Genomic DNA, 72,089 nt, shown 5'->3' with positions numbered 1-72,089 from the left:
ATATGTGCCTAGTATGATTATTCTACAGGCTATATGCCTACTTACTGGCCATTGTGCCTACTTTATTTCTGGCTTTATAAGCCTGACAGCGGGTCTCGTGCGACGGTGGCTCGTGCACGATAGATGTATCTGAGGTAGACATATGACTGTCTAACCCGTATACTCCTGTGTATCCAGCTTTGATAGTCTGTTATAGGTTTCTTGGGCACTGATAATAATTAATTAAGACTGAATATACAGTAAGTAAACAGAAAAGATCCCAATAATTTTTATTGTTTTCAAAGTGCAATAAAAATGTAAAAAGACCCAGAAATTATGAATTGCAATTATTATTTCAATTGTTAAATTATTGTTATTATAAATTATGCACCACTAAGCATTATACTTAGCGCGTTGGTTTTCCATCGCATAGGTACTGGAGATCAGTCCTAGCAGCCGCAGGAGCAGCAGTAGTAGTGCTCACACAGAAATCGATCAGATCTGCCAGTGTTTACTAGTCACCTCTACAGTTGTATTTCTTTTTAATAGGGCCCAGGCATGTCTAGATTTTGTACTTTTTGTTCATTGTACATAAACACATGATGTATTCCATTTTGAGATTGTAATGTAAACTTGTAATTTATTATCTATGAATTTTTATATGAATGCAATAAATGATATTTTTGAGATCTCATAAATAATTGTGAATGAAATGATAAAATAAAATATGATATGGAAATGTGTGAAATGAATATGAACATGTTAATAGGTGATTAGTGGAACCCGCCAGATGCTAATAAAATAGAGGAGGCTTTGTCCGGGTCTCCACAGAAATAAGTTATAAAAAAAAATTCTACACATGAATTACTACTTTTAAATGACATTAAAAGTTTATAATAGATATGATAAAACAAGATAGGGTACTTTGGCACCGAATGTGGCACTTCTTACTCGGCTATACAGTAGACGGGTAAGGGGCATCATATTTAGTGGTATCAGAGCAAAGTTTTAGACGGTCCTAGAAATAGATAGAGTGCATCACATGCATGGAACTTTTAAATAGAGTTAGAGGTGACATTAATACATATATGTTTTTTAGGATTGATGGCATCTGATCCTTCAGAGCACGGACCTCCAGGACCGATAGAAGAGGAGGTAGAGAGTCATGCACCTACACCTGCACCTGCTCTTAGTCGGGGGCGAAGTAGTAGTGGAGCGGAATCATCTCAAGGTGTTGTGAGTAGGGCACAGCAGGCCTTCTATGAACAGATGACACAGCTGCTCCGTTAGCTCACCAGAGCCATACCACAGCCACAGCCACCTCCAGTGTCACACCTTACCCCTCTGTAAGGCATAACATGATCCCGTAGAATACTTAATGAACTACCGAACTTCACCTACCGATAACTCATTAAGTACCCTACAAGGGATTTTAAAACAATTTTCTTACATTTTGGAAGTGGTGAGCATTTTGGTAGGAATTAAAAATCATTTATTCAAAGTTTAAATACTAGTAAAAAATTTTTTCCATTTTAATTTTGCCGCAAATTTTATAAAAATTTTGACAGAGTTCCGTTTGTATTTGGAGAAAACATTTCTTCAAATACCTGAAAAAAAACACTTCCAATAATTTTCTCAACTCCCAACCTTCAATTAATCTCAAATCAACTCAATTCAATTCACTTCAAAATAATTCCATAATCCAAATCAAAATTTATCATCTCAAAATATTTAATAACTTCATTCACAAGGAGTAAAGTATGAAATTCACAAGTACAGATATTAATTTATAGAAGGAAATCCAAAAATAATATTATTACAATTTATTTTACAACTGCTCAACTTTACATTGATACATAAAGCGTTATAATATTTACATCAAAATTAACGATAAGGGTATAAAATAATACCCGTACAAAAGATCAGTGTGGTCCTCAATTCAATAGCAGCTCACTCTGCTGCTTTTTCCTTGCTCTTATCTGCGACAGCAAAATAAGCTATCGCTGAGTATAAAAATACTCAATGGTGCACAATAAAAATTTAAAATACAATACATAAATCATTCATTGATGAAACATAATTTAAATATTTCTCAATCACATTTCACAATTTATCAAGCTCATAATAATACCATTTAGTAAAATAATTTAATAAACACAGTGTTGCCAAAATCATACACAAATTAAGCCATGACACAAAATTTTTGATCAATGTTGTGTTGTACACCACGACAAAGCAATCTACAACCCCATTAATCGAAACCAATGAGGGAGGTGGCTAGCTAGCTAATGAGTACTCATCCGATCTCAACCTCAACTGGCAAGCCAGAGAGGGAGGAAAATAAACGATCTCAACCCCATAAATGGAGGAGGAATAATGTGTTACTGTCATGCTAAGTGTGAACAAAAAATCAATTCAAAACAATTTATTTAAATAATTTATGAGAAATCTGATCAATTTCCAAAGTCATATTTGCGATTATAAAATGGAAACACAGTACATAATTAATCACATAAGTCAAATTTTTGAGAATAAAATATTTAAAAAAGAATTATTGTGCACAGACCTGACATGAGTAGCCTCTAGGCCTTGACTCAGTCTCTCAGAGCTTCCAAGCCTTTTTCAGCTGAAATACACAGTTTCACAGTGTTTCAGTACCATAACTTAGTATAAATCCAAAAATAAATTTAACTTCACTTTTACCTAGCTTTAATGTGCTAAATTCGACGTTCTCGAAGTTTTTGTGTTTCTGGTTACTATTCACTACACTATTCAAGTCAAATTGTTGACTTTTTAAGGCTTAATAGGTATGGAAACTCCAACTTCACCCACATACCACATTTTGGTCATTAAATTTGTTGGTTTTGGTCATTTTCTCAAAGCTTAAGTCCTTTAGGCAAAATTGTCAAATTTTCAGTTTTGGTGTCCCTAGTTGCACTGTTCCATTGGTCATTCTACTGTTAGAATTTGGCAAATCTTTCTTCATAAAAAATGTTTCCTGTTGTCTTAAGTTTATTCTCCTTTTTGAATCACTCCAATTGGAGTTTTGTAGTTCAAGTTATGGCTATTTGAACCATGGCTGCCGGATTGGACACAACCCAGATTTTCTGGGTAAATTTTGGTGCTGGCAGTTTTGGGTCACCAACTTGCGGTGGCCAAATGGCTTGGTTGCTGGCAGAATTTGGGTTTGTGTTCTTCATGAAAGTTTTAGGTCTATATCTCATCTAACCTCTTGTAAAATTTCAGGTCATTTTGACCTGCCTAGCTAGAGTTATGACCAAATGAACAAATACTGTTCATTTGATCAGTTTGCACAGGGCAGCCTGCAATTTTTCAACTTTGGTCAATTTATTCACTAGGTTTTGGTCACTTTTTGGGCATGCTTCCTAAATGAAAATTGTGTCATTTAGTGTCTATTTTCATCCCCAATTGGTCCCATACCAACTGGACTTGTAAAATTTCATTTTTGGTCCTTCAAAGTTGACTTGGTCATGCTGCACACTCCCTCCGAATTTAGCTTTAATTCCAACCATTCCAACACAACTCCTTTGGTCACAAATGACCATTTTTCACTTCACAATAGGTCAAAGACATCATTTACTCATTTCTCACATTTTTGGTTCATAAACCCTAATGTTCAAAACCCTAATTCACCAACCTCATGCATTTAATCACATTTAAGCATTTCAATCTTACTACCACTTTCATACAAGCTTACTAACAAATTTAATTCATTCAAAACACATCATATTCTCATACATCCATGGCTAGCTGAAATTCCCTTTGGTCCTCTGCAAATGTTTTCTTTTGATTTTAATTAAATTTCTAGGTTACTCAAACCACAAACATAACCAATAAACTAAAATTTTCAATTTAGATTGCTTACCTCAACTTTGATATCCAATCTTCAATTTTTCTCCTCTTTTCTTCTTTCTTTCTTGTTAAATTTCTTTCTCAAGGGAAGGGAATAAGGTTTTATAGAGTGATTATAGAAGAAGTTGGGATTTGGTAAGCGTTTCAAAGCTTGAAGACAAGCTTTAATGGAGGAATTTTCATGGAGAAATAAGGGAGAGAGTGAGGCAGCAATGGGAGAAAGGAAGACAATAATTTTTTTTTTCTTTTCTTTTCTTTTATTTACTTATGGAAGACCCAAAAAAAATCTAATTAATTAAATATATTAATTATTACTTTTATGGCATCATACATTATGTCATGCATGATTTCATCTCCCTACACTTTTTTATATTTTTTTTCTATTAGTTCTTTAATTTAATTCTCGATTCCAAAATTTTCTTTTCTCTAATTTTATTTGACAGTTAGGTCAGGAGTCCGCTCTCGGGGTCAATTGACCAAATTGCCCCTCGCCGGTTCATCCCGGTTTGCAAATAATTCAATATTTCTTTTGGCTCCATGACCTAATTATTTGACTGGCTTAACAGTTCTTTTTCGTGATTTTCTCTTTTCTACTGTGTTCATAAGGGTCCTAAGGACCGCAGCGTCATATTTTACAGTTCGAAATTTGAGTTTAAAATAACTTCGCAGTCCTTCCCGAGAAGGTCACCCATCGCTGACTCTCGGCTCGTTTAACTTCTTATATTCTATTTTTCTTATTTATACTTAACTAATTGGCAATTACTAATTATTTGTATTTATGGCTTCTCTAGTTGTCTTAAGTGTGGTTCTAATCCCCTTAATTTTCCGGGTCGACATCGATCATCGGAACAGTGAAATATACCAGGCTATACAAATAGGAGTGTTACAATTCTCCCCCCCTTAAAATAAATTTTGTCTCGAAATTTTACCTGGTATCAATCTCTGAATAGCTGTAGGTGTTGTCTCCTCATGTCCTCCTCTCGTTCCCAAGTAGCCTCCTGGCCCGAATGATGGTTCCACAGCACTTTTACCAACGGTATTTGCTTGTTCTGTAGCTGCTTCACCTCATAAGCTAAAATCTTTATGGGTTCTTCCTCATATGTGAGGTTTGGATTCACTTCAATTTCTTCTACTGTTAGTACATGAGATGGGTCTGATCGATACCTCCTCAACATAGACACATGGAAGACATTATGTATCTTCTCCAACTCTGGAGGTAGTGCCAACCGATATGCCAAAGGACCCACTCTTTCCAAAACCTCATATGGCCCGATAAAACGAGGACTTAGTTTCCCTTTTTTGCCGAATCTCATAATCCTCTTCTAAGGAGAAACCTTGAGGAAAACTTTCTCACTCACTGCATACTCAATATCCCTTCTTTTCAAATCAATATAGGACTTCTGACGGTCTGATGCAGTTTTAAGTCGATCTCTGATCACCCCGATTTTCTCTTCAGTCTGTTGAATAATTTCGAGTCCAATCATTTTTCTTTCACTCACGTCATCCCAACACAACGGGGTTCTACATTTTCTGGAACACAAAGCTTCATATGGATGCATCCCAATGCTTGATTGGTAGCTGTTGTTATAAGCAAACTCAATCAAAGGCAAGTGTGTATCCCAACTACCCTTAAACTCAATCACACAAGCCCGTAGCATGTCCTCCAAGATCTGAATTACCCTCTCGGGTGGCCATGCATGCGTGGGTGGAATGCAAGATCTTGAAGTTCAATCTAGTTCCTAGGGCTCTCTGAAGACTACCCCAGAATCTAGAAGTGAACCTAGGATCTCTGTCTGATACAATGGATACTGGCACTCCATGAAGCCTCACAATCTCATCGATGTACAACCTGGCCAATCTGTCTAAACTGTAGTCCATTCGGACTGGCAGAAAATGAGCAGACTTAGTCAGTCTGTCGACAATGACCCATACTGCATCATGACTCTTCTGTGTCTTTGGAAGTCCCATTACAAAATCCATCGTTATTCTTTCCTATTTCCATTCTGGTATTGGTAGTGGATGTAACAACCCAGTGGGTACTTGATGTTCTGCCTTTATTTGCTGACAAGTTAGGCATTTGGATACAAACTCTGCCACATCTCTTTTTAAACCCATCCACCAGTAATGCTCCTTTAGCCCTCTATACATTTTTGTACCACTAGGGTGCATGGCAAAAGGAGACTCATGTGCTTCCTTCAAAATAATCTGTCTCAAATCAATATCATTAGGAACACACATTCTGCCCTGGTGTAGCAGTAAACCATCATCTCTGATTGAGAATTCTGGTTTCTTACCCTGCCGGACTTCTTCCAACGACACGATGCCTTTCATCATTACGAGCAACCATTACGATCGATCAATCAACACTTTTGTACATGCCATGCAACTGCTGTCTGCCCCTCATCATTAATCTCTAAACTGGCATGCAATGATCTTAACTTATGTACCAAAGACAAAGGAGTAACCCGTAGACTTGCCATAGTCTTGCGACTTAGGGCGTCAGCTACAACATTAGCTTTCCCTGGCTGATAGTCTATCAGACAATCATAGTCTTTTATCAACTCTAACCATCTCCTCTGTCTCAAATTCAACTCTTTCTGGGTGCCTAAATACTTTAAACTCTTATGATCTGTGTAGATGTAACACTTCTCCTCATACAAATAATGTCTCCAGATCTTAAGAGCAAACACAATAGCTGTAAGCTCCAAATCATGTGTTGGATAATTCCTCTCGTGTGGTTTTAGCTAGCGTGATGCATAGGCAATAACATTTCGATCTTGCATCAACACACAACCTAACCTATTGTGAGAAGCATCACTGTAAATTGTATATTCTTTACCCGGTGTAGGTAAAGTCAGGATTGGAGCTTCAGTCAAACATCTTTTCAATTCATCAAAACTTTGCTGGCATTTGTCCGTCCACTGAAATTTCACATCCTTTCTAAGTAGCTTGGTCAATGGAGATGCCAACATGGAGAATCCCTTCACAAATCGACAGTAGTATCCAGCTAACCCTAGAAAACTGCGAATCTCTATGACATTTCTGGGTGGCTTCTAATTAAGGACAGCTTCAATCTTGCTAGGATCTACCTTAATACCCTCTGCTGATACTATGTGCCCCAAAAAGGATATCTCCTTCAGCCAAAATTCACATTTCGACAATTTGGCGTATAGGTGTTTCTCCCTCAAAGTCTGCAGTACCATCCGCAGATGTTTATCATGCTCTTCTGCATTCCTCGAATAGACCAATATATCGTCAATAAATACCACAACAAACTGGTCGAGGTATAGTCTGAAAATAGTGTTCATCAGATCCATAAAAGCAGCCGGAGCATTAGTTAACCCGAATGGCATGACCAAGAACTCATAATGGCCATAGCGGGTTCTAAAGGCAGTTTTAGAAATACTCTACTCTTGTACTCTCAACTGATAATAACCTGATCTCAGGTCAATTTTGGAGAACACAGCTGCACCCCTCAACTGATCAAATAAGTCATCAATGCGGGGCAATGGGTATCTGTTCTTTATTGTCACCTTATTCAACTGTCGATAGTCAATGCATAATCGGAGAGTGCCATCCTTCTTCTTTACAAACAATACTGGCGCTCCCCAAGGTGAGACACTAGGGCGGATAAAGCCCTTATCAAGCAGCTCTTGCAACTGTACTTTCAATTCTTTTAGTTCTGCTGGTGCCATTCTGTATGGTATTATGGAGATTGGGTCCACACCAGGCATAACATCGATTTCAAACTGCACTTCTCTTTCTGGAGGTAATCCTGGCAATTCATCAGGAAACACATCCGAAAAGTCACATACAGTAGGAATGTCGGACTCCCCACTTGGGTGTCTATCACATGTGCCAAGTACGCCTCACACCCTTTCCTAATCATTTTTCTGGCCAGTGCAGCTGAAATGATGTTTGAAGACAATAACTGCCTCTCCCGGTGTATTACTACATCACCATACTAAGGAAGACCAAAAGTAACTGTCTTCAGTCTACAGTCAATCATGGCGTGATGCCTGGCTAACCAATCCATGCCCAAGATAATGTCATAATCTCTGAAGGGCATTTCAATTAAATCAGATAGAAAAGTGTGTCCTTGGATCACCAAAGGACAGTCCTTATATAATTTATTTACCCTGACCTCCTGGCCTAATGGACTAGTCACTAGCACATCATAGTCCATTGGTACACACTGAATAGCAGTAGAACACATCACACTAGCACTAACATACTAATGTGTGGAGCCAGGATCAAACAACACATGTACATCTTAGTCAAGGATGGAAAAATTGCCAGCTACAACGTCTGATGTTTCAGCCTCCTCCCTCTGACGCATGGTATACACTCTGACTGGTGCGCCACTGGGTACTGGCTGGTTAACAGTGCTTTGACTTCCAGGAGTGTTACCAGGACCCCTACCTCTGCCTCTACCTCTAGCAGCTGACTGTAACCCTCTAGGTGTAGAGACTTGGGCTAATCCTTCAGATGTAGTAGAAGGTCCAGACCGGCGCAGACTAGTGCAATCCTTAGTGAAATGTCTGCTCCCTCCATAGTTAAAACATGCACCAGTAGCCTTGAAACAAACCCCACCATGAGTTCTATCACAAGTTTCACACTGTCGTACTGATAGAGCTCCTCGGGGTGCCTGCTGGGTCTGCTGACCAGACCGGGGTGGTCTTTGGCTAGAAAATCTGCCTCTGCCAGATCTACAAGAGTTGGATCCCCCAAACTGTTTCCTCTTTCCAGAACAACTCTCAGATGCTTGTCCCGTAGTCTTTTCAGTATTCTCTTTCTCTTGTGTACCCTTCTTCACTGCCCCTTCTGATTCTATCCTTTCCAGTTCTAGGGCCTGTGAGATCAACTCAGCAAAATTCTGATGTCAAAAACCCACAACTTGCATTCTCAGATTCGGCCTTAACCCGGACTCAAACCTCTTACATCTATCTCTGGGGGTGGAGACTAAGCTTCCAACGTAGTGGCTCAGTCGAGAGAAGTCTCTCTCATATTCTGCTATGGTTCTGTACCCTTGTTTCAAACTCAAGAATTCTTGTAATTTCATATCTACATACGCATCAGGAACCCATTTCTACCTGAATTCCCTCAGGAAGTCTATCCATGTCAGCACAGGTGGCTCAACCAGGCTGTGGGGGATGGTCTTCCACCATTCATATGCACCCCCTTAGAGAAGAGATACTGAATACTCAAAATTTAATTCTTCAGTACACTGCAGCTTTTTGAAAACCCGTTCCATTCTTTCCAACCACTGTTCTGCCTCCAGTGGATCCACAGTGCCTTTAAACTCGGTGGCTTCAAATTTCATCAATTTTTCATATTGCCGAGCTGAGGGCTGTGGTTGTGCTACAGGTGCTTGCATTTGAGCTTGGGGTGGCACATTACCTTCCATTTGCTGGAAAAACGTAGCCATCTGTTGTACAAACTGAGCAGGAAACTGCGGTGCTGGAGTAGGAGCTAGAGTGGCTGACCCACTCACGTTTGGAGTGCTGGGGCTTCCCCTTGAACCTCAGCCTCAACAAATTGTTCTTTGGAATGATCTCCTCCTTCCATTTTGTTTTCCCAAAATTTCTACTTCCTAAGATCAAACATAAAGAGGTTGACCTCTGTTAATGCATATTCATGATGTAAATACGTCATATGTATCAATTAAAGACACTTGAGCAGTTGTACTTGTCAATAAAATATTCATACACATAGTCAAAAGTTATTGAAAAACCATGCTCTGATACCACTAAAACATGTCACACCTTACCCCTCTGTAAGGCATAACATGATCCCGTAGAACACTTAATGAACTACCGAACTTCACCTACCGATAACTCATTAAGTACCCTACAAGGGATTTTAAAACAATTTTCTTACATTTTGGAAGTGGTGAGCATTTTGTAGGAATTAAAAATCATTTATTCAAAGTTTAAATACTAGTAAAAATTTTTGTCCATTTTAATTTTGCAGCAAATTTTATAAAAATTTTAACAGAGTTCCGTTTGTATTTGGAGAAAACAGTTCTTCAAATACCTGAAAAAAAACACTTCCAATAATTTTCTCAACTCCCAACCTTCAATTAATCTCAAATCAACTCAATTCAATTCACTTCAAAATAATTCCACAATCTAAATCAAAATTTATCATCTCAAAATATTTAATAACTTCATTCACAAGGCATAAAGTATGAAATTCACAAGTGCAAATATTAATTTATAGAAGGAAATCCAAAAATAATATTATTACAATTTATTTTACAACTGCTCAACTTTACATTGATACATAAAGCGTTATAATATTTAAATGAAAATTAACAACAAGGGTATAAAATAATACATGTACAAAAGATCAGTGTGGTCCTCAATTCAATAGTAGCTTACTCTGCTGCTTTTTCCTTGCTCTTATCTGCGACAGCAAAATAAGCTATCGCTGAGTATAAAAATACTCAGTGGTGCACAATAAAAATTTAAAATATAATACATAAATCATTCATTGATGAAACACAATTTAAATATTTCTCAATCATATTTCACAATTTATCAAGCTCATAATAACACCATTTAGTCAACTAATTTAATAAAAACAGTGTTGCCAAAATCATACACAAATTAAGCCATGACACAAAATTTCTGATCAATGCCGTGTTGTACACCACGACAAAGCAATCTACAACCCCATTAATCGAAATCAATGAGGGAGGTGGCTAGCTAGCTAATGAGTACTCATCCGATCTCAACCTCAACTGGCAAGCCAGAGAGGGAGGAAAATAAACGATCTCAACCCCATAAATGGAGGAGGAATAATGTGTTACTGTCATGCTAAGTGTGAATACAAAATCAATTTAAAACAATTTATTTAAATAATTTATGAGAAATCTGATCAATTTCCAAAGTCATATTTGCGATTATAAAATGACAACACAGTACATAATTAATCACATAAGTCAAATTTTTGAGAATAAAATATTTAAACAAGAATTATTGTGCACATACCTGACGTGAGTAGCCTCTAGGCCTTGACTCAATCTCTCAGAGCTTCCAAGCCTTTTTCAGCTGAAACACACAGTTTCACAGTGTTTCAGTACCATAACTTAGTATAAATCCAAAAATAAATTTAACTTCACTTTTACCTAGCTTTAATGTGCTAAATTCGACGTTCTCAAAGTTTTTGTGTTTCGGGTTACTATTCACTATACTATTCAATCAAATTGTTGACTTTTTAAGGCTTAATAGGTATTGGAACTCCAACTTCACCCACATACCACATTTTGATCATTAAATTTGTTGGTTTTGGTCATTTTCTCAAAGCTTAAGTCCTTTAGGCAAAATTGTCAAATTTTCAGTTTTGGTGTCCCTAGTTGCACTGTTCCATTGGTCATCCTCCTGTTAGAATTTGGCAAATATTTCTTCATAGAAAATGTTTCCTGTTGTCTTAAGTTTATTCTCCTTTTTGAATCACTCCAATTGGAGTTTTGTAGCTCAAGTTATGGCCATTTGAACCATGGCTGCCGAATTGGACACAACTCAGATTTTCTGGGCAAATTTTGGTGCTGGCAGTTTTGGGTCACCAACTTGCGGTGGCCAAATGGCTTAGTTGCTGGCAGAATTTGGGTTTGTGTTCTTCATAAAAGTTTTAGGTCTATATCTCATCTAACCTCTTGTAAAATTTCAGGTCATTTTAACCTGCCTAGCTCGAGTTATGACCAAATGAACAAATACTGTTCATTTGATCAGTTTGCACAGGGCAGCCTGCAATTTTTCAACTTTGGTCAATTTATTCACTAGGTTTTGGTCACTTTTTGGGCATGCTTCCTAAATGAAAATTGTGTCATTTAGTGTCTATTTTCATCCCCAATTGGTCCCATACCAATTGGACTTATAAAATTTCATTTTTGGTCCTTCAAAGTTGACTTGGTCATGCTGCACACTCCCTCCGAATTTAGCTTTAATTCCAACCATTCCAACACAACTCATTTTGGTCACAAATGACCATTTTTCACTTCACAATAGGTCAAAGACATCATTTACTCATTTCTCACATTTTTGGTTCATAAACCCTAATGTTCAAAACCCTAATTCACCAACCTCATGCATTTAATCACATTTAATCATTTCAATCTTACTACCACTTTCATACAAGCTTACTAACAAATTTAATTCATTCAAAACACATCATATTCTCATACATCCATGGCTGGCTAAAACTCCCTTTGGTCCTCTACAAATGTTTTCTTTTGATTTTAATTAAATTTCTAGGTTACTCAAACCACAAACATAACCAATAAACTAAAATTTTCAATTTAGATTGCTTACCTCAACTTTGATATCCAATCTTCAATTTTTCTCCTCTTTTCTTCTTTCTTTCTTGTTAAATTTCTTTCTCAAGGGAATGGAATAAGGTTTTATGGAGTGATTATGGAAGAATTTGGGATTTGGTAAGAGTTTCAAAGCTTGAAGACAAGCTTTAATGGAGGAATTTTCATGGAGAAATAAGGGAGAGAGTGAGGCGGCAATGGGAGAAAGGAAGACAATAATTTTTTTTTTCTTTTCTTTTCTTTTATTTACTTATGGAAGACCCAAAAAAAATCTAATTAATTAAATATATTAATTATTACTTTTATGGCATCATGCATGATGTCATCTCCCTACACTTTTTCATTTTCTTTTCTTTTTTTTTTCTATTAGTTCTTTAATTTAATTCTTGATTCTGAAATTTTCTTTTCTTCGATTTTATTTGACAGTTAGGTCAGGAGTCAGCTCTCGAGGTCAATTGACCAAATTGCCCATCGCCGGTTCATCCCGGTTTGCAAATAATTCAATATTTCTTCCGGCTCCCTGACCTAATTATTTGACTGGCTTAACAGTTCTTTTTCGTGATTTTCTCTTTTCCACTGTGTTCATAAGGGTCCTAAGGACCGTAGCGTCACATTTTACAATTCGAAATTTGAGTTTAAAATGACTTCGTAGTCCTTCTCGAGAAGGTCACCCATTGCTGTGACTTTCGGCTCATTTAACTTCTTATATTTTATTTTTCTCATTTATACTTAACTAATTGATAATTACTAATTATTTGTATTTATGGCTTCTCTAGTTGTCTTAAGTGTGGTTCTAATCCCCTTAATTGTCCAGGCTGACACCGATCATCGAAACTGTGAAATATACCAGGCTATACAAATAGGAGTGTTACATCCACCTCCACAGCCACAGCCACCACCCCCACCACCACCACTTGTACAACTACCTCCACCCCCACAGCCGCTACCTGTACACAGATCCCCACTAGAGAGACTGTGGAAGTATGGGACAGTTGACTTGAGAGGTAAGAGGGATGATGATCCAGCCGCAACAGAGTATTGGCTAGAGAGGATAGAGAGGGTATTACAGTAGTTGCACTGCACCCCAAAGCAGCAGTTGGAGTGTGCCTTGTCATTGCTACAGAAGGATGCTTATAGATGGTGGGTGACAGTATCGAGAGTGGTACAGCCTGCACAGATCACATGGGAGTTCTTTCTAGCTGAATTTAGGAAGAAATACATCAGTCATGTATACTTGGAGGCCAGAAGGAGAGAATTCTTGGAATTAAGACAGAGGCAGCTTACGGCCTCCGAGTATGAGCGGGAATTCGTGAGACTCAGCGAATATGCATTGGAGTTGATGCCCACAGAAACTGATAAGTGCAGAAGGTTTGAAGATGGACTGAATGACAACATCAGATTGATAGTGACATCCCACCACTTCACTGATTTCTTTTTGTTGGTAGCATCAGCCCTTGATGTGGAGAGAGTAAAAAATGAAGAGCAGTCCAGAAAGGATAGGCAACGCAAGAGGGGTTCTGGATCTGGTCAGTCTGGTTCAGCAAACACGGGTAGTAAAAGGTCCAAGGAGTCTCAGGGTTAGACTCAGGGACGGGGCAAGAAGCAGAAGTCTCAGTTTGCTCTAAGGAGAGGAGGAGGACAGTCTGGTGCATCAGTGGGTAGTTCACCTCGTGCAGCTACACAGGGATCAGCCCCACCACCTGCTTGTGTACATTGTGGTAGACCCCACAGAGGAGAGTGTAGATTGTTGACGGGTGGTTGTTTTAGATGTGGGTCTATGGATCACTTCCTGAAAGATTGTCCACAGAGGAACACTAGTGCTCCCATTGCTCCACCTCAGACGGAGAGGTCTGCCCCAACAGCATAGAGGGGTAGGAGACCTGCGAGGCCTGACACAGCTGGTACATCACAGAGGCCTACTACAAAGACAGTGCAGAGGCAGGAGACTAGGGTAGTACCACGTGCTTATGCTATGAGAGCTCAAGATGAGCTAGAGCCAGCTGATGTCATTAGAGGTACATTTTCTTTTTATGACCTGCTAGTATGTGCATTGATTGATCCGAGCTCCACACATTCATATGTGTGTATCACACCGCTAGTTGATAGAGGGGTACAGATAGAGGAGTTAGAGGAGGACGTACAAGTCACAAACCCTTTAGGCCATAGTGTCATGGTGAAAAAGGTCTATAAGGGTTGTCCTCTGAGGATACAGGGTTATGAGTTTCCAGCTGACTTGATTGAGCTACCATTCCATGAGTTCGATGTGATATTGGGTATGGACTGGTTATTACGTCATCAGGCGATGGTAGATTTTCGGCTAAAGAGGATGACACTACAAATAGTAGAAGGGGATGAGATTACAGTTGTAGGTGAAGGAACAGGTTGTCTTTTTGCCATCATATCAGCCACAGCAGCCAGGAGATTGATAAGAAAGGGTTGTGAGGTTTTCTTAGCACATGTGGTTGACACCTGGAAGACTAGCCCAAGCATACAGGAGATCCCCACTGTATGTGATTTTTCGAATGTGTTTCTGGAAGAGTTGTCGGGTTTGCCACCTGATAGAGAGGTGGAGTTTGCCATAGAGGTTATGCCGGGTACTGTACTGATGTCCATTGCTCCATATAGGATGGCACCTACTGAACTGAGAGAGTTGAAAGTTCAGTTACATGAGCTACTAGACAAGGGTTTCATACGCCCTAGTGTGTCACCCTAGGGAGCACCAGTGTTATTTGTGAAAAGAAGGACAGTACCCTTCGACAATGTATAGACTATCGATAGCTGAATAAGATGACTGTGAAAAACAAATACCCTTTACCTAGGGTAGATGACCTGTTTGATCAGTTGAGGGGAGAAAAGAGAGTTGGAGTGAAAAATTAAGAGAGGCCGAGCGCAAGAGTGAAGAAAGTAAAGAAAATAGTGATGGGAAAGAGAAAAAGAAAGAAGTGAAAGAAAAGAAAGTGAGTGTAATGGAAAAGGTCAGGACGAAAGTAGAGAAGAGAGAAAAAGATGAGCTTATATGTTGGGGGAAGGGAGTTGAGAGGAGCTTTGAGGGGTGGGATGCCATTGTGCATTCTCATGTATAGGGAGAATTATTTAAATGTTTCTGACCTTGACCCCAATCTTCCTTCTTCTATTGTGTCTCTTTTGCAGGAATACCAGGATGTGTTTCCGGATGAGATACCTTCGGATTTACCACCTATTAGGGGTATTGAACACCAAATAGATTTCATTCCTGGTGCTCAAATTCCTAATAGACCACTATAGGAGTAGTCCAGCTGAGACTAAGGAGCTTCAAAGACAGGTAGATGAGCTTTTGGCTAAGGGACATGTCCGTGAGAGCATGAGTCCTTGTGCGGTTCCTGTTTTGCTTGTGCCAAAGAAGGATGGAACATATAGGATGTGCGTGGATTGTAGAGCTGTGAATAAAATCACTATAAAGTATTGCCACCCTATTCCTAGATTGGATGATTTGTTGGATGAATTGCATGGTTCTTGTTTTTTTAGTAAGATTGATTTGAAGAGCGGTTACCATCAAATTAGAATGAGAGTTGGTGATGAATGGAAAACTGCCTTCAAAACAAAACATGGCTTATATGAGTGGCTAGTGATGCCTTTTGGTCTCTCTAATGCCCCTAGTACTTTCATAAGGCTTATGAATCATGTTTTGAGAGCTTTATTGGACAGTTTGTTGTTGTCTACTTTGATGATATTCTTGTCTATAGCAAAAACATTGATGATCATTTGCATCATTTGAAACTTGTGTTTGATGTGTTGAGAAAAGAAAAATTATATGCAAATGTGAAAAAGTGTTCTTTTTGCTTAGAAAGAATTGTGTTTTTGGGATTTGTTGTGAGTAGCAAAGGTGTTGAAGTAGATGATGAAAAGGTTAAGGCAATTAGAGATTGGCCAACACCTAAAAATGCATTTGAAGTTAAGAGCTTTCATGGTTTAGCAAGTTTTTATAGGAGATTTGTACCTAACTTTAGTTCATTGGCTGCTCCATTAAATGAACTTGTCAAAAAGAATGTGACAATTGTTTGGGGTAAAGAACATGAACATGCATTTGCCATGCTTAAAGAGAAATTGTGTTCTGCACCTTTATTAATTTTGCCTAATTTTGACAAGACATTTGAGATTGAATGTGATGCATCAGGTATAGGGATTGGAGCTGTTCTCATGCAAGAGAAACGTCCAATTGCTTACTTTAGTGAGAAGTTGCATGGTGCCACATTGAATTATTCTACATATGACAAAGAATTGTATGCATTAGTTAGGGCATTAGAGACATGGCAACATTATCTATGGCCTAAGGAATTTGTCATACATTCTGATCATGAGTCTTTGAAGTATATCAAAAACCAACATAAGTTGAGTAGGAGACATGCCAAATGGGTAGAATTTATAGAGTCTTTTCCTTATGTTGTGAAATATAAGCAGGGCAAAGAGAATGTGGTAGCTAATGCACTCTCTCGCAGGTATAATCTTCTTACTACTCTTGATTCTAAATTATTGGGATTTGAGCATGTTAAAGAATTATATGAGCATGATGATGACTTTGCTGCCATATTCCATGCATGTGAGAAATCTGCATTCCAAAAGTACTTTAGGCATGATGGATATTTGTTTAAGGAAAATATATTGTGTGTGCCTAAAAGTTCTTTGAGGGAATTGCTTGTAAATGAGAGTCATAGTGGAGGCCTTATGGGGCATTTTGGTGCTGCCAAAACACTAGATGTCCTTAGGGAGCATTTCTTTTGGCCCCACATGAGAAAAGATGTTGAGAGACTATGTGCTAGATGTGAGACTTGTAAGAGAGCAAAGTCTAAGGTGATGCCTCATGGGCTATACACACCTTTACCTATGCCTAAGCATCCTTGGGTTGATTTGGCCATGGACTTTGTCTTGAGATTGCCTAGGTCATAAAGGGGTCATGATTCAATTTTTGTTATTGTGGATAGGTTTTCAAAAATGGCTCATTTTATCCCATGTCACAAAAATGATGAAGCTACATATGTTGCTAATCTATTCTTTATGGAGGTTGTTAGGTTACATGGTATACCTAGAACCATTGTGAGTGATAGAGATGTCAAGTTCTTGAGTCATTTTTGGAAGGTTCTTTGGGGAAAATTGGGAACTAAGCTACTTTTCTCTACTACTTGCCATCCCTAAACTGATGGCCAAACAGAAGTAGTGAATAGGACCTTAGTCACACTTTTGAGAGCGTTAGTGAAACAAATTTTAAAGTCTTAGGAGGAATGCATACCATACATAGAATTTGCATATAATAGGGTTGTGCATTCATCTAGTGGATACTCTCCTTTTGAGCTTGTTTATGGTTTTAATCCACTTACTCCCTTGGATTTGTTACCATTACCTATTGATCATGTTGCTTCATTGGATGGTGAGAAAAAGGCTGAAATGGTTAAAAAGATGCATGAACAAGCTAGGTTGCATCTAGAAAATAAAAATGAGCAATATGCATCTCATGCTAATAAGGGGCGAAAGCCTATGATTTTTGAACCTGGTGACTTGGTATGGATCCATTTAAGAAAGGAAAGGTTTCCTAACCAAAGGAAATCTAAGTTGCGTCCTAGAAGTGATGGCCCTTTTCAAGTGCTTGAAAGAATTAACAATAATGCTTATAAGATAGAATTGCCTAGTGATTATGGTGTTAGTAATACTTTTAATGTAACTGATCTAACTCCTTTCCTTGGTGCAGAAAAAAATTCGAGGACGAATTCTTTTCAAGTGGGAGAGGATGATGAGTATCATCATGGCACCACCACCCTTCAAAGGGGCAATCACTAGGGCGAGAGCTAAGCAACTTCAAAGCATGCTCATGGACCATAAAAGGATTTTCGGCTTAGGAGGGGAGCTGCATAAGGAAGGCCTTGCTTGCTTGCTCCAAGAATCTAAGTGGATCACCATGTGCCAAGTTGGAGCTTCCATTGCCACGTCACTAGCCACGTCAGATTCCATTGCCACATCACCGACCACGTCACCAGCCACTTTGGACATGCCTCATGCCACCCTGGATTCCACTTGGCTGCCACCTAGGTGTTTGTAGGGTTCACGCCACGTGGAGGGAGCTCATTGGTTCATTTGAATTAAAGAGAGCTACTTTTTGACCAAGTGGGCCCCAATATTCTGCCACAAAGAGGGACTAATTGCTGCCACCTTCTGCCCTTTTGCAATAAATGCTGCTGCCATCTTTTGTCTTTATAATTAATGCACTTACTATTCTTGTTAGGATAGCCAACATGGCACAATTATTTGTAATTTTTGTCTTAACAAATTTAGCTTGTGTTTCTGTAACCCTAGGTTTATAAGGAAGAGAATACCATATTCTTCCTTCAGTTTTTCATTGCTGCTGTACATGAGAGCCTCCCTTAAAGAGAGTTTGAGTCTTCTTTCTTGCTAGTTTCTGGAAGAACTAGAACTTAGACAACTTGATCACTTGCCTATTTTACTTGATGATCAATGTAATCTCCCACAAGTTGGGTTATTGTGTTAACACTTGATCTGTTCCTCTTTGAAATATGTATTCTGGTGCTTCTTTTTCCATAGAGATTGCATCTTATTTTGTTCAAAGAAAACTTGTTTTGGTGTTGATAATCATTGGGTTCCATTAGAGGTCTGCATCCTTAGGCAATGTTCATTTGGGTGCTTATCACACCCTTTTGGTAATTTGCCTAGACAAATCATAACCAGCAGCATGAGACTGAGCAAAAATAAGAAAGCAGAATTTTGCTTATCTTCATCATCCCTACGCTTACCTTGATCATCTTTGCGCTTCTATTTCATCATTCCTTGAATGAAAAAATTGCAAAGTAGAACAGTGCTGCAAAGTTTACTTCTAATTATGAAAAGGGACTAGAATAATTAAATTCAGTCTGAGAACTCATGAGATTCTAAGTATCCAGAATCATCCGTAGTTAAAGACGTTAGCTTTTGGGTAGCTAAATGGTGGAAGCTGTTGCCTGAAAATCCATAGTTACCATTTAAAACCCCTTTGTGCCACATGCTGCATGAGTATTGAGTATGGTGGAGTCTCTTGAAGGTGAGTCTGAAAAAAATTATCCAGTCAAAAGCAATTTCCAGGTTTAATTGCTTCTGCAATTTACACAGATAAAAGCGATATTTCTGTAATACTTTTTAGCAATTCTATATCCTTAGGACCCTATCCTAGCTATGTAAAAGAAAAAAAGAAAAGAAAAATGTATATATTTAAAAAAAAAAGTAAAGAAGAAATGGATATCACTTGATGGCTAATTAATTTTTTTGTCCAGTGCATCTTCGGTCACCCGTGGCTCATGCTTTAATTATCTAGATTTGGTTTGGCCTTAGAGTAATTGAATTTTCAATCATTCAATTATCCAAAATTTTAACATGTTTACTGGGATCTTCTAATTTATTGTACTAAGTCTACACATAATTTTTTTTTTTTACCATTCATAGTGACCTGTTGGTTCAACATATCACATTCGTGTACACATTTTTGTGTCAAACATACTTTCCATATAATCATATTTTAAGTTTTCTTTGACTATTATTTACATTTGTGTAGAACTAAGACAATTTGGACTAGGTCAATTGCTGAAATTAGTCTCTCCATCTAATCTATAAGCTGTACTTTAATTATAAAAAATTATTGTAACAATTTATTTATTTATGGTCTTGGTCGAGGTCTTTATTTATTTTATTTTACTTTTTTTTAAGTTTTATTTATTTGTTTTTTCGGGTGTAGGTCTACATATTATAAAATTTTGTAATGGGAACATAATATTAATTCTAGAAGGCTCAGTATATAATCAACAATTCCTTGATAAAAAAAAAAAAAAAAAAATCTACAATTCAACATGCTTTTGTCTGATTAATTAGATGGTCCTCACCTAATGAACCCAACTCGACAATAAGGGAAACGACAATAGAGTGGATCATGTCCCACGCGCTACGACTTCAACGCTCAAATCGTTCACACATGGAAGATCTATATAAGAAACCTCCCTGGCCGCGATACTGTCACCCACTTTTGTTGGAGCGAGCGTGGTTGCATAGCTTTAGCGACTCTGCAACTTTTGATGGCTTCCAGCTCGGGAGAAACGACCAGTAAAATTGGGCCAACGCAATATAGCTATGAAGAACTAGCAAATGCAACTGGTCATTTCTCCAATAGGTACTTTCTTGGCGAGGGCGGTTATGGTCAAGTCTTTTGGGGATCATTAGATGGCAAAACCCGTGCTATTAAGAAACTTAGATGTCTTCCGGATGATGAAAAGACGAAACAAAAAATGATGCTGGAGATTAAGATCGCTAACAGAGTACGACATCCAAATGTTGCTCACCTAGTTGGCTACTGCATTGAAGCAAACAATGCATTGCTCGTTTTAGAGTATTTTCCAAAAAAGTCCTTGAAATATAATTTACATGAAGAGTTTTTGGACTGGCAAAAAAGAATGCAAATTGCCAAAGGCGTAGCAAAAGGATTGGAATATTTGCATGAATCTTGTGAGTATTCCATCTGTTATTTACTGCTTGCTAAATGCTAGGCCTTTTAGCTTTTTTTTTTTTTTGTGTATTATTAATATATTTCCTTTCAAAGTTTTTCTATGCTAGCTGACTATATATATACATTTTCAGGTGATCCGAGAATCATACATTTAGATATCAAACCAGATAATATTCTTATGGATAACAACTTCAAACCAAAGGTGGATTAATTTACTAACAATTAAAAAATTCCATCTATATGATTAAAGTCAGCATAGTGTAACAGTGATTTAATTCCCTTTTTTTTTTCATATGATGTTGGGAAAATTATGTCCTCTCGTTAATTTCATATTTGGTTGTCTCTGATATTAAATTATACATGGCGCAATAAACCTACTGATGTACTTGGATTATTTTGTGTAGATTACAGATTTTGGACTTGCCTTATATTTCCCAGATAATGTTACTCACCTTTCCAAATCGAACAATGAGGGAACTAAAGTGTAAGATACATATTTTTTTTCTTCATTACTTTACATTGCTATTATAGTCTAGAATGATAATAAAAAATAGAAGAAAATAAAATTGAGAAAAAGTCAGATTTCAGTTTGAAAAAATTTTCTTAACGTGATTTTCATTGTGCTTCTCTAATTGCAGTTACATGGATCCTGAGCAACAAAAAAATTTTCTGATAAGTCAGATATTTATTCTTTTGGTGTGGTGCTTCTTGAGCTAATCACTGGTCGAGAACCTATATATGAAGGCATTAATATCGTTGATTGGGTATGAAGCTAATATATGAATATGATAGTATAATGTAAAATTTATAATATTTTATAAAAGAAAAATGATTTCAATATCTTTAAATTGATAAATAAAAAATATATTTTTATATAATTAACATAAGCCAATAATAGAAATTCTATTAGTATAAAAACGTTCGACAATAATTAATTAATTAATATATATATTTATTTTTTTATTTAGGCAAGGGATCAAATTACACAAGCTGCGGATGGACAATATACAACTTTTATTGATTCCAAATTACAAAGTTATAATGAAGAAGAGATGCAAAGGATGATATCTTGTGCTGCACACTGTGTTTATAAATCTTCAAACTATCGTCCGAGAATGAAAGAGGTATAAAATTGGCTACATTTGTCTGTAAAAAGCATTCAAAAACTGAGAGGTTACATAGTTTACGCATAACTTTTTTTATTTAATTATTATAAGCCATAATTTTATTAGACTGGAAAAATCCAGAATGCTGTGTAACTTTTTTACTATTGCTATGTGACGCAGATAGTTCTAGCTCTCGAAGGATATATTCCTCCTAACTCTATTGACAACCTCCTCCAGCCTATGGTGCAAAAGCTTCCTATCATTTCAGAAATTGATGATGACGACACTGTGGGGTTTCAAGTTTGTAAGCCAAGGATATTTACTTATCAACAACTTGAACGGGCAACTCAAGGTTTCTCCCAATTTCTTGGTGAGGGTGGTTTGGGTCTAGTTTATAAGGGATCCCTAGATGGCAAAGATGTTGCCGTAAGGAAGCTTAAAAATCTTCTAGATGAACAACAAAAAGAAGAATTGGAGCAGGTGATTAAGGTTATTGGCAGTGTGAGCCACCCAAGTCTTGTTAAGCTGGTTGGGTACTGCATTGAAGGACCCAATAGATTTCTTGTTTTAGAGTTTTTCCCCAGTAACTCATTGAAATCTCATTTACATGGTGAGTCATTTTTATTGCGCCCTGAGATATATATTCAAATATTTAAGTATTTGCGCATATATAATTAGAAAAATATGATGTTAAGATTTTTTTTTTTTTTTTTTATAAGCTATAATGTTAAGATCTTACGAATAAGAATAAGAAATGACATTGTAGGAAAGGAGACATTGGCATGGTCAAAGAGAATGAAAATCGCTATAGACTCTGCAAAAGGGTTGGAATATCTCCATGAAGGTTGTGAGTGCATAATTGAAGATAATCATTTCTAACTAGGCTTCATAGCTTTCATTTTTTTCTTTTTAGTTTTTATGTTATTGATTAATTTCCTATAAAAGTTTTCTGCTCTTTTTCTATGTACAGTTAAAATCATACATGGGGATATCATGACAAATAATATTCTTCTTGACAACAATTTTAAGCCAAAGGTAAAATAATTTGTTTATATATTTAGTGGAAACCTAACTGAAATGTCAAAATTTTATTCTAAAAAGATATTAGAAAATGGTGATCACAACTTCATTAATTTCATATGCCACAACAATTTACTAATCTACTTAAGATAATTTTTGTTCAGGTTGTGAATTTCGGACTTATCATGTTTTATAGATACGGCAGAACTGATGCGTAAGATTTTTTTTTTTTTCTGTTTATGAAATTTCTTCATGTAAACTTTTATTTTTTAAATTTTTAACTTGATTTCTCATTGCAGTTATGCAGATCCAGAAGAACATAAACAAATATCTAAAAAATCAGATATTTATGCTTTTGGTATTGTGCTTTTAGAACTGATTACTGGGAGAAAAGCTAAGGATAAATGTGTTAATATTGTTGATTGGGTATGACACTTGTCTCTAATATGATATCTTTAGTTTTAGATTTTGGTCATGTGTTAAAACCTATCATATAAAAGCAAAAAACATAGACAATAATGAATTTAATGAAGAAGAAATAAAGAAAAAGTATCTAATCATTAGTGTCAACAAAATTCTACAAGCTAGATCGATTTTGATCAATTATTTTAGCAGCTAGTTAGTTCTTAAGATGAGCATACATTTACAAATGTGCTAGCTTGAGTTTCATTGGAAAAAAAGAGTAACGAAAACTTTTTTTTTTTTAAATCAATTTTCAGGCAAGCACCCTAATAAAACCAGCTTTGATTAATGGAGATTACACGGCTCTTTTTGATTCTAAATTGCAAAGCAATTTCAAACAAAGAGAAATGGAGCGGATGATTTGTTGTGCTGCTGCTTGTGTATATAAACCTTTAAAGTTTCGCCCACAAATAAAAAAGGTATAAATTCAACCATATATATACTATATGTTATTAATCAATACATTATAGACTCTGGCCATTTGCTACTAGTATGTCAAAACATTAATGAATCAGAGATTACAGAGTTGATGTCTAAGCTTTTAAGATTTTCTTTGCCATACAGATAGTTGGAGTTCTTCAAGGAAGTATTCCTCTCAAGGACATATGGAATGAGAATGACAATCAATTCCTACAAAGTACTAATGGTACATTTCTTATGAAAAGTAAGATGTAAAATTTTTATTATTTTCTTTACTGAAAAACTAAAAAGGCGGTTATTGAATTTTAATTAAATTGTCCTGGTACAAGTAAGGCTATATAAGAATTGAATTTTTTTTTTCATGTAAATTAATTTATTATGAACTCAAAATATAAAATATATAGTCGAATCATTTATTAAGTATATGAGTCTTTCAGGCTTTTTCCAATTTTATTATTTCAAAGTATTACTAATTATGAAAATTAATACATTAATAATTTTCACATTTAGTTGTGATTTATTAAATTATGATACTCTCTTCATTTCATAAAAATAAATTTATTTTTATTCTCACTTATCCTAAATTATGACTTTTTTTTTTATAATTGCTATATTTTTCTTTTTTAAAATGATATTTTTTTAGTAGAAAAAGATAGTTTATTTATTAGTTTATTAATATTCTTTTTTTTATAAGCCATAAAAATTTAATAGAGTAATAATTTAAGTAACATAAGCCATTGGGCACCACCATATGTATAATTTACTGATTAGTCTTCTCTTATAAAAGAGTTACACAGTAAACATATAAATGTATTTTAATGTGGAATTAGAAAATTATTATTTAATTTCGACAGTAATCACTAAATGTTCCTTTGTTATTTCCCTGCCCCCTGGTATCAATCTCGACTTTTCTTAACAAAAACAGAGAAAATGGCCAAAGAGGGACAAGTGATTGCCTGCCACACCGTACAGGATTGGACCGAGCAGGTCGAGAAGGCACAGAAGAGCAAGCAACTGATCGTGGTGGATTTTACTGCTTCCTGGTGCCCGCCTTCTGTTTTCATGAGTCCAATTCTGGCAGAGTTGGCCAAGAATATGCCCAATGTCACATTCTTGATGGTGGATGTGGATGAATTGAGGTCTGTTGCCTTTGATTGGGCAGTTGAGGCATTGCCAACTTTTTTGTTATTGAAAGAAGGAAAAATAGTTGGCAAGGTTGTGGGTGCCAACAAAGAGCAACTGCAGCTGACCATTGCAAGGCATGTCCACAACCAATTCCTACAAAGTACTAATGGTACATTTCTTACAGATACTATGATATAATTTTTTATTATTTTTTTTATTAAAAAATTAAAAGGTAATTACTGAGTTTTAATTAAATTATCTTGATATAAGTAAAATTATATAAGAATTGAATTTTTCTTACGTAAATCAATTTATTAAGTTTATAAGTCTTAGAGGCTTTTTTAACCCATACATAAAGGACATTGATTTTAATTTTATTATTTCAAAGTATTACTGATTATGATAATTAATACAGTAATAATTTTCACATTTAGTTATGATTTATTAAATTATGATAATCTCTTTATTTCATAAAAATAAATTTATTTTTATTTTCACTTATCCTAAATTATGACTTTTTTTTTGATAATTGCTATATTTTTCTTTTTTAAAATGATATTTTTTTAGTAGAAAAAGATAGTTTATTTATTAGTTTATTAATATTATTTTTTTGGTAAGCCATATAAATTTAATAGAGTAATAATTTAAGTAACATAAACCATTGGGCCACCACCATATGTATAATTTACTGATTAGTCTTCTCTTATAAAATAGTTACACAGCAAACATATAAATGTATTTTAATGTGGAATTAGAAATTTATTATTTAATTTGGACCGTAATCATTAAATGTTCCTTTGTTATTTCCCTGCCCCCTGGTATCAATCTCGACTTTTCTTAGCAAAAACAGAGAAAATGGCCGAAGAGGGACAAGTGACTGCCTGCCACACCGTACAGGCTTGGACCGAGCTGCTTGAGAAGGCACAGAAGAGCAAGCAACTGACCGTGGTGGATTTTACTGCTTCCTGGTGCCCGCCTTCTGTTTTCATGAGTCCAATTCTGGCAGAGTTGGCCAAGAATATGCCCAATGTCACATTCTTGATGGTGGATGTGGATGAATTGAGGTCTGTTGCCTTTGATTGGGCAGTTGAGGTATTGCCAACTTTTTTGCTCTTGAAAGAAGGAAAAATAGTTGGCAAGGTTGTGGGTGCCAACAAGGAGCAACTGCAGCTGACCATTGCAAGGCATGTCCACAACCTCCAACCTACGGTATCCAAGTCTGCTATCATTCCAGAAACCAACAATATCATTATGCCAGGGCAATTTCCCAATCAACAATGGGCAACCGCAACTAATCATGGTTTCTCCAACAACGGCATTTGGACGTCTCAAGTTCACAACCCGCATATGTTTTCTTATCCCACAACGGCAACTAATAATGGTTTCCCCGTTGACATGCCAGGAACTCTGTATACTAGCATTAAGTGGTCTCAAGGTGGCACTCCGAACGAGTTCACTTATGAAACAATTTATCATTATAATTATCCTTATTAAGTAAGATTATTTAAGTGTAGTTATTAAGTGGATGAACAAGAGAATGGTTTTGCCTCTGAGTTTTCAGTATGCATTTAATAACAGCATTGTGAATTTAAGGAATTTGTGCTTCCCTTGTATTTTTAACTAGTAAGGGTTTTTATATTAAATATATAAAATTATTCTTAAATCAATTTAAATTTTTAAATTGAATGATTTCTTAATATGATATCAAAGTATCGCATATCAAAATGTATAGAGTTTAAATCTTGACAGTCCATATTTATTAATTAAATATTTCAATATAGAGAAAAATGATTTCGAGTTGCTTCAATTTTAGGTTTTATAGTTCTGATTTGAATCATGTTTCTTTTATAATTAGAGACATATTTCAGCTATGTTTTTTTCTGATTTTAGAGTGATATTGACCTTGGGTTTAGATGGATGTGCCCATGCTATATTTTTTTCTGATTTTAATTTCAATAAAATTTTAATTACAAAATAGTAAGCTTTCATGTGTATGATGATATAATAGAGATATAAAGCTATTCCGATCAGTCTCGCCGAGGAAGATAGGGTTCATCAAAATGGGCTCATAAACCAAGCCCAGCTAGCAAAGCTTAGAGGTCTGGGAGTCCAAAGCCCATAATTAATTAGTTTTTTATTTGCATTAGAAATGCACAAGAAAAGTGCAGCGCCTATAGGCTTATTAAAAGAGGCTTGAATCTGTTAGCTCGGATATAGGCTTATTATCTATGCTTGTTGGCTTGGCTTCCTATCAATCCTGTTAAATAATTATATTATTTAATTCATAAACTTTTTATTTCATCTTTAATATAATCATTCTGTCTAAATTATTTGAAAAAAATTCAATGAAAAAGGTTAAACGATCCGACTTAATTGATATCTTAATATAAGGATAAGTAAAATCACTTTAAAAATACGTCTCTTTCAATGTTATTTTTTGTTCAATATAAAAAAAAATTATCAATCAGAACATAATTTAATTAGTCTTTTTTTAATTAAAAATACTTAAATTAATCAGAATAATTTACAAAAAATATTTTATTATTTATTTTTTAATTTTTTTAAGTGAGAGATTGAGGGGGCGTAGACTCAAACCTGGTGATTAATATATATGTGTTTTAACTATTGAGTGTCTATTTGACACTGCTAGTTGTTTAGTAATTATTAGCTGTTTTACTTGTTATTAATCATTAGATGTTAACTATTTATATATTTATTTAAATTAGAGAGTTCAGTAAAAATAATTATTTGATTAGCTATTAAATGTAAAATAATAAAAAAAAAGTCATGATCCACTCATTCAATTTATAAATACTAATAAACACTTATGTCAAGAGAGATATGTTATTGAATAAATCTGAACTAAATCAGGCTAGATATTTATTGATTTTAAAATTTATTATATTTGTAATTAAAGCCGAAATAATTGTTTTGAGTAATATAAATCATTATTATTAGATTTGTTCTATACGGCGGATTAGGGCTCATCTCATACTTAATTAAGGAAAAATTATATCCTACTATAGTGATTTCATGTTTTTTATTTTCAAAATTTAGTGATTTCATGTTGGTAAATCTATATGGAATGACAAACAAATAAATAAATTACATATAAGCAAAAGTAATTACTAAATTTTGAAAAAAAAAAAATTTGTCTAGCAATTACTTGGTAATTATAATTTTAAAGGGTCCACCTATATATATATATTCAATCTAATTTGAATTGCCATTTCATATAAAATATCCTACATAAAATCACTATTTTACAGTATAATTACTCCTAATTAAGTACCTAACCAATGAAGTTAATCACTTCATAATATTATAAACGGTCTCTAAAATCCAAACAGAACAATTTGTATCTATCAATATAAAATATTATATTATACAACTTGTCTTCAAACTTGTATCGAGTTACACAAGCTTTGAGGGGAGATTACACATCTGTAATTGATCCTAAATTACAAAATTATAACAAAGAAGAAATGAAACGAATGATTACTTGTGCTGCGGATTATGTTTATAAACCTTCAGAGCTCCGTCCACAAATGAAAGAGGTATAGAATTGAGCATGTATTAATTGGCACATTTCGGTCAATGTTTTAATTACTCATAATGTATTATTTGTCTCTTAAAGCATTCAAAAACTGAGAATTACTCTATTACTGTGCCATGCAGATAGTTCGAACTCTTAAAGAATATATTTCTCCTATAGATATGGATGTTGACAACAATTTTCTTCTCTGTATTTTTAATTGGCCATATATTATAATATGTTTTTTTTATAGTAAATGTCCTCATCGATTTTTCAAAATAATCATCCTTAAACAAATTTTCATATATTGAAAACGTTGCCCTCAGGTACATGTATTGGGCCGATCCGATATAGTTATACACAACTATCTACGGCAACTGGTAATTTCTCCAACAATTACAGTCTTGGCCAAGGTAGTTTTGGTCAAGTCTATAAGGGATGCCTAGATGGTGGAATCTGTGCCATTAAGAAACTCTTTTATCCTAAGGGATTTGAGGATGGGATTAAGTTCCTTAGCTGTGTTCGTCACCAACATCTAGTTACAATGGTTGGTTACTGCATTGAAAAAGCCAATGCACTGATTGTATTGGAGTATCTTCCCAATAAGTCCTTAAGGTCTCATTTACATGGTGAGTTCGTTTTCCTGCCCTAACTTATTCTTATACACAAATAAAACGATATGCTATAAATACCTTACAAATAAGAATGGCATTGTAGAAAGCAATAGTTTGGATTGGCTAAAAAGAATGAAAATCGTGATAGGCTCTGCCAAAAGATTAGAATATCTTCATGAACATTGTGAGTTATTGATCCACTGAATTTATTCACTGTTTGTTACATGATAGGCATTTTCTTTTTATTTTTAACTATTATCTATATATATTTCAGGTAATCTTAAAATTATACATCAAAATATCAAATCGGACAATATTCTTCTGAATAACAACTTTGAACTGAAAGTAAAATAGTTTAATAAAATATATATAAAAAAAATTCCATTTATGTGATTAAATTCACCATGGTGGACTCTGAGCTAAAAGCCATAATTTTATTTTTTGTGAGCTCATTCATTTCATAATCAGACATTATTTACAAGTCAACTCTATATATGATGTTACTTGGATTATTTTATTTAGGTTGCAGATTTTGGACTTTCCTTGTTCCTTCCAGACACTACTTTCGCAGTTCTCCGTATTAACGATTAGGGGAACTGATGCGTAAGATGCAAATTTTTTTTTTTTCTGTTATTTTTATCATTACAAAGGTGAAACAGAGTGAGAGTTAAATTTGAGTCTTCAAAGATCAATTTAAATGTAGATTAGGTCTACTTTACATTCTATTTTATAGTCGCCATTATGGTAGCCTTGGTCTCTTTTTTTTCCTGGTTTTACTTTCATCTAATTCGATTTATTTAATAGTTAATTTTAAATATTTTAAAGGAAAATATGTCAATTTAAATCACATCAGATTGATATGATTTTAATATGATTTCAATCTAATTTAGTTGAAGAGAATGGTTTGAAATGAGTTTAGCTCCATAGATTTTCTGTTCAATTTCAAGTTTAAATCCAACCATAATTGAGTTTGTATTATGTTCTATATTTGGAATAGTAAAAAATAAAATAAAATGAAAGTAGGGCAAAACATGAATTTTTGTGTTTCTCCAACAGAGATTTTCTTTTTTCTTTTTTTAGAAGAAAAAATTCTCAACCTAAATTTTGATTGTGTTTTTTCAGCTATGTAGATTTAGAGCATTCTAGAAAGGTATCTAATAAATCATATGTCTATTCCTTTGGTGTGGTACTTTTAGAGCTAATCACAAAAAGAAAACCTATTTGTTATTTTTTGTGACTTGAATTTTAGATATGTTTTTTATGAACCCAAGTTGTGACCCGATCTGAAAGTTTCGTGCTGCGACCCGATTGAGATAAAAAGTGAGATTTGTGGTGATAGCAGAAGGCACGGGCTGATAGACCCAGGCCCTAAGCCCACCACTGATCTCCTTGGGGGGCAGGGGCAACATCCCCATTGTATGAACCAGTATAAATATTGTAATATTCTACCATTTGCGGTAGAGTTGTGAGTGTCGACACCATATTTTAGCCGACTTCCGAAGTCAAGGGATTTTAAAATCGACTTTATAAGCCGCTCTCAGCCGATGTCCTTCGATCACAAATGACTTTTTCGAACTCATCAATTGCTCGACCATGAAATAAACCAATCCCACACTTAGTTAATTGTTTTCCGATCTCTTATCAGATGGGTTCAAATCAATGTTGGGTCTCTGGAACATCCAGTCTTGCCTCCGATCTCTCTTTACAAATATTGTGGAACTTCATTTGACTAATGTTATGATTGGGCTTCTCACTTGAATGTCCTAGATATTCCTTAAAATGAAGTTAAGATTTTTGTCCGGTCTAATAACGATCTCAATCTTAAGAATTCAAATCAAGTCTTTCCAATTCCAATGTTCTAAAGTTTTACCCGGTTTGGACATGGCTTAGTCCGATCTCATGCTCACGTATAATGTTTTTCCGATCTCTTATACTTGAGTTAATGGTTGCTTTCAAGATTAATGTTCTAATACGTTCAAACAATTAAGTACTCATACAATTTGGACGCTTTCCGATCTCATCAAGAAATTGAACAAAAAAGAGGACTTCAATTCGTTTCAAAGTAAAAATTTACAAGTCATTCGGCTGGAAGGTCTCCCCTAGCCTGCTCTCCAGGTACATCATCATTTCTCTCATTTTCTCTCTCTCTCTCTCTCTCAGGCTCCTCCTTGCTCCCCTCTTCATCTCTAGGAGCAAGATCCACCATCTAGAAGAAGTTTTCCTTAGGATAACGTCTTTCGAGCTCGGCTAGAAGATCACCATGTGCATTCACATAAGCACCAGCTTCCCTCGTCATAGCCTTTTCTTCTTTCACTCTGATCTCTTCGGTAAGGCGAGTGACATTGGCAGTTCGGAGGGCTGAAGCTTCTTCTAGTTCACACTCTAGTTCGGTTAACCTGTCCTCGTAGGATTTCATCCGACCCTCAGTCTCAGTGATATAGTCCTGAGCGAACGAAAGTTGGGCTCGGGCGGAAGCGGCATCCTGGACCGCCTTCAGAATTTCCTGCCTCAGGAGATGAGCCTTTTCCCTAATTATGTGTTGATTCACCAGGCTCTCTATGCTCAAACTCATCGTCTGAGCCAGGAGATTATCAATACTATCAGGGGTCAGCCTATTCCGATCATCCTGGAGGCATATGGTGGCACCCAAAACCTTGGCTAAACCAGGGTTCCCCCGAACTAAGCAGTTCTTCTCGAGAGAGTGAATGAAGACCTGGCCGCCACGAGAAAAGGTCCTCACAGCAGGTTGAGAAAATCCTCCCTCAGCACTTGAGGAAATAGGCAGAGGTGGCGGTTCTTCCTGTCGAGGAGGGGAAGGAGCGATCTCCACCTTTGGGATCGGCTGTTCCGAAGGACGGGACGAAGAGCCCGGCACTTTTGCTGAGTCTCGCCCTGGCATTTGGGATACCGCAGCAATCTTCATTTCCCGTACTTTCCGGCGACCTCTCTCTTTCGCTTGCGACTCTCCTTCACGCCTTCGCCTCCAACCATACCTGCACGAAAAGAAAAGTTAGTGAGATCACCTAAGTCAGGAGGCTAAAGACTCAGGTTATACCAATCACGGGTCCGAGGTCAGAGAGCTGTAGTTCATAATCTTCATTGGCAATCATCTGCATAAGCCACCACTTCAGTTCGGCCATTACGGCATCTAGACATGAATACTTATGGGTGGCCGCCTGCTCCTTCAATTTCTTTACCATGGCGTCCTCGTCTCTATTCAAGGCGGCCTTCTTTGGAACCGAGAGGACCAAGTATTGCCAACTATGTGGGAAACCCTCAAAGCCATTAAAATCTTGCTCCTCAATATAAAGAACCGGTTCTTCCAATTCTTCAGCTAAGAGGGGAGGTCGGTAAAAAGCCCACAGTGTGGCTTGGCTTGGAAGAACTAGTACTCATCGTCTTTTCGACGAGTGAGCCTATGCAACTCAGAGAAAACCTTTGCTGTAGGCTCGAGCTTTTTGGCTCGGCAAAACCCTCTGAAAGCTACCAGGATCCGCCATGAATTAGGGTGCACTTAGGCTACGCTCACATGATGAAGCTTCAGAAGGGCCTTAAAGAAATCGTCCAAGGGACACCGAAGTTCGGCCTTCAATTGCTCCTCATACACCATGATCACGTCATTTTCTTCAAAGAAATGATCGGCTCGGAGATCGCCGTGGCATCGAATAAGCTCGAAAGAGTTGGTTCAGAGGTTATACTCTTGACTAATGAACTACAGATCGGTTTCTTGAAGGACCGACAACAACTCATCCACGGGAAGATTTTCTTTCCCTGAAGTAGAGGCCCGTTTGGATTGGGCCACCCGACCATGAGCTGGGACAGAGGTTGCAGAAGGTTCAGGTCGTCCACTTGGCCTAACCACCTCAACTTCATCCGACGTCCAGGAGAAGTGAACAGAAGGTGGGCTAGCAGCTCTCTAACCCTTGGTGCTGCTCATTTTCAGGAAAACAAAAGAAATTAATCGAGAAAAGAATCAGAATCCTTACCGAAATGTGATCGGTGCCGGAAAAACTTGAAAAAACGAGAGAAAATGTTGGGATTGCTAGAGAGGTTCTAAAAATGACATAAGGAAATAACTGACGCTCCTCACCCCTATTTATACCCATCTGAGCATTAAATGCTCGCTAAGTCCTAAGCGACGCATCGGGTAGCGGAACCAGCCGCTTCCTTGACACGTCGCAAGAAGGTTCTAGAAACATAATAAAAATTGAATAAATGAAATCGGTTAGCCGAGGTCTTCGGATCGAACAAACCTCAGAAACCATGGATCAGCCAGTGACGATTCATTCAGGGATCAGATCGGACATGCATATCAGAGATCGGAAAAATAACTAATGCAATAATAAAATAAAAAACTTCAAATAAAATTTCATTTCATTTCCAAAAGATCGGATTACATCATTTGGGCGATCGTAAGAGATCGGATTACATCATTGGGGGAATCTTTAAAGACCGGATTACATCATTTGGGTGATCTCTAAAGATCAGCACTACATCTTACCTAGTAATGGCCTATGTCAAAGCCTAGTCTTATGGCTGAATCAAAAGATGTGTTTGATTAGAAAGCCAGCCACAGGTATTGGATAGATGTGCAGCTCAGATAGGATGACTATGACTCTCATGATAGTGAGCGGAGTCATCATCGATGTCATCGACCAGAACCGAGCTGCAGTCGGGATGCCCGATGTCGTAAGGGGCCAAATGATCTTCAAGTGGTGGTCACCGATATTAAGATTGAAATTAGCAGTCCTCTTGCCCGAGATCAGTCCACCCATTACATCGGTAGACCGATTTGAGATCGGCACGTTCGTCACTTTCGATCTTGATCGGTAAATTAGTTCGGTTCCATCACTGTCATCAGATGACGTCCTTATAGTTCTCCGATCGCCGGGGTCATAAACTTTCAGGCGAAGGGTGAAGAAAACAGTCGGGAAAAGATCAAAAGCAGCCATAATCAGAATTTTTTATCGGAGAAGCTTGAATTAGAGAAAAGAGTATTGAAAAAAAACTGAAGGAGAAAAGTGAAGTGTGAAAGGGATTTCCCCATTGGTGCATATATATAGGGGCTGGGCATTTATTGCATACAGAAACAGAAGCAGATGCATCGGTAACTGAAGAATTAATTGCGTTGACCAAGGCAAGTTAGATAAGGAAGAAAGATCCAGAATGGGAGAGATCGGGAAATGAGAAGGGACTTGATACTAGAGAGATCGGAAAAGGAGAGGGTCATAATAGGGAGATTGGAAGAAATAGAGATCGGAGAGCACGGAGAGATTGAATAGCTTTCAAATAACTCTCTTCATAATCAGAGCCGAGTTAGTTAAAGCGTTGCAGGCATGATCAAATCTTCACCGCACACTTCATTTGCAGAAATGCCTACCTAGTTGACAGACGCCAAAACAGTTATGGCAGTTCTGTACATTTTGATCTCCACCGATGATCACAATTGTAAGAATGGACCTGGAGCCCTTGGATCAAAAAGCAAATGATAGGTTCAGTGCTTTTTATTCCAAGCCTTCAGATCCATCTTGTAAGGCAAGACCTTGAGCCGTTGGATTAAAAGCAGAAAGGATGGATATTCTGGATAAAATCCCAACCCTCCATTTTGATTCTCTTTAATTCTTAGGCATCGGATTGTGTCCCTTTGAATCTAAACCCTCCGTCTTCCCTGATGAGATCTTGACCCTCCATGATGAGCACCCGTTCCCTATAAATACCTGCATGCAATACTGTAGAAGGGACGGATAAAAGGTGGTGATTATAGTGAAAAGACTGTGAAATTTGATTCAGTCTTGCTACTTTGCCATTCTGAGCTTTTGAGAAACTTTAGAAACCAGTTTTCTTAAGTATCTTCATCGAAGGAGTTCTGAACCCTGAAATTTTCATTTTCAGTGCCTGTTCATTGCTCTGTAAGGCTATTTCCTTTGTGTAGTTCCATTCTCACCGCTCTAATATCAGTACATTACTCTCCAAGCTCAACTTCATTCCGACCTGGTTCCCGCTACTTCGAGTAAGTATTAGTTTTTTGGTCGTCAGCTTTCACCTCTACAAGATTTGTGGACACCGGAGTTAGCTCATTAGTCTCCTCAACTCCTCACAGGTAAGTGTCTAAACTGTCATTTTATCGAATACTCGTGCTTTAATTTTCTCCATTTTTATTCTTAACATTTTTGTTATATTCAGTCACACTAAAACCCCAAAGTAGATTGTCTAGGCTAATAGTCATTTCCCGAGTCTTCTTTGTCTATTCATTCATAAACTCTATTTATCTCCTCTTAGTTTTCATTTCCTTTGAGAATGGAGGATTCAGGTTGTGGACAACTTGTAGATAATCTAAAAGATATTGGTAGAAGTATCTTAACATGAGAGCTTCAGGCCTGAATGAATAAAAATGACAAAAGATAGGTGTAGCAAAAGGTTAAATAAATCAGAAATAAGAACAAGTTAAATAAACAAATTATGAGATCGGGCCTTAGAAACAAAACTAGGCAAAAGTACTATAGATCGGGAATTAAGATGAGATCAGACCCCGGGCTAGCGACAATAGAGATCAGATATTGCTAATCGAAGAGTTCTAATAAAATGATCAGACAGAAGATCGGCAAAGAGTTTAATCTTTCATCCACTATCTAGTTATAAGGTCCCGTAGGCTAGGAAAAGCTTTACCCGAACTCCCTGTGTCTTCGGTACCCCACCCCTTAAAAAATGAGGGGTCAAGAGAGACCCTTTACTTGAATTCTTAGTCTCAAAGTCCTTACAAAACGCCATTCTAGCAAACATTAAGAGCTTGGGAGAGAGTTCTTACCCAAGCTCAGCTTAATTCTTAAACGCAATATATTAAAGAGATCGGAGAAGAGTTCTTATCTGAAATCCCTCACTTAAAACTTTAAACAGAATACTATAAGAGATCGAGGGAGAGTTCTTACCTGATTCTCATCCAAAATTTCAATAAAATATCGGGAGATCGGAGGAGAGTTCTTATCCGAGATCCCTCGCTTAAAACTTTAAACAGAATAATTTAAGAGATCGGGCGAGAGTTCTTACCCGATTCTCGTCCAAAATTTCAATAAAATATAGGGAGATCAGAGGAGAGTTCTTATCCTAGATCCCTCGCTTAAAACTTTAAACAGAATACTTTAAGAGATCGGGAGAGAGTTCTTACCCGATTCTTGTCCAAAATTTCAAAAAAATATGTGGAGATCGGAGGAGAGTTCTTATCTGAAACTTCCCACTTAAATTAATACATCAAGGGATCAGGAAAGAGTCCTTACCCGAATTCTCTTAACTAAAATGTGAATTAAAACACCACAACTTCAATATATAAAGTAACCCTTAGACAAAATCTGCTACTCGACACTTACTCACTAAGGGTCATCTCATGTACTCATGTCCTTGAGCAGCCCTGAATAGTGAAATATCAAATATTCCTTTTATCCTTATGAAGGATTAACATCGTCACTCCAACCCCCAAATTACCAATTTCAATTTATAAAGAGCATAATGTTAAATCTGCTTACCCTCGTTGAGGGACGAAGTGGGGTGCCTAACACCTTCCCCACCCGTACACAGACCCTGAACCTAGAATCTCTATTTTCGAAGTGGTTTCTCCTTAATTTACCTTTACAAATGGTTTTCTTTAATTTCTCTCAAAATTAAAGTGGCGACTCCTCACCTTTCCCACTTCGGTGAGAGCTCGTCCAAGCGACCGCAAAAACCCTTGTGACAGCTTGGCGACTCCACTGGGGATTTTTCATTTACCTTAACCCTGGTTTAGAGGTCCAAAAACATATTTAATTTTATACTCATATAAATTAAAACTGTAATTAGGGGGCTTAACTTATGAACTTTGAAAGTCTTGATATATTAATTGTTATTATTCCTTCTAACCATTTTTGCTTATTTTGATTGTCTTATTCTCACAGCAATCTTCGTCTAAAAAAAAACTCCCCCCCACAAAGGGAAGAGGTAAATATGTCCCTTCACACACTGAATACTTACACAATGTCCTCATGCACTTCAGCCTTATACCAGGGCTTTCTTACCTTTTTAGGAAATAGGAGGGAGTCATGTAGCGGTACCCATGGGTTTTACCCTGTTAGTATCCGTGAAGGCTTCTGCTCAGATTGGAACTTATTCCATTTACCGTGATACCCGTGGAATTCTCTCGTTAGTATCATGGTAGTGGAATGGGGCTCTACTATTTACAATAGGGACGATTTGGGAACCTGTGGCTTTTTAGAAAATTAGACCTTGAGCTAAACTATCACATTAGCTGAAAGCCGTAGTGAACTACCTCCTAAGATAGAACTATCCAATTAGATAGTACTTACCCAGTACTAGGACTATTCCTATTTTAGGACAAAAAGGGACATACTTACTTTTACCTTACTCTGTTTGTATTTTTAAATTTTTTTTAACATAAGGGTAATTTTGAATCATACTGTTAGAATGATCTAAACACCTTCCTACTTTGATAGGTGTATAGATATTACCACGCCAGCAGTATAATTCAAAATTACCTGAAGTTGTTTGGCTAACAATTTTTTTTTTTACAGGTATTATAAATTGGAGTCTGTAAAGGGTAAAACAAAAACTTTAATATGGCATCCTTGAGTTAGTCAATGGAAAGAGTTCCTAGACTGAAACAGAATGCTAAACAAGGGTCCAAATCGCTTCATAGTTCAGAGTCCCCACAAATTGATGGCACCGGGGCAGATACGGGCCTATTACCTCCATTGGATCCAAGTAAGGTTGAAATCAGAATGACCAATCTCGAAGATCTATCCAGTAGTTGGAAATCATTTCCTGATCACATCAAGGAAAAGTATGGAAGGATTGTAACCTTGATACGGGTCAGAATATAAGTTCAGGCGTTAAAGGCCATGCTATCGACTTGGAATCCCAAGTATGGGGTGTTCTCCTTCAACGACATAGATACAACTCCCACTATAGAAGAATATCAGGCGCTGCTGGAAATCCCTTATGTGACACAAAATTGGATCTAATTACACCTCGAGCATAGACAGACTTGGAAACGGTTTGCACATATAATGGGAATCACTGCTGAGGAAGCAAGGGAAAAGCAAACTATTAAGGGAACCACCCGTGGATGGTATTGGACTTACGTCAAAAAACATTTGGATCTACATATTCAGAACAAATAATGGGAGCAGGCTTCAATAGCACTAGCTCTGGGGATTTACGGCCTGATCTTATTTCCCGGGCCTTTGGGAATTATAACCTGCAGCGTCACAAAAGTGTTCTGGGCAGTAGAAAAGCAAAATGTCAACCCAATACCGGCAATCCTTGCAGAGACCCTTTTGACTCTTACCTATTACCGATGATAGGGCAGGGGATCTATCAAGTGTTGTTCCCAATTGCTACATCTTTGGATCATCAGTCATATATGTCCTCTGGAAACTAGGGGGTTAACTTGGTATCTTGACCAGCCGCTTATTGAAAAAATGGCTAGACTGACAATAAGTCCAAAGCATGAGCTGCAATGGCAAGAGCAGATTCTAAGTTTTAACAGTCACAACTATTGCTGGAGGAAGCTATGGACTGTGGGTCAGCCTATTTTGTTCAGTACAGGGAGTAAGCACTTGGTACCTTTAATCAGAGTGACCGGATACACAAGTTACATCCCCGCTTTGGTAATGAGGCAGTTCAGTTCAACCCAATTGCGCCCAATGTTGAAGAACTCCATCAAGCTCATTTCTACCATGAACTCAGCAGGGAGGAAGAACTGAAAGTATTTCGCAAATCCTGGGAGAGCGTCACTATGATGGAACGGTCGCCTAAAGGGCCAAGTACCATGGAAGATTATCTCAAATGGAGAACAAACAGAGATCAGGGATGTCCCAAACCAGCAGAACCTAAGGGGAGTGTACCTCATCGGGAAACTCTCTCAGAAGAAGCTAATGCCCAGTTGGTCAGCTCTCTGCAGAGTTTGAATGTTGAAAGCCAACGACTACAAGAACGGATAAGGCAATTAGAAGACCAACAGCAAATCCTGAAAAAGGAGGTGAAAAGGCTCAGGAAAGAAGCGACGACAGAAAAGGCAGAATTTGAGGAACAAGAGATACGATGGGAAAAAGAAAATATCTCCCTCCAAGGTGCAATAAGAGAGGCAGGAGTTTGAAATGGCAAGTTGTAAGAGAAAATGGAATACCAGGAAATACTCATGGAAGAGTATAAACAAGAAAGCAAAAAGAAGAAGCTTGAACTAAAGGAGCAGGCACAGCTTATCAATGATATTTTGAAAGAGTGTGCTAAAGAAAGAAAGGAAAAAGAAAGGCAAGCAACCCTTCATCAAGAACTGAGAGAAAATATTGACCAGCTAGAAAGAATGATAGCATAAGGGAAACAAGAGCTATTGCCAGAATCTAAATATGCCTTGAGGACATTCAACCCTGCCAGATAAGAAGAAAGATTCTATGAGTGCCTCAAAAGATGTCATTGTATTTTAAAGAGTCTCCCTGAGCCTAGACAATTGTAAAGAATGCTATGTATGAATTGTTTGATTAATGAATTGCTTTGGACCATTTTTAGCAAAATGTGAATGAATAGTATAACTCCCGTAAGAACTATCCTCGCTAGGGTTATATGAAAAGATGAATGTGCCATATGGACAAGTATCATAGAAACGCATTTGATCCAGTCATTCACCGTCGGACTATCAAGCGATGCAATAATAAAGTTGACACAACTATCCTTCTGTAGACTCCATTTTTGGCGGTTATAGGCCACCGTATCCTTTGTCCAGTTAGGATCCCTAACTCTAATGGAATTTCAAACTAATTTAAAATTTCTCCTCACAGGAAATCAACATTGCTCCAAGCAAAGCAAGCCTGACCAAGCAAGCAGTTCAACCAAGACGAGTGTATTTAACAAGGTCTCGAACGAAGAAGATAATGGAAGATCAGGAACAAGTTCAGAACCTACAAGGACAAGTTTTTGAATTGAGAGACCAAGTCTCAGAGCTCATGAAACTGATGAAGGAGATATCCCAAAATAAACCTGTATTAGAACCAATTTTGCCACTACCTCCCCCACTCCCTACAATGGTTGATTCCCATTAAGCTTCAACTTCTTTCACTTTTCAACCCCCTATCCCGGATTCGATAATCACTGTCAATCCGACCCTCCCTAATAATGACTTACCTTTCCCTTATTATCCAGCTATCTCAAATGCTAAGTTGCACCCTTCCACAACAATCCCTCCAGTTCACCCTGCCCCTTATTTCCCAACTGGGGGAATAGCTCATGCAGTAGGAGGAGAAAGTAGAGCAAGAGAAAATGAGAATTTATCCACTCTAGAAGAGGGATTAAGAGCGATAAAGGGACTGAATATGTATGGCTCAGTAAATGTATCGTCACTGAGATTGGTATTAGATGTGGTGGTACCACCCAAATTCAAAGTTCCAGACTTCAACAAATATACTGGGAATTTAGACCCCCACATTCACTTGGCCACTTACATCGCCAAGATGTCCGCCCTCACTGAAGATGACAGGCTTTTGGTCCACTTCTTTCATGAAAGTCTCTCTGGGGTAGTTTTGAGGTTGTGCATACAACTGGATAGGAGCAAACTGCACTCCTGGAAAGATTTGGCCGATGCTTTCCTGAAACAATACAAATTCAACTGTGACGTCACCCCTACAAGGAGAGACCTCCAAAATCTAGTGCAGAGAGAAAGGGAAGGCTTTAAGGAGTATGCCCAGAGATGGAGAGAGAAAGCAGCGGAGGTATATCCTCCAGTTATTGACAGTGAACTCTGCTCTCTGTTCATTGAGACATTGAAGGCACCGTACTTCAATTTGATGATCGGGAACACCTCTAACAGCTTTTCAGACATCATTCAAGCTAGTGAAAGAATTGAAGCTAACCTCAGGTTAGGGAGACTGCGGGAGTCGACTGAGAATTTTGCAAAGAAGACCACCAGTTTTGTAAAGAAGAAAGAAGGTGATGTGCACTCCATCACCCGACAAACCCAACCTCCATTTTCTCAGAATAATTTTCGATCGTACTCTCCTACTCAAGGCCCGACAATAGCAAACATTCTGCCCCCTTTCCCAAATTATCCTCACCCTCACCCACAATATCCACCGCAAGCAGCTTACCAACCCAGACTGCCTGCTCAACCTGTTCAACCAAGACCACCTCCTCCCCAAAACAATTTAAAACCATAGAGAAACCCTGATCCTCCTCTCCCCCTTCCACTCAGTGAAATATACCGATACCTCCTCGGTATAAATCAGATAGTGCCTATCCCCTTGGACTCAATTCAGCCGCCATATGCTAGGTGGTATGACGCTAGTGCCCGATGTGAATATCATGGCGAGGCACTAGGGCACTCGACTGAAAACTGTGGAGCTTTTTGGGGAAGAGTACAAGCCCTCATCAGAAACGTGTGGCTAAAGATTGAAGGAAATGGTTCTCTCCCCAATGTCACTTCAAACCCATTGCCGAATTATGGTGCGGGGAATGGCGTGAACATGATAGACTCTGAGGACGAAAGGTCTCCTTTGGAGGTAGATCAACTGATTCCTCATTTTGAGGAAATTTTTGCAATGACAGTAAGGGAAGGTTACCTTTGCCCTCAGACACCGGGGTCGAAAGGTGATACAGGATGCCCCTACCATAGAGGAGCAGCTGATCATGAGCTGCGCAATTATGAGGGGTTCAAACAGGAAGTCCGGAGGATGCTGTCACTCAAAACTTTGAGATGTCAGTGGAGACTGAGGTTAGAGGGCGAAGTGAACACAGCCAGGTTTGGCTGGAATGCCTCCACCCCCAATCCCAGATTAACCTTTTCTACTCCCAGCATATCAACACCAACACCACCACCACCAATAACAATCATCCAAACCCTGCCTCAACTCCCAGTCACAAACACCCATGCAGTGCCTTAGAACTATAATCTTCAAGTCTTTACTCAAGAGGCATCCAGTAGTACTTCAGCCTCTACCCTCAGTTACACACATACTCAACCCATAACCCCTCCTAAACCATGCTTCGCTCCTCACGAGCACTTTAAAATGACTTACGCTGGACCCTCCAGCGATGCTACTCCCCAATCAAACCCAAAACCTGTCACGACCACTAACTCCTCCCCACTAGATAAAGAGGTAGAATTTATAACCCAAAATGGGAGATGTTATGGAAATGATGAGAGGGAAAAAAAAAGGGGAAATTAAAAATGGGAGAGCCACAAGAGAACACGGAGGATGGGGCTATGAGAGTTGAGAAAGGGGAACCTGCTGAACCAAAAGAAGAGGAAGAATTGTTGTTGCAAATCATGAAGCAGAGTGAGTATGACGTCGTCGAGCAATTGAGAAAGACACCTGCTCGGATTTCATTACTGTCGCTGATTCTGAGCTCGGAAGTGCATTGCCAAGCCTTGCAGAAGATTCTAGATCAGGCCTTTGTGAACCCCGATATCACTCTGGGGCAATTTGAGAAAATTGTTGGTCAAATTCAGGCGTCCAGCTTTGTTACTTTTCAGAAGACGAGATAGATCCGGCTGGTTTGAAGCACACCAAAGCTCTACATGTGACAGTCAAATGCAAAGGATGCATAGTTGCTAAGGTTCTGATTGACAACGGCTCTGCTCTCAATGTCTTGCCTAATGCCACCTTGGCAAGACTACCTGTTGACTCATCAGCCATCCACCAAAGTGCTATGGTGATCAGGGCCTTTGATGATATGAAGAGGGAAGTACTCGGGGACATCGATTTACCACTGCAGATCGGGGCATGCACCTTTAATGTCACTGTCCAAGTAATGGATATCGAGCCTGCATACACCATGCTATTGGGAAGACCCTGGATCCACTCGGCAAACGCTGTGCCTTCAACCCTGCACCAGAGAATTAAATACATCATGGGCAGCAAAATCATCACAGTGAGAGGGGAGGAAGCCATGTTAATCACCAAGCCACAATCAATTCCTTATGTGGAAACAACTGAAAAGTCCTTGGAAAGTTCTTTCCAAGCACTAGAGTTACAAGAAACTACCTTGAGGGATGAAGGGGCTACGGCTATGGTTGCAAAGGTGATGCTGAAGAGTGGATACGAGAAGGGCAAGGGATTGGGTGCCACATTACAAGGAATTGTTGAACCCATACTGGCTATTCAGAAGATCTGTCACTTCGGCCTGGGATATGAGGAAGATGCTCTCATGGATGGGCGATTCTGGATGAGGAACACGCTCCGGGATCAAAGGTTCGACTAGAGAGTCGGGAAATGAAAGTTGTTCTAAAAATCACAGATGTTTTCACCAAACCTATCATTGAGAATCCAGAGGAAGGTGAAGAATCTCCTGAAGAACCATCCGTTGATGTCATACAACTGGAGTCCTTATCTGAAGCCTTGATCTCACCGATGCTGAGGGGCAAGAGCTAGATAATTGGGCAGCAGAAGACATTCCTATGCTCAATCTCAAGTAAAGTACATTTTGTTATCAACACTTAATCATTTTGTCCATCGTGACAAGTGTAGTGTTGTAAATGGACCCTTTTTTTATGATAAATGAATTAATGAATTAATAGCGCATTTTGCATCCAATTCTCTTTTCCTTAAAATCCATTCTTTTAATATACTCCACTCTCATTTCTTCAGGACCATTGACCGGCTCACACCTAATAATTTAATTGACTCAGAAGTTCCTTATGTTAATTTTGAAACTCCCATAACTGCCATTATTTCAAGTGATTTTGAAGGAGAACCTGTAGAAGAACGGGGTGAAGGAGACGAACCTTCCCTGGTGCCTTGTGGGGACGAAACACACACCATAAATCTAGGGACTGAAGAAATAAAGAGGGAACTTAAAGTAGTAAATAATGGGGAATTTCAGAGTATGGTCAGCTTGCTCAAGGAATTCATCGATGTATTCTCATGGAGCTATGATGATATGCCTGGATTGGATCCTCAAATAGTAACTCACAAGATCCCTTTGATTCCTAGGACGGTTCCAGTAAAACAGAAGTTAAGAAGAATGAACCCTGACATACTGCTCAAAGTTAGGGATGAAATCAAAAGGCAATATGATGCTGGATTCTTGGAAGTGGTCAAATACCCTCAATGGATAGCCAACGTTATCCCGGTAATGAAGAAGGACGAAAGAGTCAAGGTGTGTGTCGATTATAGAGATCTCAACAAGGTGAGCTTGAAGGATGATTTCCCTCTCCCTCATATAGATGTGCTGGTAGACAATGTTGCCGGACTGGGGAGATGTTCGTGTATAGATGGAGCATCAGGATATAACCAAATCCCCATGGATGATGAGGATAAAGACAAAACTGCTTTCATCACCCAGTGGGGGGGGGGTATTTTATTATCGGGTCATGCCATTTGGGTTAAAGAATGCTGGAGCTACCTATCAACGCGCCATGGTCACATTATTCCACGACATGATACACAAGGAAGTAGAGGTGTATGTGGATGATATGATCATCAAGTCCAGAGAGGGAGAAAGTCATGTACAAGTGTTGAAAAAGGTATTCGAAAGGCTAAAAAAATATCAACTGAAATTGAACCCCGCTAAGTGTGTGTTTGGGGCCAGGTCAAGTAAGCTATTGGGATTCGTAGTAAGTGAAAAGGGAATAGAAGTAGATCCAGACAAGGTTCGATCCATTCAAGAAATGCCATCCCCGAAGACAGAAAGGGAGGTGCATAGTTTTTTGGAAAAGCTGAACTACATCTCGAGATTCATTTCCAACCTCACTGCTAAAGCTGAGCCCATCTTTAAGCTACTCAGGAAGAATAACACCGCTCAATGGGATCAAGTTTGTCAAGAGGTTTTTGAAAAGATTAAGCAATACATGTCAAATCTGCCAATATTGGTTCCTCCAGTGGCGGGAAGGCCATTGATTCTGTATATGGCAGTTCAGCTGAATTCAATGGGTTGTGTTATGGGGTAGCATGATGACACAGGGTAAAAGGAAAGAGCCATTTACTATTTGAGTAAGAAATTCAACAATTGTGAGTTGAGGTATTCATCCCTGGAGAAAACTTGCTGCGCATTGGCCTGGATGGCAAATCGACTCAAACACTACATGTTGAATCATAAAACGTGGCTCATCTCCCGAATGGATCCCATTAAATATGTATTTGAAAGCCCGTTCGTGCCAGGAAGGATAGCGAAATGGCAGGTCATACTCTCCCAATATGACATCATCTATATGACCCAGAAGGCAGTAAAAGGAAGCGTGATTGTTGATCTCCTGGCAGAAAACCCAATCCAAGATTATGAGCCTTGGATTTCGAATTCCCTAATGAGCATATTAATGAGGTCAGTAGTGAGAACAAAGAATCGACTGATGTATGAGAAATGTATTTCGACGGAGCGGTCAATTTTTCTGGTAATGGGGTTGGAGCTGTGTTGATATCCCCTGACGGGAGGCACTTCCCGATAGCTATCAAGCTGAAGTTCAACTGCACCAACAATGTTGCGGAATATGAAGCCTGTGTGATGGGTTTATAAGCTGCCATTGAAATGAAAGTTAGAAAGTTAGAGGTGTACAGGGATTCAGCTTTGATCATCTACCAAGTCAAAGGGGAATGGCAAACTAAAGACCTGAAACTGATCCCATATCAAAAGTACCTCCTGGAATTGATCAAGAAATTTGAAGAGATTTCCTTCACTCAGCTCAATCACGACAAGAACTAGTTTGCCGATGCTTTAGCTACTCTGGCTGTCATGGCTCAGATGAAAGAGGGACAGACAACACAGGTGTTGCAAATCAAAGCAAGGAGTGAGCCGGCTTATTGCTTCATGGTCGAAGAAGAAACTGATGGTAAACCCTGGTATCATGACATCCAGGTCTACATCAAAACCAGAGGATACCCTCCAGGGGTAAGCAGAAACGAAAGAAGGATGATCAGGAGATTAGTTTTGAGATACTTCCCCAGTGGTGAAATTCTATACAAAAGGAGCTCCAATGGCGAATTGTTGAGATGAGTAGATGCAAGAGAAGTGAGGAGGATCCTTTTCGAGACTCATGAGGGGAATTGCGCAACCCACGCTAATGGGCATATGATGGTTAAGCAAATTATGAGACGGGGATGCTTCTGGGTTACTATGGAGAAAGACTGCATCGAGTACTTTCGGAAGTGTCATAAATGTCAAATCTATGCGGATTCGATAAATGTTTCGCCTCATTAATTGTTTAATCTTGTCTCACCTTGGCCTTTCGCAATGTGGGGCATCGACGTAATTGGTCCCATTAACCCTAAGGCATCCAATGGGCACAGGTTCATCTTGGTGGCTATTGATTAGTTTTCCAAATGGGTTAAGGCGACATCATATGCCCATATCACGCAGAATAGGTTCCTCAAATTTCTCAAGAATAATGTCATCTGCTGATACGGCCTCCCCAGCGAAATTGTCACTGACAATGCCAAGAATTTGAATGGTCCAAAGATCCAGAGTTTATGCAACCAGTACAAAATCTGGCATCTCAATTCTTCGCCATACTGTCCCCAAATGAACGAAGCAGTGGAGGCTGCTAATAAGAACCTTAAGAGAATAATCAGGAAGATGATCATTACCTATAAAGATTGGCATGATATGTTTCCCTTCACCCTTCATGCTTATCGGACCTCCTTGAGAACATCGACTGGGGCAACTCCATACTCATTGGTTTACGGAATGGAGGCTGTTTTGCCTATCGAGGTAGAAATTCCTTCCCTGAGAATTCTGAAAGAATCAGGAATCGATAAGTCAAAATGGATACAATCTAGGTTGGACCAACTAAATTTGCTGGACGAGAAGAGACTAGCAGCAATGTGTCATGGGCAGTTGTACCAAAGAAGAATGGCTAGGGCATTTAACAAAGGCGTTCACCCGCGCGAATTCCAGCTGGGAGATCTAGTTTTGAAAAAGATTCTTCCAAATCAAAATGATGCCCAGGGTAAATGGTCGCCAACTTATGAGGGACCCTATGTAGTTAAAAAGGCATTTTTTTAGTGGTGCACTGATCTTGACCCACATGGACGGTGAAGAATTCCAAAGACCCGTGAATGCAGATGCTGTCAAAAGGTATTATTCCTAAAAAAAAAAAAAATATATGTAGGAGTGAAAACCCGAAAGGGCGCTCCTAGCAAAATGTGCAAAAGAGGGCGAAAACCCGCAAGGGCGCTTTCTGCAAAATGAGTGAAGGATGAAAACCCAAAAAGGCATCCTGAAAAAGCGAGCAAAAAAAAAAGAAAAAAAAAATCAAGGGGTGAAAACTTGAAAAGGCACCCTTAGAACCAGAAAATGGAGAAATAAGGAAGGGAGCACAGGACCATGAACGGAAATAAGTCGCCACAGCACGAACGTTCGTCAAAAGATTACTTGAAATAATGGCAGTCAAGTGAGTTCAAAATCAGCTACAAGAAATTTGTGAGATTTATCCTTGTACCATTTTCCTTTGAAACTGTACCTTTGTTCTCGAACCATAATAAAGTCATTCTTTCACTCTAATTTATCTTTCTTATATACATGCACTATTGATCCGTTAAAACTTTATCATAAGATCAGGATTTGAATATTGATAACCTCATGTACTTTGCTATGAGATTTGTAGGATATGAATGATGCCCCGCCTAAAAAAAAAAATGTAGGAGTGAAAACCCGAAAGAGCGCTCCTAGCAAAAGGTGAGAAAGTGAGAACCTGCAAGGGCACTTTTTGCAAATAAGAAAGGAATAGAAACAAAAAGGGCATCCTGAAAAGTAAGTAGGAGATAGAAATTGTAGGCCAAGTCTTGGGGTTCATCCTCCATTAATCACTTATCTTCAGAACCTTGTTAAGTACACTTCGATCGGAGGAACTTCTTGCTTTAAGTTTGCCTTGCTTTGTCAGCATTTTCAATTTTCCAGTACTTTAAATTCATGTCATCAACCTCTGGTTCCTAGATCCAAGTTGACTTTAATTTTCTGCATTTAATTCATGTCATCAACCTCTGGTTCCTAGATCCAAGTTGACTTTAATTTTCTGCATTTAATTCCTGCTATCAACCTCAGGTTCCTTGATCTAAGTTGATTTTAATTTTCAGTGTTTTAATTTCACGATATCAACCTCTGGTTCCTTGATCCAAGTTGACTTTAATTTCCAGCATATTAATTTCCTGTCATCAACTTCTGGTTCCTTGATCCAAGTTGATTCTAATTTCCAACATTTTAATTTCCAGTCGTCAACCTCTGGTTCCTTGATCTAAGTTGACTTTAATTTCTAGCATTTTAATTTCACGATATCAACCTCTGGTTGCTTGATCCAAGTTGACTTTAATTTTCAGCATTTTAATTTCCTGTCATCAACCTCTGGTTCCTTGATCCAAGTTGATTTTAATTTTCTGCATTTAATTTCACGTCATCAACCTCTGGTTCCTTGATCTAAGTTGATTTTAATTTTCAGCATTTTAATTTCACGGTATCAACCTCTAGTTCCTTGATCTAAGTTGATTTTAATTTTCAGCATTTTAATTTCCAATCATCAACGTCTGGTTCCTTGATCTAAGTTGATTTTAATTTTCAGCGTTTTAATTTCACGATATCAACCTCTGGTTCCTTGATCCAAGTTGACTTTAATTTCCAGCATATTAATTTCCTGTCATCAACTTCTGGTTCCTTGATCTAAGTTGATTTTAATTTTCAGCGTTTTTATTTCACGATATAAACCTCTGGTTTCTTGATCCAAGTTGACTTTAATTTCCAGCATATTAATTTCCTATCTTCAACTTCTGGTTCCTTGACCCAAGTTGACTTTAATTTCCAGCATATTAATTTATGGTTCCTTGATCCAAGTTGACTTTAATTTCCAGCATATTAATTTCCTGTCATCAACTTTTGATTTCTTGATCCAAGTTGATTCTAATTTCTAGCATTTTAATTTCCAGTTATCAACCTATGATTCCTAGATCCAAGTTGATTTTGATTCTCAGCATTCTAATTTCCCATACTCCAATTGCCCAAAATATGGGTTTGAATCTTTACATAATTCCTATACGAGAGAATTTCATTCTCTTTAATAGAAATTATGTGAAGAGGGGCAGCTGTCGATACCATATTTTGGCCGACCTCCGAAGTCAAGGGATTTTAAAATCGACTTTATAAGCTGCTCTCAGCCGATGTCCTTCGATCACAAATGACTTTTTCGAACTCATCGATTGCTCGACCATAAAATAAACCGATCCCACACTTAGTTAATTATTTTTCGATCTGTTATCAGATGGGTTTGAATCAATGTTGGGTCTCTGGAATATCCAGTCTTGCCTCTGATCTCTCTTTATAAATATTGTGGAACTTCATTTGACTAATGTTATGATCGGGCTTCTCACTTGAATTTCCCAGATATTCCTTAAAATGAAGTTAAGGTTTCTGTCTGATCTAATGACGATCCTGATCTTAAGAATTCAAATCAAGTCTTTCCAATTCCAATGTTCTAAAGTTTTACCCGGTTTGGACATGGCTTAGTCCGATCTCATGCTTATGTGTAATGTTTTTCCGATCTCTTATACTTGAGTTAATGGTTGCTTTCAAGATTAATGTTCTAATACGTTCAAACAATCAAGTACTCATACAATTTGGACGCTTTCCGATCTCATCAAGAAATTGAACAAAAACGAGGACTTCAATTCATTTCAAAGTAAATATTTACAAGTCATTCGGCTGGAGGGTCTCCCCCAGCCTGCTCTCCAGGTACATCATCATTTCTCTCATTCTCTCTCTCTCTCTCTCGGGCTCCTCCTCGCTCCCCTCTTCATCTCTAGGAGAAAGATCCACCATCTAGGAGAAGTTATCCTTAGGATAATGCCTTTCGAGCTCGGCTAGAAGATCACCATGTGCATTCACATAAGCACCAGCTTCCCTCGTCACAGCCTCTTCTTCTTGCACTCTGATCTCTTCAGTAAGGCAAGTGACATTGGCAGTTCAGAGGGCCCGAGCTTCTTCTAGTTCACGCTCTAGTTTGGTTAACCTGTCTTCATAGGATTTCATCCGACCCTCAATCTCAGTGATATAGTCCTAAGCGGATGAAAGTTGGGCTCGGGCGGAAGCGGCGTCCTGGACCACCTTCAGAATTTCCTGCCTCAGGAGATGAGCCTTTTCCCTGATTATGTGTTGATTCGCCAGGCTCTCTACGCTTAAACTCATCGTCTGAGCCAGTAGATTATTAATACTATCAGGGGTCAGCCTATTTTGGTCATCCTGGAGGCATAAGGTGGCACCCAAAACCTTGGCTAAACCAGGGTTCCCCCGAACTGAGCGGTTCTTCTCGAGAGAGTGAATGAGGACCTGGGCGCTACGAGAAAGGGTCCTTACAGTAGGTTGAGAAGATCCTCCCTCAGCACTTGAGGAAATAGGCAGAGGTGGCTGTTCTTCCTATCGAGGAGGGGAAGGAGCGATCTCCACCTCTGGATCGGCTGTTCCGAAGGACCGGACGAAGAGCCCCGCACTTCTGTAGAGTCTCGCCCTGGCGTTTGGGATACCGCAGCAATCTTCATTTCCCGTACTTTTCGGACGACCTCTCTCTTTCGCTTGTGACTCTCCTTCATGCCTTCGCCTCTAGCCATACCTGCACGGAAAGAAAAGTTAGTGAGATCACCTAAGTCAGGAGGCTAAAGACTCAGGTTATACCGATCCCAGGTCCGAGGTCAGAGAGCTGCAGTTCATAATCTTCATTGGCCATCATCTGCATAAGCTACCACTTCAGTTCGGCCATTACGGCATCTAAACAAGAATCCTTATGGGTGGCCACCCGCTCCTTCAATTCCTTTACCATAGCGTCCTCATCTTTATTTAAGGTGGCCTTCTTTGGAACCGAGGGGACCAAGTATTGCCAACTGCGTGGGAAACCCTCGAAGCCATTCAGAATCTTGCTCCTCAATATAAAGAACTGGTTCTTCCAATTCTTCAGCGAAGAGGGGAGGTTGGTAAAAAGCCCACAGTGCAGCTTGGCTTGGAAGAACCAGTACTTGTCGTCCTTTCGACGAGTGAGCCTATACAACTCAGCGAAAACCTTTACTGTAGGCTCGAGCTTTTTGGCTCGGCATAACCCTCTGAAAGCCACCAGGATCCGCCATGAATTAGGGTGCACTTGGGCTATGCTCACATGATGAAGCTTCAGAATGGCCTTAAAGAAATTGTCCAAGGGAAACCAAAGTCCAGCCTTCAATTGCTCCTCATACACCATGATCACGTCATTTTCTTCAAAGAAATGATCGGCTCGGAGATCGTCGTGGCATCGGATAAGCTCAAAAGAGTCATTTCAGAGGTTATACTCTTAACTAATGGACTACAGATCAGTTTCTTGAAGGACTGACGGCAACTCATCCACGGGAAGATTTTCTTTCCCCGAAGTAGAGGCCCGTTTGGATTGGGCCACCCGACCATGAGCTGGGACAGAGGTTGCAGAAGGTTCAGGTCATCCACTTGGCCTAACCACCTCAACTTCGTCTGACGTCCACGAGATGTGAACGGAAGGCGGGCTAGCAGCTCTCTGACCCTCGACGCTGCTCATTTTCAGGAAAACAAAAGAAATTAACCGAGAAAAGAATCAAAATCCTTACTGAAATGTGATCGGTGCAGGAAAAACTTAAAGAAATGAGAGAAAATGCTGGGATTGCTAGAGAGGTTCTGAAATGACATAAGGAAATGACTGACGCTTCTCACCCCTATTTATACCCATCTGAGCATTAAATGCTCGCTGAGTCCCAAGCGACGCATCGGGTAGCGAAACCTCAAAAACATAATAAAAATTGAAGGTTCCAGAAGCATAATAAAAATTGAATAAATGAAATCGGTTAGCCGAGGTCTTTGAATCGAAAAAACCTTAGAAACCATGGATCAGCCAGTGGCAATTCGTTTAGGGATCAAATCAGACATGCATATTAGAGATTGAAAAAATAACTAATGCAATAATAAAATAAAAAACTTAAAATAAAATTTCATTTCATTTTCAAAAGATCGGATTACATCATTTGGGCAATCTCTAAAGATCGGCACTACATCTTACCTAGTAATGGCCTATGTCAAAGCCTAGTCTTGTGGCTGAATCAAAAGATGTGTTTGATCAGAAAGCCAGCCACAGGTATTGGATAGATGGGCAGCTCAGATAGGGTGACTATGACTCTCATGATAGTGAGCGGAGTCATCATCGATGTCATCGACCAGAACTGAGCTGTAGTCGGGACGCCTGATGTTGTGAGGGGCCAATTGAACTTCAAGTGGCGATCACTGACATTAAGATTGAAATTATCAGTCCTCTTGCCCGAGATCGGTCCACCCATTACATCGGTAGACCGATTCGAGATCGGCACATTCGTCACTTTCGATCTTGATCGGTAAATTAGTCCGGTTCCATCACTGTCATCAGATGACGTCCTTATAGTTCTTCGATCGCCGGGGTCATAAACTTTCAGGCGAAGGGAGAAGAAAACAGTCTAGAAAAGATCAAAAGCAACCATAATTAGAATTTTTTATCGAAGAAGCTTGAATTGGAGAAAAAGAGTATTAAAAAAAAAAACTAAAGGAGAAAAGTGAAGTGTGAAGGGGATTTCCCTGTTGGTGCATATATATGGGGGCTGGGCATTTATTGTATACAGAAACCGAAGCGGATGCATCGGTAACTGAAGAATTAATTGCGTTGACCAAGGCAAGTTAGATAAGGAAGAAAGATCCAGAATGGGAGAGATCGGGAAATGAGAAGGGACTTCATACTAGAGAGATCGGAAAAGGAGAGGGTCATAATAGGGAGATCGGAAGAAATAGAGATTGAAGAGCATGGAGAGATTGAATAGCTTTCAAATAACTCTCTTCATAATCAGAGCCGAGTTAGTTAAAGCGTTGCAGGTGTGATCAAATCTTCACCGCACGCTTCATTTGCAGAAACGCCTACCTAGCTGACAGACGCCAAAATAGTTATGGCAGTTCTGTACATTTTGATCTCCACCGATGATCACAATTGTAAGGATGGACCCGGAGCCCATGGATCAAATAGCAGATGACAGATTCGGTGCTTTTTATTCCCAGCCTTCGGATCCATCTTGTAAGGCAAGACCCTGAGCCGTTGGATTAAAAGCAGAAAGGACGGATATTCTGAATAAAATCCCAACCCTCCATTTTAATTCTCTTTAATTCTCAGGCATCAGATTGTGTCCTTTTGAATCTAAACCCTTCGTCTCCCCTGATGAGATCCTAACCCTCCATGATGAGCACCCGTTCCCTATAAATACCTGCATGCAATACTATAGAAGGGAGGGACAAAAGGTGGTGATTATAGTGGAAAGACTCTGACATTTGATTTAGTTTTGCTACTTTGCCATTCTGAGCTTTTGAGAAACTTTAGAAACCAGTTTTCTTAAGTATCTTCATCGAAGGAGTTCTGAACCCTGAAATTTTCATTTTCAGTGCCTGTTCATTGCTCTGTAAGGCTATTTTCTTTGTGTAGTTCCATTTTCACCGCTCTAATATCAGTACATTACTCTCCAAGCTCGACTTCATTCCGACCTGGTTCCTGCTACTTCGAGTAAGTATTAGTTTTTTAGCCATCAGCTTGCACCTTTACAAGATTTGTGGACACCGGAGTTAGCCCATTAGTCTCCTCAACTCCTCACAGGTAAGTGTCTAGACTGTCATTTTGTCGAATACTCGTGCTTTAATTTTCTCTGTTTTTATTCTTAAAATTTTTGTTATATTCAGTCGCACTGAAACCCCAAAGTAGATTGTCCAGGCCAATAGTCATTTCCCGAGTCTTCTTTGTCTATTCATTCGTAAACTCTATTTATCTCCTCTTAGTTTTCATTTCCTTTGAGAATGGAGGATTCAAGTCGTGGACAACTTGTAGATAATCTAAAAGATATTGGTAGAAGTATCTTAACATGAGAGCTTCAGGCCTGAACGAATAAAAATGACAAAAGATAAGAGTAGCAAAAGGTCGAATAAATCAGAAATAAGAATAAGTCAAATAAACAAGTTATGAGATCGGGCCTCAGAAACAAAACTAGGTAAAAGTACTATAGATCGGGAATTAAGATGAGATCAGACCCCAGGCTAGCGACAATAGAGATCAGATATTGCTAATCAAAGAGTTCTAATAAAATGATCAGATGAAAGATAAGCAAAGAGTTCAGTCTTTCATCCACTATCTAGTTATAGGGTCCCGTAGGCTAGGAAAAGCTTTACCTAAACTTCCTGTGTCTTCGGTACCCCACCCCCTAAAAAATAAGGGGTCAAGAGAGACCCTTTACTTGAATTCTTAGTCTCAAAGTCCTTACAAAACGCCATTCTAGCAAACATTAAGAGCTCGGGAGAGAGTTCTTACCCAAGCTTAGCTTAATTCTTAAACGCAATATATTAAAGAGATCGGAGGAGAGTTCTTATCCAAAATCCCTCGCTTAAAACTTTAAACAGAATACTTTAAGAGATCGGGGGAGAGTTCTTACCCGATTCTCGTCCAAAATTTCAATAAAATATCGGGAGATCGGAGGAGAGTTCTTATCCGAGATCCCTCGCTTAAAACTTTAAACAGAATAATTTAAGAGATCGGCGGAGAGTTCTTACCCGATTCTCGTCCAAAATTTCAATAAAATATAGGGAGATTGGAGGAGAGTTCTTATCCAAGATCCCTCACTTAAAACTTTAAATAGAATACTTTAAGAGATCGGGAGAGAGTTCTTACGCGATTCTCGTCCAAAATTTCAAAAAAATATGTGGAGATCGGAGGAGAGTTTTTATTTGGAACTTCCCACTTAAATTAATACATTAAGGGATGGGTGTCGCAAGGGGTTTTGCGGTCGCCTGGACGATCACTCACCGAAGTGGGAAAGAGTGAGGAGTCGCCACTTTAGTTTTGAGGGAAACTAAAGAAAACCATTTGTGAAGATAAATTGAAATGAAACCACCTCAAAAACAGAGATTCTAGGTTCGGGGTCCGTAAACGGGTGGGGAAGGTGTTAGGCACCCCACCTCGTCCCTTAATAAGGGTAAGTAGATTTAACTTTGCATTCTTTATAAATTAGTTAGGAGGGCTTGAATGGAAATGTTAATCCTTTTAACAAAAAGGAATATTTGATTTTTCACTAAATTCGGATTACCCAGATACATAAGTAAATGAGACAACCTCAGTGAGTTACTATTGTATGTTAATTTTGTTTGGAGGGGCTTTTGGTTAAAATTCAATTTGAGAATCGGATAAGAACTTCCCTCCGATCTCTTTTAAATTATTTGTTATAATTTTAGGTGAGGATCGGATAAGAACTCTCCTCCGATCTCCTTTCTAAATATTTATTAAAATTTTTAGTTTGAGAACCGGATAAGAACTCTCCTCCGATCTCCTTTCTAAATGTTTATTAAAATTTTTAGTTTGAGAACCGGATAAGAACTCTCCTCCGATCTCCTTTGAGTATTTATTTTAAATTTTAGATTGAGAACCGGATAAGAACTCTCCTCCGATCTCTTTTAAATTATTTGTTAAAAATTTTAGATTGAGAACCGGGTAAGAACTCTCCTCCGATCTCTTTTAAATTATTTGTTATAAATTTAGGTGAGGATCGGATAAGAACTCTCCTCCGATCTCTTTTAAATTATTTGTTAAAAATTTTGTTTGAGAACCGGATAAGAACTCTCTTCCGACCTCTTCGAAATTTGGACACAGCTATATATCATAAGAGTCTAAGTTTAAGAGTTCTAGTATTTAAAGATGCCAAAGGTCGAAATAAGACTTCTTTTAACTCGTTGGTACTTTGTGACTAAATAAGGGATGCCGGACTGAATTTTACCGACCTCCCCTAAGGTCACTTTACCAGTATCCTATCTGTACCATTTTACTTATCTGAGTTTTGATTTTTATTCCGCCTTATGGCATTATGCCGGATCGCCTTCTATGTCATCCTAGTGATTCAATTTTGCTATTTCCCCGACGTGTTATTTAGACCCTCTTTTTCAAAGAGACCCTTAAAATACAGTTACCTACATTTTGTTTAGTTACTTCTACGCTATTCAGGACTAGAACTCCTGTGTTAAGAAGTAATAAAGATTAACCAAAGAATGGGCTGATTAACAAAGAAGTAAACTCGAGAATGACCGTCTTCGTGTTGAAAATTACAAACATAAAAAGAATGAATGAAATGCGTAAATAAAGAAGAACATTTGATAAAGTAGCGATATAAGCACTCACCTGTAGGGGGTCGAATCTACTAAACTAACTATGGAATCACAGAATGTAATAGGACTGCAGGTTGATAGCTGGAGGACTAAGGTTCGCCTTGAAATGAAGGATTCTTTGCTAAAATGTAATCGGGTCAAAATGACCAAGCTTAAATGGAGTTGAGCTTGGACAATATGAATGGAAATAGGAGATAACAAAGACAGAAAGTGAGAGTGCCACAGGATAATGAACGGACTGAAAAGGAAGAATTTCAGTATTCAAGAATCCCTTTGCAAGAAAACACTTCAGAAAACTGGTTTCAAAAGTTTTTTTCTTATGAAAGCTCAAAACAAATAGCAGAGTAACGAACTGAATTAAGTTTCAGAGTTCTTCCACTATAGTCACTGCCTTTTGTATATTTTTTTTCGTCCCCTGAACAGTTTTTCATGCAGGTATTTATAGGAACCAGGTGCCCTCCATGAAGGGTCAAGATCTATTTTGAGGAAGATCTATTTTAGAGATCGGCCTTTTGATGTAATCAGATTTTTAATGTAATCCGATCTTGAGATCGCCCAAATGATGTAATCTGACTTTTGGAAATGTAATCTGATCTCTTGAGATCGCCCAAATGATGTAATCCGATCTTTTGGAAATAAAGATTTTATTTTGTCGATTATCATCTTATTATTATTGCATTGATTATTTTTCGATCTCTGATGTGATTATCCGATCTGATTCTTTACTTGAATGACACTTATCCGATCCGTAATTCGAAACACCTTGATCTGCCGCTCTATAATTAACCGATCTCTTCACGGAATCTTGGGAATATGCGTGAGACATGTCAAAACAGCTGGCGAGTCCTGCTACTCGATGCACCACCTGGAATATCGTGAGCATTAAATGCTCGGACGAGTATAAATAGGGGTGGGTTAGCCAGTTGCTCTCTTACATCCTTTTCAACACCTCGCGAACGACTTCAAAATTCTCTCGATTTTCAAGCTCTTCCGACACCGATCAAGCTCCGGTAAGGGTTTTGATCCTTCTTTTACTTTAAATTTTTACTTCCTTTGAAAATGAGCGGCGCCGAAGGTCAGAGAGCGGCAAGCCCCCTTTCTGTTCACGTTTCCTGGTCATCGGATAAAGTAGAGGTGGTTGGGCCAAGCACGCGACTAGAACCTCCTAGGGTCTCGGTTCCAGCTCAGGGGCGAGCATCATCGAGGCTTGTACCTTCTTCAGGGAGGGAGAATCTTCCTATGGACGAACTGCCGTCAATCTTGCAAGAAATCGACCGCAATGCTCACCAGGAGTACAATATTCGTCCTGATTCATACGAACTCATCCGATGTCATGGCAATCACCGAGCCGATCACTTCTTTGAAGGGAATGATATGATTATGGTATACGAGGAACAGTTAAAGGCCGGCCTTCGGTTCCCTCTAGACGACTTCTTCAAGGAGATCCTAAAATTTTTCCAAATGTGCATTGCCCAAGTTCACCCGAACTCGTGGCGGATTTTGGTAGCCTTCCGAGGCCTATGCCGAGCTAAGGGAATTAGTCCTACGGCTAAGGTGTTCGCTGAACTGCACAGGCTAACTCGCCGAAAGGACGATTTAGCATCGGTTCTTTCAGGCGAAGCCTCATTGTGGGCTCTTTACCGATCTGCCCTCCTCCCTTAAGAATTGGAAGAACCGCTTTTTCATTCTGAGGAGCAAAAATCCGAACTGCTTTGAGGACTTCCCCCGTAGCTGGTTGCACCAAGGGCCCTTGATTCCGAAGCGAATTACCCTGAACAAGGAGGAAGGCCTAATAGTGATGGAACTGAAGAATCAGGCGGCCACTCGAAAGTTCTCCTGTTTAGATGCGGTGACTGCCGAGCTGCACCATTGGACCATGCAGCTGATCACCGGCCAAGATCGCGAGCTTCCGCTCTCTGACCTCGGCATCGGTATTTTCTACATCTCAGATCTCAGGACCTTAGCGATCTCACTGACCTCTTCTTTGTGCAGGTATGGTGGGTGGTGAGGGTTCCAAGAAGCGGAAGAAAGAAAGAGAGATTTCCCGGAAGGTAAAAGAGATGAAGCGTTCGGAACTGCTTCAAACACCCGGCCATGAACCTGGGGAGATACAAGGAGGGTCATCTCAACCCTTGGGGCCGCCAGTCATGGAAGTGGTTCGGTCTCCTCCTCGCCAAGAAGAGCCACCTCCACCTCCTCCTGTTGCTCCAAGCGCAGAAGGGGGTCCTTCTCAACCTTCTGTGAGGCCCCCTCCTCGTGGCGCTCAAGTGCTGATCGCTTCCCTGGAGAAGAACCGGACTGTTCGGGAGAACCCAGGTTTTGCCAAAGTCTTGGGGTCTTCCATCTGCCTGCGGGAGGATCGGGATAGGCTGTCTCCGGATACTCTTGATAACATTTTGACCAGATCCATGAGCCTGAAAGCGGAGTGCTTGGTGAACCAGCACATTGTTCGGGAGAAAGCTCATCGCCTGGGCAAGGAAGTCGAGAATATGAGTCAGGATATGTCTTCTCTCCGATCCCAACTCTCATCCGCTCGGGATTACATATGTGAAATTGAGGGGCGGATGAAGTACTATGAGGACAAGCTGGCCGAACAGGCTCATGTTCTGGCAGAACGGGACCATGCTCTTGGAGAAGTTCAGGCGCTCCGGGCCAACGAAGCTGCTCACATCGCTCACCTTACCGAGGAGCCCAAGGCGAAAGAAGAAGAGATGGTGACAGGAATAGCCGGTGCTTATGTGAATGCTCACAAGGATCTCTTGGCCGAACTGAAGAAGCGTTACCCCGAAGAGGACTTCTCCTGGATGGTTGACCTGGCTCCCGAGGACGAGGATGGGGATAGTGAGGATGAGGTTGAGGGTGAGAGAGAAGGTGAGCAAAATGTAGATCAGGCTGGGGGTGATCCCCCAGCCGAATAACTTGTACAAATTTTGAAATGAAATGAAATGGAATGCCTCTTTTGTTCGATGAATAGCTGTGATCGGAAAGTTTCTAAATTTTTGAACACTCGATTGTCTGAGTATGTTGAAATAGCTGAAAGTGATTATTAACCTAAGTGTGAGAGATCGGAAAACACAATGTGCGTGAGATCGGTAAGGAACCAACGCTAAACGGAACTTAATTAAAATTGAAAATTTGGCTTGAACATTTAAGATCGGGATCATCATTAAACCGGAACAGAACCTTTGATTATTCTTAAACTTGAGAGGGAGATCGGAAATAAAACTGGTAACAAAGATCTAGTGTCAGTTCAATTTCTTTTGTGAAAAGAGATCAGGAATACACTTGACTGGTCAGGAGATTCGACAATGGGTTTGAGATCGGTAAGAGACTTAATAGACCGGTGAGGCTTTAGCTGGTATGAGGGCTTAGCATTGATTCAATTCTCTGTGAAGAGAGATCGGAAATGCGGTTAAATGGCAAGAAGAGACTTGGTGCTGGGGATTGGTTTCGAAGTTTATTGATTTTGGTCGGATCGGCCAAAATATGGTGTCGACAGCTGCCCCTCTTTACATAATTTCTATTAAAGGGAAAGATTTTCCCGTGTAGGAATTATGTAAAGATTCAGACTCATATTTTGGACGATTAGGTGTTCAAAGTTAGGGAACTAAAGCACACCTAAGTTAGTGACCTAGAAATTGGCAATAGAAGCTAAATTAAAATCAACTTGGATCAAGGAACCAGAGGTTGATGAAATTAAAATCAACTTAGATCAAGGAACCAGAGGTTGACAATAGGAAATGTAAATTGTAGGAAATTAAAATCAACTTAGATCAAGGAACCAGAGGTTGATAACAGGAAATTTAAATTATAGGAAATTAAAATCAACTTAGATCAAGGAACCAGAGGTTGATAACAGGAAATTTAAATTGCAGGAAATTAAAATCAACTTAGATCAAGGAACCAAAGGTTGATAACAGGAAATTTAAATTGTAGGAAATTAAAATCAACTTAGATCAAGGAACCAGAGGTTGATAACAGGAAATGTAATTTGCAAGAAATTAAAATCAACTTAGATCAAGGAACCAGAGGTTGATAACAGGAAATGTAAATTGCAGGAAATTAAAATCAACTTAGATCAAGGAACCAGAGGTTGATAACAGGAAATTTAAATTGCAGGAAATTAAAATCAACTTAGATCAAGGAACCAGAGGTTGATAACAGGAAATGTAAATTGCACTTACAAAGCAATCCTAATCCGGGCACAAGTAGTTCTTCCCCAATGAAGTGTACTTAACAGAATCCCGAAGGCCAATGATTAATGAAGGACGAGTTGCAAGACTTGACCTATGACCCCATTTTTCAAATGCCCCTCTTCTGTTTTTCAACTTTCTCCCGAGATGAGCCCTTACGAGTTTTCACTTCTCCTTTGTCTATATGACTAGAAGCGCCCTTCTGGGTTTTCACCTCCAGTTTTTTTTTTTTTTCGTGTACCCTTTCCCTGGTCATTCCCTGCAAATCTCATAGTAAAGTACGTGAGGTTATCAATTGTTAAATCCTAATCTTATGGCAAAATTTTAATTGATTAATAGCGCATTAAATAACAAGATTGCAGAAGGATAATGTTAAAGAATGAATATAAATGATAAAAGCCATTGGGAATGAAGTATGACTTTATTACAGTTTTAATAAGAACAAAGATAGAGTTTCAAAGAAATGGGTACAAGGTTAGACCTCACACATTCCTTGTGGTTAGCTTTGAAGTTCCTTAACTGCCATCATTTCAAGTACTCTGAAGTCTCATGCCATGACGGTTTATTTCCCTTCTCGGTTTCATGCCTCTTTTCTTATTTCTCCCTTTTGGTTTTTGGGATGCCCTTTCGGGTTTTCACCCCTAGATTTTTTTTTTTTTTTTGCTCGCTCTTTTAGGACGCCCTCTCGGGTTTTCATTCCTCACTCATTTTACAGAAAGCACCCCTTCGGGGTTTTCGCCTTCTTTCACACATTTTGCTAGGAGCGCCCTTTCGGGTTTTCACCCCTACTCCTTTTTTTTTTTTTTTTTTAGGCATAGTATCTCTTGACAGTGTCAGCATTCACCGGTCTTGGAAATTCTTCTCCATCCATGTGGGTCAAGATCAAGGCTCCTCCAGAAAATGCCTTTTTAACCACATAGGGTCCCTCGTAGGTTGGTGACCATTTGCCCCGGGGATCGTTTTGATTTGGCAGCACTTTCTTCAGAACTAGGTCCCTAGGTTGGAACTCGCGTGGGCGAACGTTTTTGTCAAATGCCTTAGCCATTCTCCTCTGATATAACTGCCCATGACATGCTGATGCTAGCCTTTTCTCGTCCAGCAAGTTTAATTAATCCAACCTCGATTGGATCCATTCTGACTCATCAATCCCTGATTCCTTCAGAATCCTTAGGGAAGGAATTTCAACTTCAATGGGTAATACTGCTTCCATCCCGTAGACCAGTGAGTATGGAGTTGTCCCGGTTGAGGTTCTTACAGAAGTTCGGTATGCGTGAAGAGCGTAGGGAAGCATATCATGCCAATCCCTATATGTGACTGTCATTTTTCAGATTATCCTCTTGAGATTTTTGTTCGCAGCTTCCACCGCTCCATTCATCTGGGGACGGTATGGGGAGGAATTGAGATGTCGGATTTTGTATCGATCACACAATTTTTGAATCTTTGGACCATTGAGATTCTTAGCGTTGTCAATGACGATTTCATTGGGGAGACCATGCCGGCAGATGATGTTGCTTCTGAGGAATTTGAGAAACGTGTTCTGTGTAATATGGGCGTATGACGTGGCTTCGACCCATTTAAAAAAATAGTCGATTGCTACTAGGATAAATCTGTGCCCATTGGATGCCTTGGGGTTGATGGGACCAATCACATCGATACCCCACATTGCGAAAGGCCACGGTGAGACGAGGTTGAACAACTTGTGAGGTGGCACATTTATCGGATCGGCATAAATCTGACACTTATGACACTTTCGGAAATACTCGATGCAATCCTTTTCCATTGTGGTCCAAAAATACCCACGTCGCATGATTTGCTTAGCCATCATGTGCCCATTGGCATGGGTTGCACAATTTCCCTCGTGGGTTTCAAAAAGGATTCTCTTCGCCTCTTTTGCATCCACACATCTCAACAATTCGCCATTGGAGCTCCTCTTGTATAGGGCCTCTCCACTGGGGAAGTATCCCAATGCTAATCTCCGAATTATCCTCTTTTCATTTTTGCTTGCCCCCGAAGGGAATTCTCTGGTTCCGCAGTAGACCAGGATGTCATGATACCAAGGCTTACCATCGGGCTCTTCTTCAATCATGAAGCAATAAGCTGGCTCATTCCTTGCCTTAATTTTCAACATCTGAGTCATCTGCCCTTCTTCCATTTGGGCCATAACAGCTAGAGTAGCTAAGGCATCAGCAAATTGATTCTTGTCTCTACTAAGGTGAGTGAAAGAGATTTCTTCGAATTTCTTAATCAGCTCCAGTAAGTACTTCTGATATGGGATTAGCTTCGGATCCTTGGTTTGCCATTCCCCTTTGACTTGATAAATAATCAGGGCTGAGTCTCCATATACCTCCAACTTCCTGATTTTCATTTTGATGGCAGCCTGTAGACCCATCACACAAGCTTCGTATTCTGCGACGTTGTTGGTGCAGTCAAATCTCAACTTAATGGCTATCAGAAAGTGTTTTCCATCCGGGGATATCAATACAGCTCCAATTCCATTACCGGATAAATTGACAGCTCCGTCGAAATACATTTCCCATACATCAGCTGGCTCCTCTTCTTCGTAGTCTACTTCATTAATATGCTCATCAGGGAACTCAAAATCCAGAGCTTCATAATCCTGGATAGGATTTTCTGCTAGGAGGTCAGCGATCACGCTACCTTTCACCGCCTTCCGGGTCATATAGACTATGTCATATTGGGAGAGTATGACCTGCCATTTGGCTATCCTTCCTGGCACAAATGGGCTTTCGAATACATATTTGATAGGATCCATCCTGGAGATGAGCCATGTCTTGTGATTCAACATGTAGTGTTTGAGGCAGTTTGCTGTCCAAGCTAACGCGCAGCAAGTCTTTTCTAAGAAAGAGTACCTTGACTCACAATCATTGAACTTTTTGCTCAGGTAATAAATAGCCCTCTCCTTTCGGTCGGTATCATCATGTTGTCCCAAAACACATCCCATCGAGTTCTGCTGGACTGCCATATACAGGATCAAAGGCCTGCCCGCCACGGGTGGAACCAATACTGGTGGGCTTGACAGATACTGCTTGATTGTCTCGAAAGCCTCTTGACAAACTGAATCCCATTGAGTAGAGTTGTTCTTCCGGAGTAATCTGAAAATAGGCTCAGCTTTGGCCGTGAGATTAGAAATAAATCTCGAAATGTAGTTCAACTTTCCCAGAAAACTGCGCACCTCCCTTTCTGTTTTGGGGGATGGCATTTCTTGAATAGCTCGAACTTTGTCTAGGTCAACTTCTATTCCTCTCTCGCTTACTATGAATCCCAACAACTTTCCAGATCTGGCCCCGAATATGCATTTGGCAGGGTTCAGTTTCAACTGATATTTCCTGAGTCTCTTGAATACTTTTCTCAGCACCTGCACATGGCTCTCTTTTCCCCGGGATTTAATGATCATATCATCCACGTACACCTCCACTTCTTTATGCATCATATCGTGGAATAATGTGACCATAGCGCGTTGGTAAGTGGCGCCAGCATTCTTTAATCCGAAAGGCATGACCCGATAGCAAAATATTCCCCATTGAGTGATAAAAGCTGTCTTTTCCTTGTCTTCCCCATCCATTGGGATTTGATTGTACCCCGATGCCCCATCAATACATGAACACCTACCTAATCCCGCAGCATTGTCTACTAACACATCAATGTGGGGGAGAGGGAAATCATCTTTCAAACTTGCTTTATTGAGATCCCTGTAATCGATGCACACCCTAACTCTGCCATCCTTCTTCATTACTGGGACAACGTTAGCTATCCATTGGGGATATTTGACTACTTCCAGGAACCCAGCGTCATACTGTTTCTTGACCTCATCCCTCACTTTGAGCAGTGTGTCCGGATTCATTCTTCTTAGTTTCTGCTTTACCGAAATCGTCCCCGGAATTAGGGGAATTTTGTGTGTTACTATCTGGGGGTCCAGATCAACCATATCATCATAACTCCAGGAAAATACGTCCAAGAATTCTCTGAGCAAACTGATCATTTCTCCCGATTCTTCACTCTCTACTACCTTAAGTTCTCTTTTTACTTCTTCAGTACCCAAGTTTATGGTGCACGTTTTGTCTTCACATGGCACTAGGGTAGGTTCATCCCTTTCATCGCTTTCTTCTGTGAGCTCTTCTTCAGAATCACTTGAAGTAATGGCAGTTATGGGGATTTCAAAATTAACCAGAGGAATTTCTGAGTTTATTAAATTATTAGGTATTAATTGATGAATGGTCCTGAATAAATGAAAATAGAACATATTATCAAGGTGGAATTCAAAAGGAAAGAAAGAGAGAATTGGATTTAAAATGCGCTATTAATTCATTAATGTTTATGCCATAAGAAAAAGGTCCATTTACAGAGTTACACTTGTCACCATGGACAAAATGATCAAGTGTAGATAACCAAAGGTACTTTACTCGAAATTGAGTACAGGGATGTCCTCTGCCGTCCAGTTGTCCAGTTCCTGTCCCTCAGCTATTGGCGAGACCAGAGCTTCATACAAGGAATCCAGGCAGATAACATCGATGGATGGTTCATCAGGTGATTCTTCCACATCTGCCAGATTTTCAATGACCGGTTTAGTGAAGACTTCTGTGATTCTCGGGACTACTTTCATCTTTCCCATTTTCTGGTCGAACCTTTGATCTCGAAGCATTTTCCTCATCCAGAATCGCCCATCCATAAGAGCATCTTCCTCATAACACAAACCACAACGGCCTACCTTTTGGATAGCCGATATAGGTTCAACGATTCCTTGTAACGCGGCCCCTAGGCCTTTGCCCTCTTCATACCCATTTCTTGACATCACTTTGGCCACCATAGCCATAGCCCCCTCATTTTCGGTTTCTTGTAATTCGAGGGTCTGGAAAGAACTTTCCAACGACTCCTCCGCAGCTTCCACGTAAGGAAGTGATTGTGGCTTGGTGACTAATATGGCTTCTTCCCCTCTTACCGTGATGATCTTGCCGTCCATGATGTACTTTATCTTCTGGTGCAGAGTTGAGGGAACGGCGTTTGCGGAATGGATCCACGGCCTCCCCAGCAACATAGTGTAGGCCGGTTCAATATTCATCACTTGAAATGTGACGTTGAAGGTGCATGCGCCAATTTGAAGTGGCAAGTCAATATCTCCCAATACTTCTCTTCTGGTACCATCAAAGGCTCTTACCACCATAGCACTTTGACGTATATCTGATTGGTCAACTGGCAACCTGGCCAAGGTAGCACTAGGGAGTACATTGAGAGCTGATCCATTATCAATAAGTACCTTGGCTACTATACAACCCTTACATTTCACTGTTACATGCAGAGCTTTAGTGTGCCTTAAACCTGCTGGGTCTATCTCGTCTTCCGAGAAAGTAACAAAACTGGATGCCTGGATTTGTCCCACTATCTTCTCAAACTGCCCCGGAGTGATGTCGGGGTTTACGAAGGCCTGATCCAGGATCCTCTGCAAGGCTTGTCGGTGTACTTCTGAGCTCAGGATCAACGATAACAGCGAAATTCGGGCAGGTGTCATCCTCAACTGCTCCACCACGTCATACTCACTCTGTTTCATTATTTGGAGCAGCAATTCCTCCTCTTCTTTATGTCCAGCAGGCTCTACTTCCTCTGTCTTCTCAACCTCCTCTTCAGTATTTTTCAGTGACTCTCCCATCTTTACTTTTCCTTTTCTCTTTTCTTTCTCTTCGTTCCCATAACACCTCCCACTTCGAGTTATGAACTTGATTTCTTGCTCAAGCGAGGAGGATTTTGTGGCAGCAACGGGCCGAAGATTAACCTGGGGAGTAGCACGGAGGTGAAGCAAGGTTAGGAGCTGATGTGCTGCTCGACGCTCCCTGAGTGAAGACTTGAAAATTATAGTTCTAAGGTACAGCATGAGTATTGGCAAGAGGGAGCTGAGGAGGAGTTCGGATAACCGTTACTGGCGGCGAGGCTACTGGGGGTGAGAAGGTGATTCTGGGTTTGGAGGTAGAAGCATTCTGGGTGTATCTAGTTGTATTTACTCCCACTTCCGTCTTTGACCTTGTCTGGCATCTCAGAACTTTGAGAGATAACAAGTTCCGAACCTCTTGCTTGAATCCCTCACAGTCCCGCAGCTCATGATCAGCTGCCCCTCCATGGTAAGGACACCCCGTACCTTCTTCCGATCCCGTTATCTAAGGGCAAAGGTAGCCTTCCCTCATTGTCACAGCAAAAATTTCCTCAAAGTGAGGAATCAGTGCGTCTACCTCCGGTGTCGGCCTTCTCCATCCGGCTCTATCATATTTACACCACTGCCCGCATTATGGTTGGGCAGTGGGTTTGAGGTAACATTGGGGAGGGAACCATTTCCCTCAATTTTTAGCCACCCGTTCCGGATTAAAGTGTGCACTCTTCCCCTGAGTGCTCCGCAGTTGTCAGTTGAGTGCCCTTGTGCTCCTCCATGATACTCACAACGGGCAGTGGTATCATACCACCTGGGGTATGGAGGCTGAATTGGGTCTAGGGGAACTGGTACTATCTGGTTTATACCGACAAGATATCGGTATATTTCACTGAGCGGGAGGGGAAGAGGTGGATCAGGGTTTCTTGGGGGCCTTGGGTTGTTTTGTGGTGGTCTTGGTTGAGCGGGAGGAGGAGGTGGTTTAGGTTGGTAATTTGTTGGTGGGGGATACTGCGGGCGCGGGTATGGATAATTTGGAAAAGGAGGTGGGATGTTTGCAATGGTTTGCCCATGAGGGGAAGGATATGGCCGGTAGTTATTTTGGGGGAGTGGGGAGTAATTATTCTGCCGGGTGACGGAATGCACATCACCCTCCTTTTTCTTGCCAAAATTGGCAGCTTTTTTTGCAGGGTTCTCAGCCAACTCCTGCAGTCGTCCCATTCTTAAATTAGCTTCAATTCTCTCACCAGCCTGGATGATGTCTGAGAAGCTGTTGGAAGTGTTTCCAATCATCAAGTTGAAGTAAGGAGCTTTCAAAGTCTCGATGAACAGAGAGCATAGCTCATTGTCGGTCACCGGGGGGTGCACTTCTGCTGCCTTTTCTCTCCATCTCTGGGCATACTCCTTGAAACTTTCCCTGTCTTTTCGCACTGTGTTCGAGGTCCTCTGGTGGGGGCCACATCACAGTTGAATTTGTACTGCTTTAAGAAGGCGTCAGCTAAATCCTTTCAGGAATGCAGTTTGCTCCTGTCCAACTGAATGCACCACCTCAGGGCTGCCCCGGAGAGGCTCTCATGAAAGAAGTGGACTAGCAGTTTGTCATCATCTGTCAGGGCGGACATCTTGGCGATATAGGTAGCCAAGTGAATGCGAGGGTCTGAATTCCCAGTGTACTTGTCGAAATCAGGGACCTTGAACTTAGGCGGCACCGCCACATCAGGAACCAATCTAAGCGATGCCACATTGACTGAACCATACATATTCAGTCCTTCATTTGCTCTCAATCTCTTCTCTAGAGCAGATAGTTTCTCACTTTCTTTCGTCTTATTTTCCCCTCCCACTGCATGGAATACTCCCCCAGTTGGGAGATGAGGGGCGGAGTGTACTGGTGGGATTAGGATTGAAGGGTATGGGTCGGTGTTTGAAACAGCTGGGTAATGAGAGTAAGGTAAGTCATTATTCATGGTAGCCGGATTGACAGTGATTGTCGGGTCCGGAATAGGTGACTGAAAGGTAAAAGAAGTTGAAGCTTGATGGGGATCCATTGTTGTAGGTGGTGGAGGAGGTAGTGGTAGGCTAGGCTCTGAAGTGGGTTTATTCTGGGACATTTCCCTCATTAGTCTCATAAGTTCTGAGACCTGATCCTTCAATTCGGAAACCTGCCCTTGTAAGTTCTGTACTTGTTCCTGATCTTCCATTATCTTCTTTGTTCGAGATCTTGTTAAGTACACTCGCTTGGGTTGAACCGTGTGCTTGGTCGGACTTGCCTTGTTTGAAGCAATGTTGATTTCCTGTAGGGAGTAAAAAAAAGGTTTTTAATGAATTTCGAATTTTGCAAAAACTAAAAAGTCCTGGTCCGGATGAAGGATACAGTGGCATTTGGGAGCCAGAATGAAATCTGCGGAAGGATGATTGCATCAACTTTATCATGGCATCGTTCGATAGTCTAACCGTGAATGACTGGATTGAATGCGCATTTATGATATCTGTCCATATAGCGCACTCAATTTTTCACATAACCCTAGCGAGGGAGTTCCTACGGGAGTCATATTATTCATTCACAAATTTACTAAACAAAGGTCCAAAAATCATTTCATTAACTGAATAATTTGTACACCGTATTCTTTACATCGGCCTAGGCTCTGGGAGATTTTTTATAATGAGATGACTTTTCCTGAGATACTCATATAGCCTTTCTTCTTGCTTGGCAGGGTCGAATGCTTTCAGAGCATATTCAGATTCAGGTAATAGTTCTTGTTTTCCCTGTGCTATCGTTCTCTCCAGCTGGTCAACATTCTCTTTCAGTTCTTGATAGAGAGCAGCTTGCTTTTCTTTCTCTTTCCTTTCCTTAGCACACTCTTTCAAGATATCGTTGATGAGTAGTGCCTGTTCTTTCAATTCGAGCTTCTTCTTTTTGTTTTCTTGTTTATACTCTTCAACGAGTATTTCTTGGTATTTCATTTTTTCCTGAAGCTTACTATTCTGTACTTCTACTTCTTTCACCACAGCTTGGAGAGAGTCTTTTTCCTTTTCCCACCGTTCCTCTTGTCCTTCGAACCCCATCTTTTTGGCCCTTGCCTCTTCCCTGAGTCTTCTCACCTTTCTTTTAAGGTTCTGCCGTTGGTCCTCCAACTATTTTATTTATTCTTGCAGTTGTGAGTTTTCGGTATTTGCCTTTTGTAGTGAGTCAGCCAGACGATTATCAGCTTCTTTTAATAGGATGTTTCGGCGAGGGTCGCTATCTTTGAATTCTGTAGTTGAGTGTTCTCGGTCCCTGTCAGCCCTCCATTCAAGATAATCGCGTGTGGCACTTGGACCTTTAGGCGACCTTTCCATCAGAGAGATGTTTTCCCAGGATCTGCGAGCCACTTTCAACCCTTCCTCTTCCTTGAGCTCATGGTAGAAATGACCTTGGTGGTATTTTTCAATGTTGACTCTGGACTGTGTTGAGCCAAACTGCCTCATTACCAATGCCGAAGTGTAACTTGTGTATCCGGTTACTCCGATTAGGGATACCGCCTGATTACCTCCCGTGCTGATCAAAACGGATTGGCCTGACGTCCCTAGTTTCCTCCAACAGTAATCATGGCTATTGAAACTCAAAATCCGTCCCCGCCATTGCTGTTCATTCTTCGGACTGATTACTAACCAGGTCATCTTCTCGATGGGAGGCTGGTCAAGGTACCAAGTCAATCCCTTTGTCTCCACAGGGCACATGTGACTGATAATCCAGAGGTATAACAATTGAGAACAACACTTAATGGACCCTTTGCCCTATTGTCTGCAGTAGGTAAGGGTTAATAAGGTCTCCGCAAGAATTGCCGGTATCGGATTGACCTCCTGCCTTTCTACTGCCTAGAATACTTCCACCGCGCTGCAGGTTATGATTCCCAATGGTCCCGGGAACAAAATCAGGCCATAGATTCCCAAGGCGAGTGCCACTGAAGCTCGATTCCATAATTTCTCTTGGATGTATTGATCCAGCCACTTCTCAAGGTAGGTCCAATACCATCCATGCGTGTTCCCTTTGACAGTTTCTTTTCACTTTGCTTCCTCCGAAGGAATACCCAACAAATGTGTTAATCGTTTCCAGGTCTGCTTATGCTCAAGGTATAGGTAGATCCGATTCTGCGTTGAGTAAGGAATCTCTAGTAATGCCTGATATTCTTCCATAGTGGGAACTGTATCAATATCATTGAAAGAGAATACCCCGTACTCAGGACTCCAAACTGACAGCATGGCCTTTAATGCCGGGATTTGGACCTTGACTTGCATTAAGGTTGCAATCCTCCCGTACTTCTCTTCAAATCGTGCCTTGACCTGATCGGGAAGTGACCTCCAACCATTAGACAGACCCTCGAGGCTGTTCATTCTGACCTCAATTTTATTCAAATCCAACGAAGGTAGTAAGCTACCATGTGCCTTGGGAACATCATTTTGCGGGGGTACTGGACTATGAGCTGATTTGGACCAAAGTTTAGCATTCTGAACCTCTTCTGCCGACTGACTCGAGGATGCCATGATAAAAATGATGCCTATCCTTTTTACAGACTCTTGGTTTGGTGATGCCTGCGGAAAAACTCGTTAGCAAGATAGATTTGGGTAATTTCGAATTATACTGTTGACAGGGTGACACATACACATTTATCAAAGTAGGAAAATATGTAGGTGTTTCAGTAGAATTCAAGATTACCCTCATAAAAACGAACAAAAGGAAATTAAGGCAGAATAGAGTGAGAGTAAGTATGCCCCTTTTGCCCTAGAATAGGGAGACTCCTGATACCGGATGAGTGCTACCTAATTGGATAGTTCTATCTTATAAGGTAGCTTACTACGGCTTTTGGCTATTGTGATAGTTTAACTCAGGATCTAATTTCCTAAAAGCCACAGGTTCCCAAATTGCCCCTACTGTAAACAGTAGAGCCCCATTCTATAACCATGATATTATCGGGAAAATTCCACGGCTATCACGGTGAATAGAATGAGTTTCAATTTGAGCAGAAGCCTTCACGAATACTAACGGGGTAGAACCCACGAGTACCGCTACATGACCCCCTCCTACTTTCCTAAAAGGGTAAGAAAGCCCGGGTATAGGGCCGAAGTGTGTGAGGACATCGTGTGAGTGTTCAGTGTGTGAAGGGACACCTTTACCTCTTCCCAGTATGGGGGAATTTTCTCTTTTTTCCTTTCTTTTTTTTTTTAAAACAAAGAGCGCTGTAGAAAAATAAAACAAACAAGACAAACAAAACGGTTAGCAGGAATAACAATAATTAACATATGAAACATTGCCGAGTGAGCCCACCTAACTATGATTTGATAAAAAAAAAAAAAAATTAAATCTACTGTTGGACCTCTAGACCAGGATTAAGTCGAATGTAATGACCCAGTGGAGTCGCCAAGCTGTCGCAAGGGGTTTTGCGGTCGCCTGGACGATCACTCACCGAAGTGGGAAAGAGTGACGAGTCGCCACTTTAGTTTTGAGGAAAACTAAAGAAAACCATTTGTGAAGATAAATTGAAATGAAACCACCTCAAAAACAGAGATTCTAGGTTCGGGGTCCGTAAACGGGTGGGGAAGGTGTTAGGCACCCCACCTCGTCCCTTAATAAGGGTAAGTAGATTTAACTTTGCATTCTTTATAAATTAGTTAGGAGGGCTTGAATGGAAATGTTAATCCTTTTAACAAAAAGGAATATTTGATTTTTCACTAAATTCGGATTACCCAGATACATAAGTAAATGAGACAACCTCAGTGAGTTACTGTTGTATGTTAATTTTGTTTGGAGGGGCTTTTGGTTAAAATTCAATTTGAGAATCGGATAAGAACTTCCCTCCGATCTCTTTTAAATTATTTGTTATAATTTTAGGTGAGGATCGAATAAGAACTCTCCTCCGATCTCCTTTCTAAATATTTATTAAAATTTTTAGTTTGAGAACCGGATAAGAACTCTCCTCCGATCTCCTTTCTAAATGTTTATTAAAATTTTTAGTTTGAGAACTGGATAAGAACTCTCCTCCGATCTCCTTTGAGTATTTATTTTAAATTTTAGATTGAGAACCGGATAAGAACTCTCCTCCGATCTTTTTTAAATTATTTGTTAAAAATTTTAGATTGAGAACCGGGTAAGAACTCTCCTCCGATC

The 72,089-nt window shown here is 39.5% G+C and overlaps 3 protein-coding genes across 4 annotated transcripts; all 3 read left to right on the top strand.

Annotated features, from left to right (window-relative positions):
* The first annotated feature begins 20,250 nt into the window (after positions 1–20,250).
* On the top strand, positions 20,251–21,395 carry LOC110664111 (proline-rich receptor-like protein kinase PERK15). Its single transcript, XM_021823651.2, has 4 exons — positions 20,251–20,677; positions 20,810–20,880; positions 21,083–21,162; positions 21,317–21,395. The coding sequence occupies exons 1-4, from the start codon at positions 20,251–20,253 to the stop codon at positions 21,393–21,395; spliced, it is 657 nt and encodes a 218-aa protein (XP_021679343.2).
* Positions 20,893–26,407, top strand: LOC131168912 (uncharacterized). Of its 2 annotated transcripts, none has more exons than XM_058148979.1 (11): positions 20,893–21,162; positions 21,647–21,802; positions 21,965–22,394; positions 22,551–22,628; positions 22,755–22,819; positions 22,969–23,018; positions 23,104–23,230; positions 23,524–23,685; positions 23,831–23,930; positions 24,612–24,980; positions 25,653–26,407. In XM_058148979.1, exons 2-11 carry the CDS (start codon positions 21,731–21,733, stop codon positions 26,303–26,305), a joined length of 2,106 nt encoding a protein of 701 aa, XP_058004962.1. In that variant the 5' UTR covers positions 20,893–21,162; positions 21,647–21,730; the 3' UTR covers positions 26,306–26,407. The 2 variants fall into 2 exon arrangements, with proteins under 2 accessions (XP_058004962.1, XP_058004961.1); XM_058148978.1 differs by lacking the exon at positions 20,893–21,162 and adding an exon at positions 21,305–21,442.
* A 1,889-nt stretch (positions 26,408–28,296) lies between these two features.
* LOC110664144 (proline-rich receptor-like protein kinase PERK15) lies at positions 28,297–29,551 on the top strand. The gene is made up of 6 exons (XM_058148072.1): positions 28,297–28,368; positions 28,490–28,556; positions 28,673–28,975; positions 29,064–29,144; positions 29,235–29,305; positions 29,483–29,551. The coding sequence occupies exons 1-6, from the start codon at positions 28,297–28,299 to the stop codon at positions 29,549–29,551; spliced, it is 663 nt and encodes a 220-aa protein (XP_058004055.1).
* The last annotated feature ends 42,538 nt before the right edge of the window (positions 29,552–72,089 follow it).

The sequence above is a fragment of the Hevea brasiliensis genome, chromosome 6, assembly GCF_030052815.1.
Source record: "Hevea brasiliensis isolate MT/VB/25A 57/8 chromosome 6, ASM3005281v1, whole genome shotgun sequence".
NCBI lineage: Eukaryota > Viridiplantae > Streptophyta > Magnoliopsida > Malpighiales > Euphorbiaceae > Hevea > Hevea brasiliensis.
Note: the sequence above shows the minus strand (reverse complement) of the source record. Positions and strands in the feature narration are given on the sequence as shown.

Excerpts from the sequence above, each read along its gene's own strand:
- LOC110664111 (XM_021823651.2), top strand. The coding sequence starts at position 20,251 with ATGGCTTCCAGCTCGGGAGAAACGACCAGTAAAATTGGGCCAACGCAA. Across the intron at positions 20,678-20,809 it reads GGAATATTTGCATGAATCTT|GTGATCCGAGAATCATACAT; the intron begins GTGAGTATTCCA and ends ATACATTTTCAG. Across the intron at positions 21,163-21,316 it reads AACAATGAGGGAACTAAAGT|TTACATGGATCCTGAGCAAC; the intron begins GTAAGATACATA and ends CTCTAATTGCAG.
- LOC131168912 (XM_058148979.1), top strand. The coding sequence starts at position 21,731 with ATGCAAAGGATGATATCTTGTGCTGCACACTGTGTTTATAAATCTTCA. Across the intron at positions 22,820-22,968 it reads ACAACAATTTTAAGCCAAAG|GTTGTGAATTTCGGACTTAT; the intron begins GTAAAATAATTT and ends ATTTTTGTTCAG. Across the intron at positions 23,931-24,611 it reads TGGTACATTTCTTATGAAAA|AGAAAATGGCCAAAGAGGGA; the intron begins GTAAGATGTAAA and ends TAACAAAAACAG.
- LOC110664144 (XM_058148072.1), top strand. The coding sequence starts at position 28,297 with ATGAAACGAATGATTACTTGTGCTGCGGATTATGTTTATAAACCTTCA. Across the intron at positions 28,369-28,489 it reads TCCGTCCACAAATGAAAGAG|ATAGTTCGAACTCTTAAAGA; the intron begins GTATAGAATTGA and ends TGTGCCATGCAG. Across the intron at positions 28,557-28,672 it reads TGACAACAATTTTCTTCTCT|GTACATGTATTGGGCCGATC; the intron begins GTATTTTTAATT and ends CGTTGCCCTCAG.